Below are 72,089 nucleotides of genomic sequence, written 5' to 3'. Positions count from 1 at the left end.
CAGGTTTTTGTAGTCTGTGTTAATGGCCACAAACTAAATAAGATTGGAAAAAGAAAACATGCGTTGATTGTGTTATTTTGAGCCGTTTAATTTACTTCTTTATTACTATGCCTATTTTCTGAGCAAGTTTCTAGGTTTCAGTCATTTAGAAAGTGTAAATCTGTGTGCTGCCTCAGGGTTTTCTACCCACACATGTCAGTGTAGCCCTACTGACCAGCGTTTAGTTTTCATTTTAACTTTTGATTTTTGCTGAAGGAGTGAGACCGTGACCTACTGGATAAGTCAGCTCGGCTCATGCAGCACATCAGTTTGATGAAATGTCTGAACTTTCTCTACAGCTCTCTGTTGGCTCCTCCTGGAGTGCTTGTTTTGCCGCAAATCAAACCATCAGGGAAATGAGATCCACAGGAAATACAAAACATACTGTTCTACACTGATGAACCCACTTAGTTGAGTGATAAAACATTCACTTTGTGTGCTTCTCACGAGGACAGCTATTTCTGATTCTATATTTAATAACTCACATATCTATCAGCTCCACAGTAACCTACAATGCAATCTGTGACTATGTAATGTTTAGCAATAAGCAATTAGAAGCTAGCTATAAAATAACTAAAGTCTCTGGGGCCAGTTGCATAAACTTAGTCACTATATTAAGAACTGTGTCTTAAGAACTAGTTTGACCAACTTGCAGTTAACCAAGGGCGGTAATCAGTGTTATTTTTCCAATTCCAATCTACATTTTATGTAATGGACTTCAAAAATTAGGACCCCTCTTCAGGAAAAAAAATAGTGTCTTAACTTTTAAGACTAGTCTAAGTGGTTTATGCAACCGGGCCCCTGTTTATCAGACAAAAAACAACCGCAACTGAATATTTCATCACATTGCAAACTATAACCTGCACTATTGATGACATAAATATGCAATTAGTACTATACTTTGATTTGCATATAAGTATGACATATAAATATAATAACAGAGAAGATTGCTGGTGTTAACAAGCATGGACCCTTTCACAGACAGTGATGACGCACTTTTGCAATAATTAACATGGATCATTTAAAAAAAAAAAAAAAGTAATGAAAATGTCTAACATTATACTTTGTGCTATATACATTTATATTAAAATTTAGAGTGTTTCTCATACATATGCTAAGGGAGTTTTTGTAATTTTTACTGCTACTTTCTTCTGCTAGATCCACCTCTGTATTTTTTTTAAGTATTGTAATGCAAATTCCTTTTGCTGTTGAAGCAAATAGGATGTCTAATAATAAGAATAATTAATAATATACGTTATGATCTCCCATGTACCTCTATAGAGGTTTACCCTGTTATAGTTTACTTTCAAAACTCAAAACGCCCAAATGTGGAAAGGGTCAAATCTGTAGAACACAGCTGATATGATGTACCTTGTATTGGTAGCTCGGACTGAGCTTATTCCAGGGCTCAGGGTTACTGCTCTTGTTCCAGCTGTCAAGAGCCAAAAGATAAAGAAATATTTCAAATAATTTGCATTTACTTTCTTAATTACTTGCCATCACAAATTGTATTTCAACACTGTCAGATATAAAATTATAATGCGTAAATTGTTTATTTAAATTAAAGTTTAATAGATTTATCATATCACACATGTACTAACACACATGGCAATAGCCATTTTATTTGATGGTGTTTTATGGTAACAGGATCAAATTCATTATCTAAAATTTCCAACCTAATTGTCCCATGTCTGAAGAATCAGGTCAACATGTACTTACTTTGCACTGTTCATGCTTTACCCGTTAATGTATTTTAATATATTTAATAATTTCCTTACGTGACATGAGGTCCTTTGGCAAGACGAAACAAATAAAGGAAGGCTCCACCCATTGCCCAGACAGATGAAGAAAAAACTGTGGGGATGAGCTGTGGAAAGATTATATTATTTATGGTTTGTTCTCTTGGAAAGTGTTATAAAATAATTGTCTGGTGTGCCATAAAATTAGATCTTTGATTAGCATGATTTGAATCGAAACATTGTTTTCCCCTTTTTTTTTGTAACCGAATAAGATTTTTTTTTTCTCAGTTCTAATGGTCTGATTTTAAAGTTTTTATTTTTATTTTTTAAGTTTTACATTTTTAAATGAAGATGAGTGTACTAATACTACATTGTTTCTCAGTATCAGTTTTTGTAATTGCTTAGAATTAAATATCAAAAAATTGTTTTATTCCTACAGTGTATGCATTATATATATATTATATATATAGATATATATATATATATATATCACACACACACACATAAATGCATACAGATTATTCTTGACACTTCAGGATGTATTTTATCATTAATTAGCAACCTAATCAAATCATATTTTCTATTAATGTTTGTTATTAAATAAACAAATCTTATTGAAAAAAAAAAAAAAAAAAAAATGTAGAAAGAGAAGTAGAATTTAAAATACTCACTCCAGGATGTTTCTTGACCTGTCTCGGACTTTCTGCAGCATCTTTACTGGAGAATAAGAGCAGAAGTGTGTGTGCGTGTGTGTGTGTGTCCGTGTTTACAGCTGCTAAGAAAGGGAGGGAGAATGGGAGTTTGTTTGAAGAGGAGAGAGATTGAGAGAGAGATAGAGAGAGATGATTTTTTTAAAAGACCTTTATTATAAAAGAAACAAATAGATTTACACTTATGAGTCGTGACAAGTACATTAAAGACAGTTTTTCCAACCTCAGATGTAAGAAGTTATACAACCACACAAAAATATTAAAGTTGTAATACTAAATGTGCAAAAATATATGTAGCTCCCCCCTCAAAAACAAAACACAACGCGGCCTTACAACACTGAATCATCTCAAAAGTTAAGAGCTTGCATAGGCTTATACAAACAAAATCAATTAGGATTCTTGCTTGTTAGGGTCCATTAAAAAACAAGGATGTTTCCATCAATAACCCTTTCAGAATTGCAAATCATAGCACATGCAACAGCTCTCCAATTACAGTCAGATGATCCCATAAGAAGGAATTATTGAAAAGCATCTGTCCTGCTTTGCAAATGCATAAATACATGTCCAACTTCTTCTTTAGATAAAAATAATACACACAAAAAAAAAAAAATCATCCAATATAGTGCATTTTCACCAGCAGATGTAGAGGATCCATAGTTTATTTTTTAAAATATTGGAAAGGGTTGTTGCAGCCCAGGAACGTAATCATCTTTCTAATAATAGTCTGTATGAGCAGTTTCAATCTGGTTTCCTTTCATATCATAGTGTTGAGACTACATTAGTTAAGACTTCCAATGATTTATTGTTAACTGCTGATTCAGGACTCCTTTCTATACTTATACTGCTCGATTTGAGTGCAGCATTTGATACTATCTCACATAGCATTCTGTTGGACAAATTGGAGTCTATTGGAATCACGTGCACTGTCGGGTCGTACTCAATTTGTGCAGCTGAAGCGGTTTACATCAAAGCCTTCATTTGTTACTACTGTGGTTCCACAGGGCTCAGTTTTGGGTCCTCTCTTATTTATCATTTATCTTTTACCTCTTGGTAATATTTTTAGAGAATTTGGTATTCAGTTCCATTGTTATGCTGTTGACACCCAACTTTATCTGTCCTCAAAACCCACCTTTTCCTCCATCTATCCTCTCAGATTGTGTAGCTGAGATTAAAAAGTGGTTTACTTCAAAACTTCTTAAACTAAATAGCACCAAAACGGAGATTCCTCTTGTTTGCTCAAAAACTAATCTGCCAAAGTCTAAACGTTTCTTAGTGAATATTGATAACTTTCCAGTGTATATATCTCAGGTTAAAAACAGGCATAAAGTTTGGGTGTCATCTTTGACAGTATTTTATCATTTGAAGCACATATAAACAGTGTCACTCGCTCTGCATATTTTCACATACGTAATATTAATCGTCTGTGTCCGGCTCTTTCAGTAAAGAGCACAGCTGCATTAATTATTAGTAGAACTCCTATAACTGAACACATTACTCCCATATTACAGCACTTGCATTGGCTCCCAGTCAAATAATGTACTGACTTCAAAATCCTTCTCACTTACAAAGCACTCAATAATCTTGCCCCTTTATATTTATCTGACCTTCTTCATATCTACACTCCTACTCACACTTTAAGATCATCTTCTGCACTCACTCTTGTTCTTCCTCGAACTCGCACAACCTCTATGGGGTCCCGAGCCTTCAGTCATGCAGTTCCTTATTTATTGAACTCATTACCACAGGACGTGCACAACAATAATACATGCCAACCTGTGCCAAATTGAGGATGCCACCAAATTATTAACAATTAATGGACAGTCTTTGTATGACATAGTTGGAACCAAGTATTTCAATCTGTCTAATATTCTTTTTCATTTTCAAAAACTCCCTCACAATTCTTCTGTACCACATCATTATTTCCTAAAAAAAAAAAAAATTAAGAATTTAAATTAGAGATATTCCGAGCCAATATCAAGGATCGTATCGGGCCAATTAAGCTTTCTTTTTTTTTTTTTTTAACTCAGTAAACTTATCTACACAAGACATTGGTAAATATAATCATCTGGTGCAATGGTAGACATTTGTGACACTGTCACATAAGAATGTATTTCTATGATTTCATGTATAATAGAGTTTTAATGGGTTTACATGTTTTTTAGTCCATTTTATTCCTCTTAGCATTTTAAGTGTGTGTATGTCTTTAAGAAATGAATGGTTGGCCTGTCATGACAGAAAACAGAAAATACATCTGTATAAAGAGAGCAGCATGGCAAACAAACGGACAGTCACTAACAGTCACACATTTTCTGGATTGTGGATTGTTATCATTTTGCGGACTCACCTTTTTCAGGCACAACTCCAAACTTTCTTTTATACACTGGTGGACACTCACATTGGGATTTATCAGCACACTAGGATTCTTGGACTGTTTTAGGGTATGGTGCTTTGGACTGTATGCTTTTAACAGACTGAGTTTTCCTGGTTTTATTCTCATGTGAATATTGTAAATACACCATTCTAATTTAATCTTATCTCTGTTTTATGTCTCATTCCTTTAACACCTAAACATCACAGTAAAATCTGACCACATTTTAAATCTTGTAACCCAGCCGATTTGGCTGATTGTGGTCACAATTATGATTATGGAAGTACTGATATAAACTTCTTGCATTTTATATGTACAATAAGCAAAATCATTTCAACACAAGTAAAAGTGGAGCTAAAGTTAGAAAGCATAACGGTTGGGATGTCAGAATACATGACACCTTGCTGACAGCTGATGTCAGGATTGGGCTTAGGATAGCTGATAAAAAACTGCTTCACTGGCCCGATACTGATCCTTGAGATCGGCTCAGGACATGGTTAAAACCCTGTCATGTCCATGGAGAGATGGACATGGTTAAAATCCAGTGACAAGCAGTCTGGTTTTGCTTTTTGCCTTGGCTTTGGCGATTCGTGCAGACTTCTACCATCGGCCTGCTTGCACGTTTACATGCTCTTCAAGAGCTCACTCCAAATTCATCAACCTTTCTGTCTGAGCCTTCGTTAAACCTAGCTGAAGAAAAAAACTCTCAAAGTCCATTGCTTCAGCAGCTCATCGAGACGCAGAGAAACTTCGTTGAGGCAACACGCAACCTGGCAACCAGCACACGAGGCTCCACCCTGCAAAGCCAACCATCCATTCACCACAACGACCGTCAATCAGCGTCGCCGAGATTCCCTCCAGCAACTTCATCATAATGAAGGGAACACCAGCGCTCAAAGGCAAAGTCAAAACACAGTTACCACAATCTCCTCATTCTTGCTGAACTGGTGCAAATCTTATTAAGCAAACAAACTAAGGTTGACAATCTGTGTATCATTCGTTCAGTCGTTTTTTGTTTTTTTTTATTTAATATTGAAAGTAGAAAAATGAGGAAATGGCTCCTTTGTCATTTTTTCATAAAAAAAAAAAAAAAAAAAAAAAAACAAGAATTCAGCTTGATTTTTTGTTTTTTTCGTTCAGGGTAGAAAAATGAATAAACAGCTTGAATATTCAACTTCTACACGTGGGTGGGAATTAAACGCCCCTTTCTGCTGATTGGTTAGCAAAAGATCAAGTCGTGCCGTCATCAGTTCTTCCTCAGTTCAGCACAGCAGAATAACAGTCCTCTGCTGCAGTTGCAGGATTCTTAACGCGTTTATTGCAAATACATTTAATCTTTTTCTCATCAAACAACCAGACTAATGAATGGCTCGACACAACTCGATGTAAAATTTGGATGTTAAACTATTTGTCTAAAGAAGGCCCATACTTTAGTCAGGTCAATATACACGTAAATCAGGATCTTCACATGCAGAGAAATGAGTTTGGAATAACATGCAGCAAGTGACAGATGATGACTGACCGGCACAGCCTTTATATTGTACAACAGACAAATTAAGTTAAGCAGAATAACTTTCTATATGTTTGGTTGACTGTATTTTATTTTGATAATGAACAGGCCGCGATGTCAAGTTAGCAATGCCAGAACTGAAATGCCGTGTGAGTGCACGAGGCGCCGGCGCAATCACTTGGATTTTTTCCTGAGCAGGGGACATAACTTGCTAATACTCTTTTATAGTCATATACTGTAGATAAGAGTAGGACATCATTCAAAATCATTCTTATTCATTGTAATTCAATTCCCTTTGAGTTATATTGATCAGAGTTCCCTTACAGTAAACATCATTAAAAAGGAAAATATGTTTCAGATGAAAGAATAAGAAATAAAATTATAATTTTTGAAAAGGAAGCTGATCAACAGGTGCCAGCCAGTGCCTTTCTGTGACCTTCCTAAACCAAATTGGTAGGCCTGGTGTGGTCTGCCTAGGGGAAGGTGTTGCTAATTCTACAACCTAACTGAGGATGGCAGATTATGTTGACAGTGTAGGTTCAGCAAAGTTTGTCTGTAAGCTCAATTTAACAAAGTTACAAAGTGCTTTACAATAAAAACACAAAATACAAAACCAAATAAAATACAGAATTGAAAATATACTACTACTACTACTACTAATAATAATAATAGAAAAAAAAGTCTTAAGGAGAGATTTAAAAGAGGATACTGTGCTTGCCTGTCTGAGATCCCCAGGCAGGGAGTTCGACAGCTGAGGGGCACAGACAGCAAAGGCGCGGTCACCTGTCGAGATTTTAGAACAACTAGTACAGCCCTTCCAGAGGACCTCAAGTAATGATCAGGATTATATGGAATTAACAGATCACAGATATAAGCAGGGGCTTGACCATTCAAGGCTTTAAAAACAAGCAGTAAAATCTTAAAATCAATTGTAAAACTCACAAGTAACCAATGAAGAGCAGCAAGGATCGGTGTAATGTGGTTAATTTACTTAACGGATATTGGCGAGTTCCTTTGACTACCAGGAACCAACAATCGGAAATTTCTGCTTTTGTGACACCAGATCGGTTAAGGCATTCGGGCTACGAAATGCAGCTGCCACATTTTAAAGGTTGATTTAACTGTTTCTTCGCAAGTTTTCTTGCAAAGTTTTTGCGCCCAATCTCTCTGGTCAGTCTCTCTCTTACTTCTCTCTAATCCATCTTGCATCTCTGAGTTAATTTTGAAAGCTAATTTGTCATCCTGTCGTCTTGACCCTGCTCCTACTCCTCTTCTAAGATTGTGCCACTCTATTATTTTTGCACTTATTTCTCATTTCATCAATGCATCTCTTACCTCTGCATCATTCCCTATGCCACTTGAAACTGCTGCAGTTACCCCAGTTCTCAAAAAACCCAACCTTGACCCCTCAGTTTCATCTAATTATCGTTCATTGTCAAATTACTGAAAAGCAATGTTGCCTCTCAGCTTCAGTCTTTTCTAGTTGAAAACAATCTATTTGATCCTCTTCAATCTGGTTTTCGGCCATTGCATAGTACTGAAACTGTACTTGTAAAGGTACTGAATGATTTGATACTCTGCTGACTCTGGTTCTCTCTCTATACTTTTGCTACTTGACCTTAGCTCCGCCTTTGATACTGTTTCCCATGATCTACTTCTTTCTCGCCTCTCAGATGCGGGTGCTGGTCTTTCCTTGTTTTGTTCTCATCTCTCTGACAGACAGTTCTACATTTAGGTGCAGGACTTTCGATCCCCTACTGCCCATTTGAAGCAAGGTGTCCCCCAGGGATCTGATCTCTGCCCACTACTATTCATTATTTACATATTACCACTGCGTCAAATCTTATACCGTCATGGTTTTAATTTCCATTTCTGTGCAGATGACATTCAAATATCTGTAGACCTGCTCTACCCACTCAAACCACCAGAATCTCTACTTGAGTACATGAAATAAAAGATTGGCTAACCTCTAATATTTTGAAATTAAACATGGACAAAACTGAGATAATTATTTTTGGAACCCCGTCACTCACTAGCACTAGCATATTCCTAATGACTATTCCTGTGAGATAGCTGGTACTCTCATTAAATCATCCAATACTGTTAAAAACTTAGCTGTTATTTTCGATTCAGCTTTTTCGTTTCAGTTCCATCTCAACTTTGTCACCAAATCCACATTCTTTCATTTACGCCGCATTGCCCAGCTCCATCGTTTCATTAGTTTCAAAGATGCCGAAACCATTATCTACGCTTTTGTCTCTTACCGCCTTGATTACTGCAAAGCCCTTTTCATTGGTTTACCAGTCAGCTCCATCTCCAGACTACAGTATATTCAAAACTCTGCTGCCAGAATACTTACCCACACTAAGCGTTCTGTCCACATCACCCCAATTTTGTTCAAACTCCATTGGCTTCCGGTTGTATATCGTATTAAACACAACATTCTCCTACTCACTTTTAAATTTTTGCACAACCTGGCTCCCCAGTATCTCTGTGAACTGCTCCTCCCTTACACTCCTACTCGTTCATTATGCTCTTCCGATTCTGGCCTTTTCAGTATCGCCTCGCTTCAATGGAGCATAAATCATTCAGCTTTGCTGCACCAAAATTATGAAATTCTCCCCCTCCGTCATTCCGCTGTGTCAATAATATCTCTGAATTTAAATCACTACCCATCTGTTCTCTGAATGTTGTAAGTTGTAAGTTGCAAGTCATTTCCTACATCTATTGTGTGTGTGTTTTCCTTTGCATTTTGTGTCCTGTTTTTCATTGTGCTTTATTCTAATTTTTCACTATTGATTGTCTTTTCTGTTTATTACTTTAGTGTTATTCTTTCCAAGTGCAACTGTAATGTAAAGCGTCCTTGAGCACTGGAAAGGCACCATATAAATAAAACATATTATTATTATTATTATTATTATTATTAAAGTGTGAGATCAGGAAAATGACTGTGACCTTTTAGATAAATGGGTGGGACAGGGTCAAGTACGTGCTAGTCTCGCGTAGCCAGACCTTCAGACTGACAGCAGAAGGTCTGGACTCTATCGCAGCTTTCATTGGCCATGGACTGCCCAAAAGGACGTTTGACTGACATGTAACGCAACCAATCAAAGTTTGTTTTGTTCCGCGTCATGTTTAGGGGCATGAAAATGTAAAGTCGATGTCCCTACAATAACAGACCGGTGTGCATCTAATAAATTATTCATTCAAGAATGTTGTGCAAGTTTACTGCAACAATGGAGCCGCAAACTTCACATACTTTTGAAAATGCAGCGTAAAGTTGATCCTGGTAAGCACTTCATTCTCACAGTTGTAAACATGATGGCGTTCTTCTTCCACGAGCTGGTTTGGCATCACAGCATTCGTTTCCAGGTGGACCGTTAAAGAATGCGACACACACATCTCCCAGACATCCTGTAGAATTCAACCAACCAGATTATGACTTCGAAACTCCTGAAGTGTTTCCAGTTAAGTGTGCCATATGCATCAGACATTTAGCCAACGGTCCTGAGGCTCAACTACTAGACGCCGGCTGCATAGATTTCTTGAATGTTGGTCACCTGAATGTAAACATGCTTTGACCACATTAAAGCCCTGTTATGCAGTGCTTTAGTGTTGTCCACCCCAAATTTTCCCATACCATTCAAGCTGGAAGTAGATGCTAACAATGTAGGAGCAGTTGCTGTTCTTTTGCAGGAAGGGGCAGATGGGATTGATCACTGTTTTTTTTTTTTTTTTTTTTTGAAAAAAAGTAACTATTTTACTAACATAACTCCCTTAAAGTGTTCATAGACATTCACTGGATGAACAGGTTAGAACAATTTCTCCGCATGTGTCTCATAGTGTCGTTTAATGTTACTCTTTTACCACAGCCACCACAGGTTGTGAGCAGATTAAACATACACAGAAGAAATACTTCTCTTTCCATTTCTCCTGAAACATCCACCCTTCTAGGTAATTTTTTCTTTTTTGGACATGTTTAAAATCACAAGTGTTTGCCAAACTTAGCATCAGTTCCAAGCAACAATTACATGTTCGAGATTTTGGCCCTGCTTTATATCAAGCATGTGTGTTAGCGCTATATCAGCACAATTAAATAAGCAATGTTAAAAATAAAAATAAATAAATAAATAAATACAAAATATTGCAGAAAATAAATTATAATTTTAAAAGTAATGTTTTATTTAATATCTTATATTATTGTTCTTCAAATTATCCTCCGAGCCAGATTGGACACCTTCGTTGGCCAGATTCGGCCGTATGTTTGACACCCCTGGTGTAAATATTTATTTATGTAGCAATGGAAGGTATTTATTTCTGTGTAGAATTTTTTTTTTTTTAAATGTCTCTTTTTTTTTGACAAAATGTTTGTGTATTATTTAAAAATATGTATATATTAATTACCAGATTCAGGTCTCCATAGTGAATGGTGATCAATGTAGAAATGAAAGAACATAAGGGATGGATCGTGCCTCGTATCTCTAAGCTACATTTGCTGAAACAGCAGGTTGACATCAGGCTCACCATCATGTTAAAGATCTGATCTCTTCAGCTGTTCCTGGAATAAATGGACATGATTGTGGTTACAGGGGACAAAACACCAGACTATGGTGCCACTGAGCTTTGAGCTGAAGCAGATGTAGGAACTAAATGAATGATGAAAGACTGTTGACTGCAGACGTCTCTCGTGTGTCACCTCACATACACAATAACTGCTGTGAAAGATCCATGACCACAGCAACATAACATATACACAAACACAAACCTGTGAGCCGCACGTTCAACTTGAAAGACAACCATTACCTTTGATGGGTTAAAAGCATAAGGAAAATGGTTGACTTATGTCTAATTGTCTATTATAAATTAGACCAGTGGTTCCCAAATTTATAATGGACATAAGTCGACAATTTTCCTATTACTATTAGCAAGAGAACAGTTGTCTGGGTAATGCGTAGTATACACAGTTTAGGGTTTAGTGGTACTAAGGAAGAGATAGTTTGAACAGTTTCAACACTGAACTGAACTGAATTGCATCATAATTCTGTTACTTTCCTATTTATTATTGTAAAGCTGCTTTTAACAATTTCTATTCTTAAAGCACTATAATATTAAATCAAGGCGACTTAACTTGAGATAAAGTTAATGCATCCCAGAATTTTTTTTTTTTTTTGTTACATCCCCTCACAGTGCTACATGCAGTGAAATTACTGAAATTATCACATTAATCAGGAACATTAGGTTCACATTTATTTAACATCACAGGAGGTACTGTAACAAATGATCAGCTTATATCCACCTTTTTCCTGACGAGCCAACTGTGTTTTAGATTATGGGATTGGGACCCACACCTTTTCAGAGGCACCTGCACATGATGAGGGGGATTCAAATCAGTATCATTCTGCCACACTCATGCCCAGTGTGGTGAAGAACTTATTGCCTCATGTCCTTCTCTGGTCTGCACTAATGCTGGGTGAGTGTACTATGATTTATGTAAAAATATGTGCCATGTCAAGTTGTTTTTGTGTCATTTTCACAGCTTACATACGGCACATTGAGCAATGAATGAGAGGCTGATCAATGCAGAGCCAATGGGTGGAGTTTAAAGTCCAGGACTGGGTCAAGATAAACCTATTTGAGTAATCTTGTGTTGAGGCTCATGTCACAGTAAGACATACTAGAACAAATAATTTGCAAACCGTTTTCTAAATAAATAAATTAAATATATAAAAATAATAAAACACAGTTGAAGAGTTAAAGTTGCCATGAAATCAAAATAGAAGTTTTTTGGCTTTTAGTATGAATATGTTAAATTTACTATTATCTATAACCTAGTGTGCTCTAAAACAATGAAAAAAGTCGTATTTAGAAGATTTAAGCATTCAAAATGTATAGTCTCTCACTTCCACCAGTATAGATCAATGATTTTGATGACATCACGCTGCACTTCTACTTCTCATGAGATTTTCTGTCCAATCAAATGCTCTCTAGAATCTAAAGCATCCCGCCCCCTACATTATAAATAGACACTGAAGCTGTGGCTGAAATCGGGCACAAAGTCTGCTCCGGTCCAGAGACACAATTGCACAGAGAGGATCATATGCGCGAGTCAGTATGGACCAGAAAACGTATCAAACCCATTTGAATTCTGGACAGAATGCTGTATTGTAAAGCAATAACAGAGGATACAAGGAGGAGAAATGGTTAGAGATTAGAAGGAAACTGAGGCCTTACTGAGCTCAGCGGCTCTGGCCGAGCTGTGATATAAACTAAACGCTTTTGGCTATTTAAAAAAAACGGGAGGAGCTGTTTGATATGTCCTGTCCTGTCTCCCTGTTTCCGTGAAAATTACGTGAACACATTGAATAATACTGCACGTTTAAAGGCGCTTCAGTGGGCATTTAATTGTAGATAAGTGTATGCCTAAAGCCCTGGATACACTGCACGATTTTAGCAATCCCATAAGATCATTACTTTATCACACTGTGCGACATGGATCTACTAAACTTGGGTACGACATGCATGTAGACTGTACGATCATGACACCTGTTGACTCGTAGGCTACGATGCAAGTTTCTATAGAAGAATAAAACGTCATCAGCATGCGCTACTGGTAAACAAAACACTATGTTGAATCACACTTTGGCAGTTGTAGTTTTTATGTGTGCTGAAAATAAAAAGGAAGCGGCGAAAGAAGAAGGGAAAAGAGCTTGAGGTGAGCAGTTTTAAGTTTTAGTGCCATGTCGCGTTGATTTCATGTCGCATTTTTATTGGCTGGTCAGTAGACATGGGTCGTAGCAGCAAACACACTGTGCGCTGATCATGCTGAATTTCTGACACTGACAGAAAATGATCGTAGGCTATCTTTGGTCGCAAGACCGGGAAAACGGCCGTCTTTGAATCTCTCTCACTGTTCGACATAGGACCACCGATTAAGAGCCACGATCACAGAAATCGCCACGATTGTTTCACGATGGCAATCTTTCGTCTGGGACAGCCAAAAATCGTGCAGTGTATCCCGGGCTTAACACAGGGATTTTCAACTCTGACCCTCAAGATCCACTTTCCTGCAGAGTTTTGCTCCAATCCTGATCAAACTCACCTGATTGTAATTTTATAGTAATCCTGAAGACCTTTGATTTGCTTGTTCAGGTGTGTTTGATTAGGGTTGGAAGAAAACTCTGCAGGAAAGCAAACCTTGAGGGCCAGAGTTGAGAACACCTGGCCTAGCAATGTAAAAAGCTCAATAATGGCAATGCCATGAAAACACAAAATAAAAGACTAGGGAATAATGAAGATTATCATCTGAACCTCTTACTGAGGGAAAGTACATGTTATCAGTATGTTTTGGAAAGTTTCCTGGTCCAACTAGAGCTCGACCTAATCCAACCTTAAAGACGGTGTGTATCACTGTGTGTGTAGGGGAGAGCGGGGCACAACCTAATGCTTTTTGACTTTCTCAGTTTGTGTGAATGTACTTAGGGTTCAGAGAATTTCTTTTGTTCCACATTAATTTCACACATGTCTGGTATAAATATGTGGCTTTGTTTCATTAATACAGTGTATACTTTTTTCTTTATTTACCCCGAAAGAAGGGAAGGGAAATGTGACAACATGCCCCATAGGTGGGGCACATTGTAACATGTGATGAGGCACGTTGTAACATGACCATATGACAACTAAAAATGTTATCTGATTTAATTAAAACAATATGTATGACAAACTAAAATATTTTGTCAATAAAAGACAATTATTATTTTTTTTTAATATAAAATAATGACATTTTTTTTAGAAATTCAGATTTAAATAATTTTGTGGTTTGACAGTGAACACTCTCACAGAACACAAGATAAATAGACGAGCCGGTACAAATGCTGTAAATTTCTTGAAATAATATTTTCTGAATGTTCAGGTTCTTCCTCTCAGTCTTTATTCACCTTTTTTCCATGGTTTCGCAATAGACATTCATAAAAGTTGATTATGACAGTTGTATCGTAACTGTATAGATTAGTATAGTTCTAATAGCAGGGCAGATTGTAATGCAGTGTTACAACGAACCCTCTCTGCGCAACTGTAATTTAAACCTGGTTAGTGTCTTCTGCTAGTTAGTGAAGCATTAAAGAACTACCCAAACTGCTAAACAACAGATTGGAGTTTAAAATAATATCAGATTTGTCTAATTTTACATAAACACAAAAAATATAGATGAAAAATTATCCTAAGTAAGAAATTTACTTTTGCTATTGTTAAATAAATGTATAGTGATATCTTCCAAATATTTCTGAATTTTGGCGCAATTTTTTCTCTATATATTGTTGATATGGCAACTAGTAAATATGCTAAGTTTCTTCATGCTAGCATGTGTGGAAGTATTTAAACCATGCATGTTACAGCTAACCCGTGTTAGTTTGTGCCCTGCGCTCCCCTACTCTGTTACGGGACCTGATGTTCGTGAGGTGAACAACTGGCACACAGGGGAGGTGAAAAAAACATCTTTTTCCTCTCCCCCCAGAAGAAAATTTTGTACATTTTAAAGATAAATTCATTAATCTTGTGCACTTTGAGAGTTCAAAATAAAGAGCTCCAACCTATGTTCAGTGTGCAAACTGAACAAAGAAAAAGTCTGTGCATTGACTTGCACCTAAATCCTCTGTTAAAAATAAATCATCCACCCGCCAACCGCCTAATTATATTCTCTGATTTAGATATCTGCACCTGATCATCACATTACAATTATTCACATTCTGGTAACGCTTTAGATTACAGCCCAGAAAGTACTGTGTAATTACAACAAATTTACAGCATAACTTTCGATAATTATAGTGTACCTATAAAGTAAGTATGTGTAAGTATAGGGGAACAATATGTAAAGTCTTGGGAATAAAGGGGTAACAACCAGGAAAATAACACATTATTTATACTGTATTTTAGAACTAAGAGGTACTTATACTATTATGATAGACAACAATCTTACATTTGGGAGCAATTTAGCGAGAAAGTGCACTGATTAAGTTGTTTCAAGGCAAGTAGAAAGAACTACTGCAATCTTTTTTAATACATGGGGAAATATACTCGTTTCATGTAGTTACAGGGTAAGTATGACATTGCGGGCCGTAAATTAAAGTGGTGCTTGTTACACTCTTGTTTCATGTAGTTACAGGGTAAGTAATAAAAAAAAATATTTAAAAAACTGCAAACAATCTGATATCACTGACTCCGAAACATTTATTTGAAAAACAACTTAATTAAAAACAGGTCTACAACACGTATTATTCATTTTTTTTTTAAATCAACTTTTCATTTCAAATTCTAAAGTCCTGACAGAAAGTAACACGTTTTGTCCTTTTTTGGTTGTTGTTGTTGTTGTTGTTGTTGTTGTTGTTGTTTCTCTTGCTTGGCTTCCTCCTCCTCTTGTTTCTCAACTGATGAATCTTTAGAAGGAATCCCCTTGCTATTCTGTATTAAAAGAAAATACAGTAAACCCAGAAATTTTCTCATGGTTTAGGCTATTCATCTTTTCGCTTCCGAACAACTGTCACCAGCGCCTGCATGAGAGTCGACTTTGCATTCGACAAAGCATATTGTAATTAGGGATGGGCAGATCGATATGAAGTATCGATATATCGATACTGACGTTGAGTATTGAAAGTATTGATACTCAAATTAAAATATCGATACTAAGGTGTTTTTTTTACTAGTTATTTTGTTCAATTAACAATAAATTTAATGCATACAATATGCATTAAATTGGACAAATAACATATGTTAGCGAATAATTTGTAGTAGAAGTATTTTCCTGGCTGCTCATCTGAACACACAAATGCTGCAAGTCAGAACCAATCAATCACAGAGAGTGTTCGTTCACTGCCAACACTACATCTATCGTAAGAAACCATTTATGCTTTTGGGAAACGCAGCCCAGAACAATGCTTAACCGAAGACAGAACAATATAATATTATTATTATTAATTATTTCACAATAAACAAAATGAAATAGTAGCCTACATAGTTTGTGCAATTACATTTATTTAAATTGAACTTTAAAAGTTCATATTGATGTTCTGTCAGAATACAAATGTTTCATTTTATGGGTGCAACAGCCTGTCACTGGCAGTTCCTTATGAAAATGAACCATTACTACAGTGACCATAGTTCATATAGTGCATATAGTAGGCTTATTTGTAGATTTTCCATGGTTTACCAAGTAAACATTTTAACCATGTGTGAACAAAAATATAATCTAACAAACTGCAATTAAGGCATATTGAATGTTAAAATGCCTTTCAAATGTAATGTTAAGTGAGTATCATAACCCATTTTACTCTTAGCAATTCAATAATTGAATAAATGTTAAAATCTATAAGTTCATATTAGTGGTATCGTATCGCTATCGATATCGGCGATATTGTCCTTGAAAGTATCGTTATATCGAAAACAAAATAAGTGGTATCGTCCATCCCTTATTTTAATGAGCAACGTGAAGCTTTCATGACGTTCTCGCGGGAGATTCATGTGAAACTCGCGCGAGAACTGGCGTCTCTGTTATTCTGTCTTGTTTGTTTCTCATTATCATTATCTGTTATTCTGTGTATTTTGTTGTGAGCATTAATAAAAAAAAATAAAAAATGAATAAAAAACTGACGGCATCCAACATCCGCGTGAGTTTCTCGGCAGGTTTCAAGTTACGTCAAGCATGAACTCTCAACCCTCTCATGCACGCGCAGGTGACAGTTGTAACAAGCACCACTTTAATTTACGGCCCGCAATGTCATACTTTCCCTACATGAATCAAAAGCATATTTCCCCATGTATTAAAAAAGATTGTAATCTACTTGCCTTGAAACAACTTAATCAGTGCACTTTCTCGCTAAATTGCTCCCAAACGTAAGATTGCTGTCTATCATAATAGTATAAGACAGGCTACTGTCTGCCTCACTGCTCAGAGTGGTTTGCGTCTGTAACTCTGTATAGCTCCGTATAGCTTTGCTTTGAATCTCTTACTTTTATTCATTGTTGCTTATATTATCATTACCCTATATATAATATTGCCTACTACATTAATCTGATGTCGCTAGCTTTTAATCTTTGAATCTAAATCACTATTACAACGCGTTTGCATCTCGCTAGTTTGTCATCAGTCTCTCGCGCGCTCCTTTTTCAATGCGTTCATCAAACAGCTGTGGTAAGTCGGATCAGTCTACAAACACGGTGAGTCATGTCATCCTCTCCTAGTGTTATATCGTGTTCTGTTTGCCACATGTTCAGTATAGCTTTCTCTGTCAGCGATGAGGGATTTACATGTCATAAATGTAGGGAAATAGTCAGGCTGACAGAGAAAATCTCAGAATTAGAGACACGCATCCAAACTTTAATCGAGGATAGTAAGAATGCAAGGGTTTCAGATACTGTTTTGGATGCAACTAGCTTAGTAAACTCTGTACATTGTTCTGTTCCGGCTGTAGAGCCCGCGCAGCAGGGCACTTGGGTAACGATGGGGCGGCCTAGCCGCAGAAAACACCACTCTTCCGTTCCAATAAGAACATCGAACAGGTTCTCCCCACTCCGTGACGCACCCACTGAGAATCCTGTTGAAAGTGCCCTAGTAATTGGCAATTCTATTACACGGAACGTGAAAATAGAGACACCAGCCACCATAGTCACATGTTTGCCGGGAGACAGAGCACCTGACATCAAAGCAAATTTAAAAGTGCTGGCTAATGCTAATCGTATATACTCTAAAATTATTATTCACGTCGGCACTAATGATGTTCGACTTCGCCAGTCGGACATCACTAAAATTAACATTAAAGAGGTGTGTGAACTCGCAAGTACAATGTCAAGAAAAGTAATCTGCTCTGGCCCTCTTCCTGTTCGTCGGAGTGATAAGATAGTTAGCAGATTATCATCACTCAATGGCTGGCTGTCTAAGTGGTGTCCGCAGAATAATATAGGTTTCATAGACAATTGGAAAAGTTTTTGGGGCAGACCTGACCTGTTAAAAAGAGATGGTTTTCATCCCTCCTGGGGTGGTGCTGCTCTTCTCTCTAGTAATATGGCACATAGTCTTAGAGCTGAAACATGACAAACTGGGGTCCAGGTCAGGAAGCAGACAGACTGGCTAAACCGACTGCCTGCTAGCTGCCTCACGTTACAGAAGTCAGAAAATTCAGATAACTCACAACACATAGAAACTCTTACACCTAGATATTATCACATAGAGACTGTGTCTGTACCCCGAATTAGTAAAAACAAAAAACTTCCAAACCCCTTTGAATGGTAAAAATTTTATTGATGTTCAACAAATAAAAAATAGAGATAATAATAATAAACAAATGATAACGCTTGGGTTGTTAAATTGTGGCGGTGTGGAAGTTCCGCGTCCATGCCCATATCTGGGAGTCAACAATTAGGAGTAAAAGATAAAAGGGAAGTAAAACTTGGGGAGGAAGTGAAGTGTTTGAGGGAGGAAAGAGAATTGACTTACCTGTTGCACCAGCTCCATGCTCTTCTGTGACGCGGCTCGCAGTATCTGCCTTGGCTATTGAGAGTGTGAATCAAAGCAGCGCTTTACTCCTAACATTGGCAACAGAGAAATGCCGTGCCGTTTTCCCTGCTGAAGTATGCTGAAACATTGGGTCCCACACACACTAGCCTACAAAGTCACGCATTCATTCACATCTGAACTTTCGTGTTTCGCCTATTGGCATATAGTTTCTTGTTTCTTTTGACGAACTTGGGAACTTTTGAGATTATTTATTTAAATAATTGTTTGCTTTGCTCCCTTTTTGTTTTTTTTGTTTTTTTGTTTTTGTGTTTTGGTTCTTTTTGGGGTGATAATGTGAAGTGAAATGGACACGTGAAACTGCCGGTATTACCAGCATTCACGGACTGACCTTATCATTTATATTTTTCTCATACTGTTTTTTTTTCCTCTTTCTTTCTCTGAGTTTAAAATTGTGATTTGTTGTGAGAAATGCTGATTATCTCCCCTGATTACTTGATTTTTGCAAATATATTCTATTGATCTGCATCCAGTGTTATGTTATGATTTAAAGTGGTGTGTTTTCCTTAATTTTATGTAACTGGTGGTACATTTTGTACCTTTTTGTGATAGGATTCCACCTATCTGGCGCCCGAAATTAACTTACTTAAACTAAAAGATTATTTTGGACAGGCCGCCACCGTTACAAAATATTAGATCCCTTTCTTCAAAGCACTTATTGTAAATTATATTATCACAGATAATAATCTAGATGTGCTGTGTTTGACAGAAACCTGGCTAAAACCAGACGATTACATTACTTTAAATGAGTTTAGCCCTCAAGGTTACGATTATCAACACAATCCTCATCAGAAAGGCAAAGGGGGAGGTGTTGCTGTAATTTATAGTGATATTTACAGTATTAGTCAAATATAGTTCCTTCGAAGTGATGGTACTCTATGTAACATTATGTAAGTTGACATTTGTGCTGGCTACTGTATACAGGCCACCAGGGCACCATACAGACTTTATCAAAGAATTTGCTGATTTTCTATCAGGGTTAGTACTAGCTGCAGATAAAGTCCTTGTTGTTGGTTATTTTAATATCCATGTAGATAATAAAACAGACTCATTGGGATTGGCATTTACAGACATTCTAAACTCTATTGGAGTTAGACAACACGTGTCAGGACCCACTCATTGTTGTAATCATACTTTAGATCTAATATTGTCACATGGAATCGATATTGATGCCGTTGAAATTCTGCAGCAGAGTGACGACATCTCAGATCATTATCTAGTCTCGTGTATATTACATTTAGTCAAGGCTGCTAAACTGCCTCCCTGCCATAAATATGGTAGAACCATCACTTCTACCACTAAAGATCGCTTTATGAATAATCTTCCTGATCAGTTTCATCGCTTTAGCATACAAGACAGCTTAGAAAACCTCGATGTTGCTACAGAAACTATTGCCTCTGTCTTTTCCAGCACATTAGACTCAGTTGCTCCTTTGCGTTTAAAAAAGATTAAGGAAATTAATCCAACGCAGTGGTACAATGAGCACACTTGGGCCCTAAAGGGAGCAGCCAGAAAAAAAAGAGTGCAGCTGGAAGAAAACAAAACTAGAAGTTTTTTGCATTTCGTGGAGAGAGAGAATGATTGAGTACAGAAAGGCCTTAAAAACTGCTAGATCTGCCTATTTTTCTAAACTTTTAGAAGAAAATAAGCACAACCCTAGGTATTTATTTGATACAGTGGCTAAATTAACAAGAAATAAAGCTTCAACTTCTGATGTTTCCAAAGAGCACAGCAGTAATGACTTTATGAACTTCTTTACTTGCAAGATTGACAATATTAGAGAGAAAATTATAACCATGCAACCATCTACTACAGTATCGCATCAGACAGTGCATTGTAGTGTCCCTGAGGAAAAATTAAATTCATTTACTGCTTTAGGAGAAGAAGAATTGTCTAAACTTGTTAAATCATCAAAATCAACAACATGTATGTTAGACCCTATACCGACTAAGCTATTGAAAGAGATGCTTCCAGAGGTTATAGATCCTCTTCTTAATATCGTTAATTCATCTTTATCACTAGGATACGTACCAAAAACGTTTAAGCTGGCTATTATTAAACCTCTTATTAAAAAACCACAACTTGATCCTAGAGAATTAGTCAATTACAGGCTGATCTCAAATCTCACTTTTCTGTCAAAAATACTAGAAAAGGCAGTATCATCACAACTATGTTCCTTCTTAGAAAGAAATGATATCTGTGAGGATTTCCAGTCAGGATTTAGACCGTACCATAGTACTGAGACTGCTCTCATTAGAGTCACTAATGATTTGCTCTTATCATCAGATCGTGGTTGTATCTCTCTATTAGTGTTACTGGATCTTAATGCTGCATTTGACACTATCGATCACAACATTCTTTTAAATAGACTCGAAAATTATGTTGGCATTAGTGGAATTGCATTGTCATGGTTCAAATCATACTTATCTGACCGTTATCAGTTTGTAGTAGTAAACGAAGAGATGTCATATCGATCACAAGTTCAATATGGAGTATCGCAAGGCTCAGTACTAGGACCATTGCTGTTCACTCTGTACATGCTCTGTACATGCTACCCTTGGGAGATATCATTAGGAAGCATGGCATTAGTTTTCACTGTTACGCTGATGATACTCAGCTCTATATTTCTTCACGCCCTGACGAAACTTACCAATTCACAAAATTAACGGAATGCATAGCTGATATAAAAAAAATTGGATGACCAGTAATTTCCTACTACTAAATTCAGAAAAAAGAGATTCTAATTTTTGGACCAAAAACTTCTTCACGTAATTCTTCATTTAAAAAGCATGTTTAAAAGCATGTCAATTAATTCCTTTGTATTCACCTCAAAAATTCAAAAGTTTATTTTAAAGAAATGGTTGGTTATTTGTTCAAATAATTGATATTTGTGACAAAAAATAAAAATCACTTTAAATTAAGGCAAGGTGTATTTTAATAAAAAACACAAAACAATTTTTTATTTAAAAGAAGACAGAAGCCTCAAGTATATAATTAAATTTTTTTTTTAATAATTTAATGTATTTAACAATTGTATAAATGATGAACCAAACAAAACTGATAAAAACAGTGGTTTAACTTTATTTTTTTATAAAAATAAATAAATTTAGTAACAGGAATGAACACTGGGTAAAAGGAATGAGTGTCCATATGTGTGTGCATGTGCGTGAGAAAAAGAGTGTGTACATGGCCGTGTGTGCATGAGTGTGAGTGAGATTTCTGTGTTGAAGGGATGTGCTGTGTGCTAGTAGTACTTCACAGTGAAGGAGGTGGAAAGAAAAAGAAGGAGAGACAGGAAAAGAGAGAGAGGGAGAGAGAGGGAAGAAAAGACAAAAAGTGGGGAAAAGAGAGGGCTGCAGGTATGTTTCACTCCTTCCCTTGCAGCATGCCTTGGGTGGGTGTTTCTGGCACCTGCATAGTATAGGTTCTCTCCATCTTCTACAAAAGATAAGAAAGACAATGTCAAAAAGTTTAAGTCACTTCGTGGTGGACTGGCTCCCTGCAAGCATGGCATTCACACTGTAAAACAAATCCTAAAAATCTACAATTTAAGTAATTTCAACTGTAAAACTCATGATACAGGTGAATAGTATTACATATAACTAATATTCACACTATTAAATCAACAAAACAGAGGACTCTACTCACTCCTGTTACTTATACTCACTCCTGTTATTTTTCATATAAGTAACAGGACTGTAAGTAACAGGATTGAGTTTTTAAGCAAAAAAAATGATCAAATACATGACAAATTGCCACATGCTAATAGCATGAGGACACTAAGCAAATTCTAGTGACTTATCTAAAGTTAATATTTTTAAAATAAACAAATAACATCAAAGAAATAATTTAGGTAACAGGACAGTATACGTTATGACCTTCTCAGTCATAGTTATAATTTCATCAAATATACAGAAATTAAAATGAGAGGACTTACTTTTGGGCTTCTCATGGCCTGCATAAGATCCAGATGATGTAACTTCCTGTTGAAAATGTGTCTTGTGGCACATGTTTCAAGTTTTTTAGAGGTGGCAATGTGCGAGGGTAACAGGACTGAGTGAAAACCTGGGGACATGACTAAAATTTGTATTTTGTATAATATATTATGGATTTCTTATGAAATGTCTTTTTGTTTAGCATAGATGGTATATGGAGTCATACAGCAATACAAAAAAAAAAAAAAAAAAGATTTCTGAAAGTTATAAGTTATAAATTATATTTCATGATAAAGTTTAGGTTTTGATAGCAGGGACATGCAGGGAGTAGTTTTTAAAAATGTTTTAAATTATATATTTTAAATTTGCAGTTAAAGTAATGTTCAGGACATTTTGCTTAATAATAAAATGTATTTTAGAGTTAATTGTCATGCATATTTATACATACAATGTCCTGGGGACATAAATGTTACCCATTCGGCAGAATGGCTTGAAAGCATACAGGCCGGAAACCGCAACAGAATTGTGTCGGTGAAAACAGGGCCGTTTCTAGCCTTTTTGGCACCCTAGGCGGAATACCTATTGACACTATATGTAACTATAAGTATTATTATACAATAATACACAGTTTCCACTTTTCAATAAAACAACTGCATATTCATGCTCAAAGGAAGTAAAGGGTAAACAACTACAAGGAAACAAATTGCCCTTGGCATATTTGAGCATGTTAGCATTTTTGATAGCTTTAAAAGTGGACACGCCATAAACATCCCTGTTTATGCTCACCATGGCCAGGCCATTGAGACGGTGCTGTGTCATTGTAGACCTCAGATATGTTTTAATGAGCTTCAATTTTGAGAAGCTCCTCTCTGCACTAGCCACACTTACAGGAGAAGTTGCAGCAATTCGGAGAGCTACCCACATATTGGGGAAAATTTCCTTCAGTTTCTTTTCTTCTATGAAGGACAAAAGTTCCAGTGTTGTCATGGTGTTCTTGGGGAAAATCTGGAAAATTTTGCATTTCTAGTGCAAGTTCCTTTCCATTCAGATCTGACTGACCATTGCTAGTCAAGGCGTCACTCAGTGTTGCACACTGTTGACATATCTCCAGGGTTGAAAGCTTAGGGAAGGCTTGTGAGGACTTGCTTTCAACTTTACTCAGGGTCTCAAAACGCTCATGCAGTGATTCAATGCAAACATCCACAACATTATTGAAGAAACAAACCTCCATTTGTTTCATTGCATCATTGAAGGGCTCATCATGAGACTCATAAGAGAAGAGATGTTTTGTTTTTCTGAGTATCTTATGCTTGAGCACGGCCTCTACATTCATCTTCTCACATATTTCTCCGGCAGTTGCTTGTGCAGAAGCAAACCCTGTCTTTCTGTAGCTCTTGAGGGAGGCCTCAGTTTTCATCAGCAGACTGACAGCAACATCCAGCTGCATGGACTCTGACTGCATTAATTTGCTGACATGATGAATTTGGATGAGGATGTCATACCATACTACAGTGCAGATGGCAAAGCGATATGACCCTACTTCCTCAGCTAATGTGTGTGCCTCAATTTTAACCACTGGGTCATTGGCTTTCTCTAGAAGGGCATCCCTAACTTCTGCAGCCTGGTACCTCACAGCTTCCAGGCTCTTCACTCGACTTTCCCATCTTGTCTCTGTCCAGGATTTCAGAGTGAGATTGACATGGCTTTTTAGAATAGACCAACATTGTGTGGAGGCTGAGAAAAGAGTGAACAGCTTCTGCAGGTAACCATAATAGGCAGCAGCTTCTGGGGAGCTTTTTCCTGCATCAGCTACCACCAGGTTTAAAGAGTGTGTTGCACATGGCACAAAAAAGGCCTTTGGGTTGATTTCTAGCAGTCTGGCTTGGACACCTTTCTTTTTCCCGTCCATATTTGCCCCATTATCATACGACTGCCCCCTGCAATCTTCAAAAGAGATGTTGAGATCCTGCAGTCTGTTTAGAATGAGGGATGATAGGCCTTCTCCAGTGGATTCTTCAGATTCAAGGAACCCCATAAAATATTCTTTAACTTCCACATTGTGTACTGCCACAGTTCGAATGGTATGTGAGACCTGTTCTGTCAGGGGTGCTGACATGATTCCACAATTAGTGAAAAATATTTTGCCTCTTTGATCTCATTAGCCATTGTCTCCATAATTCTCTTCCCTATGCACTCAATCAGCTCGCTTTGAATGATATTACCTAGGTATGTGGTGTGGCTGGCTCCACTTTGAATAAGACCTATATGATGTTTTAGCACAGGGTCACATTTTGCCATGAGTTCAGAATTTTAGAATAGACCAGCCAGCTTCTCTTCATTTTTTCACTGTTCTGTAATTTTCTAAAAAAGTAATGGTGATGGCACCCTCTCCCATCTTCTCTTTTCGGAAATATGTAGTCTGGTGTCAACTGACATGGTCCTCTGTGCACTAGTTCTGTTCTAACTTTGTCTGTCATGGCTGGCCAGTCAGCAGGGTCTAGAAGTGCTGCCACAGTCAACTCACTTTCTGATGGTTGTAAATGGACGACAGCAGCCTGCAGATGTGTATCAGTAGCAGCAGCCACACCACACAATGAAGAACTTAGTCCCTCGACTGTAAAGTCCCTCGAGACCTCGTCCTCGTCTTTTTTTGTAAGTGAATTCTACTAGCTCTCTGTGTGTTATGTTTATGGATGAAAAAAAGAATATGAAAAAAAAAGATTAATCATATATTTCAGAGCAAATTGAAACTCTTATTAAGCTAATTAAATTGTATTCTACTCACAAAAAATGATAGTTGTGGGATACAAAATAAATAGATGTAAAATAAACTGTTATTAGTTTAACTCTAAATACAATCTAATGAAGATGGTATATTAGTCTTCATGTGTAGAAATAATAATAAAAAAAAAATGTGTTTAATAGCAATACACAACTCATTTGTGTTCTATAATTTTTTAGTACCCTATCCAGTGTATGAGAGTAACTATTGTACAGCAGTATTTCATATGAGAAACATGTACACACCAGTGGTGTGTATCCAGGGGTGTCAATCCAGTGGTTGTCCCTAAGTTTGATGTGTCAGCTTCACCTACATGTACAATCAGACATGGCATTGCCACATACCATTTTAAACCCTTTTGAAACTATTCTATATAGCTAAAGCTGTAAACAAGAAGTAAACACTTACAGTTAGGACTGGGGCTTGCCTCTGATTCTTCTCTTCCTACAGTAGCATCTGCCTTATGTTTCTCCAAAAATTTGTTGAGTGCACCTGTCATGATTGTTTGTAACATTAATATAAATCTCTCCAGCATAAACAGATTCTCATAATCTACACACCCAAATCACAATGCCTATCTGTCTGTCTGCACTATTACAGCACAAAGAAATGCATTTATTTGATGTTTTTAAGTTATTTCTTGATATGCACTGAATTCATGTCAAACTCATTTGTAATTATTTTATTTTTATTTATTTTTTATTTTTTTCTGTTGAAACTATGTTCGTTTGGCAGGTCCACGCTGGTTGTCAAACTTGTCATAGTTATGACACTACCACTTGGTCAATTTACACTAACAGCCATCTCTGATTTTTTGAGCATGACGTGTAGTAAATCCGTCCCGTGCTAATATGCAGTGTCATGTTTTGCTCGTGATGATGGAGCGACTAGCTTGTAGTAAAACAGAACAATTAACCAATTAGTAACCAATTAGTAATATACCTGTATATTTCGCTTTCTTTTTTCTCATCCTCTTTTTATTTTTACGGTACTGAGCCCCTGATGGCTTTGACCTTTTCATGATGATGAAAAATAAATAAATTAATCCAGGTAAACACGGATGACATTCCCTGCCGCCTTCTACTTCTCATTTCTCTCTTCCTAACAGCAGCAGCCACTATCACCAGGGAGACTTGTCACTCAGATAATCGCAAGTAATCATAATGCCTCGAAATAGCAAAAGTACAAAATAATAATAATAATAGTATTAATAATAATGATGATGATGATGATGATGATGATAATAATAATAATAATAATAATAATAATAATAATAATAAAATACATAAGCTACATAAGGTCTATATCAGACGGGCTGCAGCGTTAAAAGATTTTATGTTTATTGAAAAAATGAAAGGGGGGGTCTAATGCTATTTCATGCATTCTGACTTATTTACACTGTTAAAGAGTACATTCTCATGCTAAACATGTAAGTTTCAAAAAATGAGTAGGACGTATAATGGAGTATTTCTGTGCCAAAAATACTCTTCAGATTTCTCATAAACTTCGGACAGTTTTTTTTCGAGTATGGTCATTTATTACGAAATAAAGGGTGGAATTCCTTGTATGGGGCACATCGTCCAGAGCGAGAGCAAGAGCACGGCCATCAACATGCCTCGTTCGGCTTTACAGAAGTCGTCAGCAGCCCTGCAAAGGACTTGCTCGAGAAAGATTTTTCACTTTGTTTTTGGACTACAAAATCAACAGTGTCACCAAAGAAGTGTGTTTTTGGTTGTGAGGGAAAGATAACCTTGCTTCCCAGAGAACCCAGCGTTAATTTTTGTGCTCACACAATACATTGATGTGCTCTCGACATTTGTTATTAAAATAACCAAAATAACTTTTTCTATTGGTTAAAATGAATGGAGAATATGTCGTGTTTTTCTGAGGCTGCTCTAGTCCTCAGGATCGGCGCTTATGGTTTCATAAACAAGGCCCAGTTCTACACTGGATTTACCGATCGTTTGAAATTGAAAGATGGAGCGGTCACAGCAATAATGATCCCGGTCATGAGTCGGAACCGCAGGTGGTGAGTAAAACTGCTTCAAATGTCTGTTTTGTTGGCAGTCGACGTGCAAGTGCATATAATGTAAACAACACGAACGTAGTGAATTCATAAATTCATTATTCATCATTCACTATACTTATATATATATATATATATATATATATATTATAGTAATATAGTGATTAAAAAGTTATCCAGGGATAATGCGATGGTGTATTGTGTGTGTTTAAATACATTTTGTTTAGCTGACCATTTATAGCTTGCAGATGATCGCTACATAAAAGCTGCGCGTGCTCGTCACACGGCACACCTCCAGGAGCTCAGCTGTTTTTGGAATGACTTGGTACAGCGTATGTATCTTTTATAAATATGATAAAACTAAAGACCCTTCGGAGATATTAAGGATGCACTACTACTCTATAGGTACTGAAGATTAACATGAGATTGGCAGAAACTGTCTGTCTTATGTACCCTTTAAACACTTATTTCATATATACATCATCTTCCAATAATTCAAGCACTTTTCAAGTACCTTTTCAGCATTATCACTATTTTCAAGGTTTTCTTAATTTTTAAAATGTCAAATTCAAGTACTTCAAGCACTTTAAGCACCTTGTACGAACCCTATAATTAGGTTAATTATTTGAACGTGCTCCTCCCGAACTTTGTTAATAAAACATTATTTCTCTAAGACAGAGAATGCCTCTGAGCTGTTGTTCCAGTTCCAGTTCTGGGATAATACAGTGAGAGGCTCTACAAGTTAACAATATCTCAAAAATCCTTCAGAATGGTCAGATGACAAACTTCCTCCAAATTATATAATTGTAATTAAGTCAACAATCTTCCATGTTTGTTCTTTATTGTCAAGGTGAAATTCTTTGTATGGTGCCCCGTAATATTGGGGCAGCAGTCAAATAGCACTAATAAAGTTTACCAATAAGTGGAAACTGGTGATTTTTGCATTTTTCAGAGCAATTTCGTTCTTCCGGTTTGAGAAGCAAAGTTGAAGCTATGTCACAGAATCTGATGTAGGTTCAGGCCTCGGAGTGTGTGATAGACAGGCGGCAGGGGCGGGAGAGGCCCGGTTCGGAGCGCTTTTCTGCATTTATTCATGAGAAAGAGCTTGTTCAATCCAATCACTGCACCGTAGTATGCATAAGATTATAATTGCGGTATTATGCATGAGAAAGTATCACTTCTGTTGCTTCTGTGTCATTGCCTATTATTGTCATTCAGAGACATGGGTCGTAGGTGCTCGTTTCCTCAGTGCTACAACACAAAAATGCTCTTCCCTGCGACGTGACCAGAGCTGAAGTTTTGGTGCAGGTGGTTTGTTTTGCTGTTGTCTACCAGCACAAATGGAAAATATGTCTGCATAAGTAAGATCGCATTCCAGCTGAGAATTCAAATGTCACAAAAGTGCTGTTCATTCACCTCTGCCTGCTCTGCGTTCAGACATGTGAGCCATGTCTGAACTGGAATTTGACAACGAACACATGGAAAATACGATTGTTGCGATATTTAATATACACGCGGAGCGCGCATATGATCGGTTTCAGCACGGAGCTCTTTCTTTCAAATTATCGGTTGTCTGATGCTGGTGGTCTTAAAAAGGGCTGCCTTTCCAATATTTGCACTGCAGAGTGGCAGTTGTACGGTGTGCTGGCTAATGTGGTTTTATAATCTGACTAAGTATTTTCTTTTGATGTTCGTCGTGCTTTCTTTAGCTGTTTTTGCTGATTTTTCCGTGGTGTCCCAGGATTCCTTACTGATTTGTGGGATTTTATGATTTTTTGTATTCACCTCAGGACCTACTTCATCTAGCCTCGCTATATACACCGGGATTCCCGCCGCAAAATTTGCACAAATGCTTCTGTTACCTCAGCTGATGGATGTACTATACTGGTCATTTAGTCTCTCATCGACTGCCCACTTAAACACATCATGAGGATGGGAATAGATGGGAATAGATGTCCCATCAATGGCTCTACCAGGCATTATCACATCTTCAACAACAGCTCAGCCTCTATTTAAAATGGCCCTAGTGAGTGCTAGGTCATTGTCAAATAAAAATTTATCTAAATGCCACCCTACTCTGTGTACTGGTGTACAGACCTCCTAAAGTCAGTAAAACTTATTCATGAGTTTTTGTCCAAACAACATTCAACATTCATGTCTGCTGTCCATCTAAAACTATGGTTAAACATTTTATCAGCCTTTTGCAGACATCCCACCCTGCCAAATTTCAGAAGGCATAAATATGAGGGGCCTGTACTTTCACTCGTGATAAGACAGAGTTGTTTTGCCAACCTTCACATTGCAGAACTTTATATCAGCTGCGTCACACAGAGGAAACAACATATTAACTGAGTTGTTTACAAGGGAATTGGTGAGTTATATATAATATTCAAATTGAATACTGTTCTGTTTTATTTGAACCGATGTACTGTAAAAAAAAAAAAAAAAAAAAAATGAGAAGGTAATGAATGTATTTTGTCCTGTGCATGATTTATGTTCGTAATATTGCTTGTATGATGATGTTAAAGGGGGGGTATCAAACACAGTTTCTGCCAATCTCATGTTAATATTAAGTACCTATAGAGTAGTATAGCATCCTTCATATCTCCAAAAACTCTTTAGTTTTATCATATTTATAAAAGATAATGAAATGAAAATGGCATGATTTAACTATTTATTCTACTGACATGAAAACTAATGTTTATCTTCTTTATTGTAGGAGATCTGTCCTGTATTTAAAAACTGAAGTAACAAAACGGAAGTAGCCAAAAACATCAAACTTCCTTCAGAGGATGCCTTCGCCTAAATATATTTTAAACGAAACACTTAAATTTCTGAAACAAAAGCCATTTTTCAGCACTTTTCCATCAAGTCTTTTGTTAATTGGATTGGAGGAGTTGATTGAAAAACAGTTTTTTTCATGCCCTTGCAAATATGAACAGAATGCACTGCTAACAACATCCATCTTCACTGGACCTACTCTTTTTATTTTTGCTTTAATGTTCTTCTGTTTTAGGGCATTTAAACAGGAATGGTTTCATTGTGATGGAAATGAAATGAAGAAAACAGAGAAAAAGAAGAAAACGAAGAAAATGAAAAAAGAAAATGAAGAAAATGATGATGAAGGAAATGATGAGCTGAGCGATGCAAAGGTTTTTGCTTATTGCCTGTTTCCACCCTCTTATGTGGGTCATCATCTTGTTATTTGATGGTGATTATGTTGCTTGTGGCATGACTGACTGGAAGGAGTTATGGTTTTGATAAGGAGCTCAGCAGGTCTTGGTGTAACCTACTGGAGTGATGCGAAAATGAGGCCAAAGCTACGAGATTTGAATGGCAAATATATTTATCATTCTCAGGTAAACATAATATACTATATAAGCTTGTCCTGTTATCATAATATCATTATAAAAATATTAAAGTAGTTCTCTGTTTACCTCACAATATGTCAGAAAAGCAGATCCCTTTCTGTCCTTCAAATAATGAAACGATTCTCTTTAGGGCTTTTCACACTTATTATAGTTAACCCTGGGTCATTCTAAACCCCAGGTAAACGAAATCCTGTGTTATCCTGCTTCATGTTTCACACTGCTCACAATTTACCCAAGTTAACAATTAATCCTGGGTATTCATAAGCTGATGTTTCACACTGTACACTCCAAAACTGTGGGTTAACATTATTTGCATATTTGTGGTGTCAGTGTGGTTGATTGGATGAATGCACCATGCGACTTGTTTACATAAAAGGCTTTAGCATTGCGCATCCTCATATATCACCGACTGTACTATCAAGTTTTCCAGAATGGACTTTTAGGTCTATAAAGGGTTTCCCCTCAAACACTGAAACGACTGTTAATATGCTGTGTTCACGTCATGTAATTACCAAAATTTCGAGATGACAACACATGACATTCTACTCAGAGCTCTTCACGTCCTCAGATTGGGAATTAAGCATTTCTATGGCAACACTATCAACACCTAAATGAATCTGCAGTGGTCAAGTGGTACAGGAGCTCAGAAAATCCCCAACTTGTAATTACGAGCTCTATGAGGATGTGAATGCTTTTTACAAGTTAAAATCTTGTAATTATGGTAATTACGACATGGCGTGAGTGCACCTATACAACGCGCTGTGTTTTTGTGACTGCCCAATGCACTTGAATATGAGGCACATGATTGGTTGCCGGTTGCTAAGCATGTAGCTGTAACTTCTAATGCTGCATCACTTCATACCTGAACAAGTTTGGCACCGCAAAAGCAGTGCTAACCCTGCTAATCCAATTGTGAAACGTACCTTTACCCGGGGTTAAATGCAGGGATTAGAACAATGATAACCTATGGATAAGTACAGTGTGAAAAGCACATTTATGCTATACATTTTTTCCTGTGCTTATAAATAATTGAAAGCCACAACAAACCCTAACTAACATAACATGAACATGTGGCTTTGTGGCTCTCAGTCAGGGGTGTCCAATCTTGCTCCTGGTGGGCAAATTTTGTTCTAACCCCAATTAAACAAATCTGAGCAAGCTAATCAGTGCCTTCAGGATTACTAGAAATGTCAGGTGTGTTGGGACAAATTGGAGCTGGCCTTCTTGGAGCAGGATTGAACAACTTTGGTTTAAGCACACAATAAAATATATAGGCATAGCATTTTGTTTTATATATTGATTTTTTTTTTCTTTCAGTTTGCAGGTTACATTATGGTTGCTGTCTTCAGTTTTGTGGCAGTCATCTTTATTGTTATTTATAATTGCTGCATAAGTAAAAATGTGATTCCTGCTCAAAACAATTATCCTGTGGCAGACGAACAGCAGAGCCACAGAGTGAGGGACAAGGTGATGACCACGAACCAGAATCTGTACCACTTGGAACTGTAAACACTTCCTCCAGCACTTCAACTGTATAAATTTAATTCAGGTTTAATTTGATTGAGGTTCATGCAAGGGACCAAAACAGACACCATGCAATGAGACAATAAACTTACTAATCTGAAGAAAAGATCATGAAGCAAGGAAACAGAAATCCATTTGCTTGATCTTCTCTCCTCACCCATCCTAAATCCCTCTCTCCCCACTCCTTTTCCTTTCACTCTGGCTGAAAGTTCACAAAGAATGGCAATACATATGATGAATCTTGTGCATCTATTGCTTTTTCTCTTTCATGTTTGGTATTACTTTAAATGTCTCGGTGCGATTGGTAAAATTGTCTTAATTTCACAGAAGTCATTTATATTATGAGAAAGATTGAAAACTCTGAATTCTGTTTAGTTGTTAGAGGGTTGTGGGTAACACTTTATTTTAGAGTGTTTTAACTAATTGCTTATTAGCATGCATATTACTAGAATAATGGCTGTTTATTAGTACTTATTAAGCACATATTAATGCCTTATTCTGCATGACCTTATTCTACATTCTTAAGCCTACCCAATACCTAAACTTAACAACTACCTTACTGACTATTAATAAGCATTAAATTAGGAGTTTGTGTATTTATCATTTCTGGTTTGGCTTCTTATTGTTTAATTAATTGGCATGATACATTTTTACCTGACAAATAAAATGTTATATTTGATTGATTCTGTATTCTTCTGAAATATATATTTTTAAGTAGATTAAAGTGGAGTCTGGTGTTACCGCAAATATTGTGTCCAGGATAGGATAATCTGAAGCCCCACGAATGAATGGAGCATAGGGCACATCATCAACTCATAATGTAATATTCTCATATGATGTAAAAACTGCACATAATTTAATATGTATTACATTATTGTAATAAAATGTTCATAATGTAATAATTTTTCAATGTAATAACAATTTTTCACATAATGTAATGTAATGTCCCCCAGAAGGACCGATGCCCACCCACCACAATCTCACAAAATCCTGTGGGAAACACTGTGGCAACTTATAATGTAATCACAGTTCATAAGGTAATCCCAGCACCTAATTTACAATATAATAATTATCTTTATTCAATAAAATATATTTGAGCACAAAACGTGCTTATGTAAAATAAGCTATTACATTAAAAGAAAATTAAGCTTATTTTAGGCTACATTGTGAAAATTTTTTATAAAAAGCTAACTAATTTTGTGATTATGACATGCTTCATAATTTTTAGTCGCTTTGATCCAGAAACACATTTTAAGTTTTATGCAACAAATTTAAAAAAAAATACAGTTTCTGCTCTCTAATATATATATATATATATATATATATATATATAATTTAGAATTTTTGAGATAACACTGTAATAAGTGAACATGGGTGTAAGTTGGATTACTAGAACTATTTGAGTCTATTTAATTTGTATTTCTGCTTTCCTAATTGTAATTGATTATTGTACACTCTTTCAACTTAAATGCATAGAAATTCACAGATACTCAAATATCTCACTTTCACCCAAATAATTTCCCTTTAAGGACCCCACGTCAGACGTTTTTTTCTGACGTCATGACACACGAGCCTGTTCTGAACTTCTGCTCGACCACCATTTTCTTTTTCTCTCCGGACTCGGATGAAAAAGGTAGGTTGGAAGTTTGTTTTAGGGAGTTTTCACACTTGGGTCCTCTTTAAAAGAACCAAACTCAGACCCCTTTAAGTGGACCACGAGGTGAACCCAGTGAAAAAGGACCCAGTTCTCTTTACGTTCACACTGTCCTTGTCACTGAAAGAGGACTCAGATCCTTTTTTGGTCCACTTAAGGAGGAACATGGTCTCAGACCTCTTTGTTTTCATACTGGTGCTTTTTGGATGGCTTGACCTATGGCCTTCAAAATTTTATCCCATTCACTTACATGGCATGTGCCTCACTAAACAAGAAATTTGTTTGTAAAGATTATTATTATTACGGAGCCCTGCACATGACATGCAGAAAAAAAAAAAAAAAAATCGTAGGCTAAATCGTGCACGATTTACTAATTTGTTCCCTCAATTTGCTAAATCGTGACCACGATTTACTTTTTTTTTACTGCATATAATGTGCGGGGCTCCGTATATAATTATTAATTATTATTTTGTAAAACGACACTGCTACAAATGCTCTTGAATGAGCTTAAAGGGTTAGTTCACCCAAAAATGAAATTTCTGTCATTATTTACTCACCCTCCTGTCGTTCCACACCCATAAGACCTTTGTTCATTTTCGGAACACAAATTAAGATATTTTGATGAAATCCTAGAGTTTTTTTTTTATACTGAGTCGGCATTCTGATGTAAAACCTGGTGGAAGCGCTGCAACGTATTAGCGTAGCAGAATGACGAGAGAGACGAATTTGTTGGATAAAGTCGTTATTTTTGTTTTTGCGCATAAAAAGTATTCTCGTCGCTTTATAACATTAAGGTTGAACCACTGTAGTCACAAGGACTATTTTAACAATGTTTTTACTACTTTTCTGGATATTGAATGTGGGATTTTCGTTGCTTTCAATGGAGGAAAAAAATACGTTCTTGTATTTCATCAAAAATATCTTAATTTGTATCCGAAGATGAACGACGGTCTTTTTTTTTTAAATTGTTTTCCTTGAATCATTTTTTTTTTTTTTTTTTTTGCAGAAGGCAATTACATCAGCATAGAAAAAAACATGGACAAATACAATAAATGAAAGATGCAAATGAAACTGCTTTAAATTTTCAGGTAAAATAGGTATAGCAGCATTCAAGTAAGACACATAATAATCAAATGAAAAAATAAAACTGCATATTTTTCACTGTATGAATAAAACGTGTACTGATTCTACTGATTGTTTTATTAGGCTGGCACTTTAAGATTTGCAATAACCTAATGCATGGATCGAATATACTGATAAACCTACACAATTTCTTTCCCAGATACATTCACTTAAGACAAAGCCTGTTTATGTGAACCTAGAGTGTTTTGACACTTTAAACGAAATAAGACACTACAGGTAATTCAGTTCAGTACACGCGCTATGACGGCTGGTTTTCTGTGCATGCGCTAAGTGTGTGTGCTTGTAAAACCATATATTAAAAAAATTAAACTGTCAAGGCATGCAGGCGCGTCTCCCTTACACAGTTTGAAAGCAGAAAAAAATCACAATAAACAAGTGCACGTTGCGAACGAATAATTTGTAGAGATCTGAGAGAAGCAGCAGCCATGATGAACAGCTGATTTGTACGGAGGCATCTGATGACCAAACTACACTGGAATTCGCGAATGGAAAAAATCAAGTGAGCTCGGAGCGGTTTGTGTTCAGATTGCATGTTTTTAGCGAACCGTACCATAAGATGAAATCGAACCGTACTCAGACCATCTCCTGAGATGGTCTCGGTTCGGTTCGTTTCGTCTGAGATCGTTTGGAGCGTTCACATATGGGCCAAAAATCACACGAACCACGCTCAGACCCCTGAAAAGGACCAAGTGTGAAAACACCCTTAATTAAAGGATTAGTTCACTTTCAAATGAAAATTAGCCTAAGCTTTACTCACCCTCAAGCCATCCTAGGTGTATATGACTCTATTGTTACTGATGAACATAACTGAAGAAATATTAATAAATATCCTGATGCATCCGGGCTTTATAATGGCAGTGAATAGGGTTCACGAGTATGAGCTGAAAAAAAAGCTTCCATCCTCATCCAACCATCATAAATATGTGCTCCTCGCGGCTCGGTGGGGTTAATAAAGGCCTTCTGAAGTGAAGCGATGCATTTGTGTAAAAATATATCCATATTTAAACAAGTTATGAAGTCAAATATTGAGCTTCTGCCAGACTGCCTTCCTTATTCAACGTATGCAAAAGGTGTAATAAGTTTTCGGGCTGGACGATATGACGAAATATATAACATTGATATAAGTGATCACTCTGATGTAGACCTAACTTACCTATATTTGTAGTTATATAAAGCATTAACAGGCCGATTTGCTTTATGTATTTCCCCGGCGTCGAAATCAGGCACATGTCAGGAAACACGATTCCTGGCTGCATGCCAATATCCATGGATTAGTTTTCTTTGACATAAGGAACACTTTCGAGCCCAACCTTTAGTGTAATCCTTTGTTTTACTTGCGTTTTCGCAATTTCCCCTATTAATCCAGTCATGCTGCAGATCAGCTGAGGGAGCACGTTCCGGTGGGAAAGTGACGTCTATGCATACCCTCTATACTAACGAAATCATAATTAACCAAATTTTTGAACGTACGTTTGCGATATAGCATTACTGAATATGTTCTATACAAGATGTTATATTTACTCGTTTGTTTTATAGAAATGTATTCAGTTTGGATCTTGGGAGTAATCATTTTAAAATAGATGCCCCCTTTACCGTTTGCCGTGCGAGATATTGGAAATGCTTTGGGTGGGAACAGTGCTGCGTTAAGCCTTCGCGGGGCCCTGGGCTAACGAACGCAAAGGCCCCCCCCTCAACAGCGAGGTCGAGGATCAACTTTCCGCGTCAGAAACGCATGTCAAACTGAACAATATCTGTCTTTTTCAAAGCCCTCATCCCTGCTAGCATGAGAGACAAACCCAGCAAACATGCCAGTGCGGGCCCACTGTGGGTAAGTGTGGGTTTACTGTGGGCAGGACAAACCCACACTAAACCCCATATGGGGCCCCTATATGGGTTTTAAAACCCAAACAGACCCTGTGTGGGTGAGCCCATGCGGGCCCCACATAGGTTGAGCCTTTTGGGCCCCCATGTGGGTTTTCAGTGGCTGACCCACTGTGGGCTTGCCTGCAAAAAAACCCACAGTGGCCCCAAGTGGGTTACCCCACTAGCCTATAAAAGATTATTATGGCTTTATTTAATCCTAAAAGGGGCGAAGTGGGGGATACAAACATTTGAGAGGCTGTGGGGAGAGGCAGGGAATGTTTGGGTCTCATTTCTTGGTTTCAATATAATTTAATTGAAAACAGAATGCTTGGTTGGTAATGCGCATTACAGCATTATAGCCAGATTCTTTAAACATTTTTTTCTCTTATAACTTAAACTAAACATTCTTTGTAAAATTCTGTTGAAAAACAAGTATAATGCCTAATTATGAATATATTAGCCTACTGTATAATATTTTATATGCACATTTCTAGCGAGAATAAATGGTTTTAAAATGTGGCTAAAATGTTGTAACACATTGCCAAACAAGCATTCTGTATTCACTTAATAAATGGGCGACATATGCTGGGATTTTAATACACAAATTAAAAAAATAAAGTCATGTTTAAAAAAAAAAAAAAAAATCATGAAATTTTATTATTTGTGTCCTAAGATGATGGAAAATAGCAATAAATTCATTTTCTGATGTCTCTTTATGGTCTTGCCCCTTTTAGGGTTAAAACTTCCACCTAAGACAGGCGTAGACATTTTAGAGGGCAGGTGCCCAAATAAAAAAAAAAAAGGGGCATCCACTCATAATTATTTTAAAATAAATAAAGTCAATTGAATCACTACCAATAAAATCCTTAAGCCATTCAGAAATCCATATGTAATGGCTTTTAAATCCAGTTCAGCGGGTATAAATGCAAGTGCAATTACAGCTGCATTAATATACTGTGATGATTATAACATTTTAGAAACTAACAATATGAAATTGAAATGTTTGGGAAAAAACATTACAAACAGTAGCTCCTCACTGCAGAACATGAGATCCAGGATCCAGATCCAGGGGGTGGGTTTAGGGATCAGGGTATGGAGATGGGTAGGGTTAGGGATATGTAAAGTGGGAGGAGTTGGATCTGGATCCCACCTCGCCCCTTGGATATAGTGTTCTGCAGTGAGGACCATCTCAAAAAAAGGGGAAAAACACCAGTAGGTGGCAGCAGGTCACTGTCTTAATGAGCATCTCACTGAATTATTTAACTAAATCATAGGACTGATAATCCGGCTAATAATCAGGGGAAAAAACTGCATTCTTGATCATGTGATATTTCTTATCTATCATATCAAAATATGAATATACAAGATAAAAAAAAATCATTCAGGGACAGTAAAGTTCATTTGTTGTATTAGTGACTAGACACAAGAGTTGACTGATATCATCTTTTTATGGAAGGTCCACTTTTATAGAACTTTGTCATGTGCAGCTTTTGTGCCTCTCTCAAGATATATCCCAATGAACCACCTGAAAAACAAATGCGTGTACACATTTGATATTTTATATTGTTTTAACATAAAAATGTTGTTTTACACAATGTTGTTAGTTTATGAAAAATCCTGAGGGGAGTTAGGTGAAGTGTGGTATTAATGACATAAACCCTTCTTCAGGATTGGAACAGCCAAGTAAACAATACTTGATAAGCTAGTGCAAGTGAAATAAATAATTATATTTATTATTTATTATTATTTAATATTTATTTATTTATTATTATTATTATTATTTAGTACATAATTAAAATAAAACTTTATCTATTGCTAGTACAATATAAAATTATAAGATTATAAAGATTGCTATGTATTATTTTATATATAATTTATATCACTTATTCTTTTTCTCCATTTTCTATATATACAAAATATAGTATTTAATATAGTACCTGTCAAAAGTTTGTAAAGTTTTTTTTTTTTTTTTTATGCTCACCAATGCTACATTTATTTAATCAAAACTACAGTAATAAATACATAAAAGTAAAATGCATAGTAGGCTAATATTGCAAAATATTATTACAAATAAAATAACTGTTTTCTATGTGAATATATAGTAAAATGTGATTTATTCATGTGATCAAAGCTGAATTTTCAGCATCATTACTCCAGTCTTCAGTGTCACAGATCCTTCAGAAATCATTCTAATATGATGATTTGATGCTCAAAAACATTTCTAATTATTATCAGTGTTGAAAACAGTTTAACATTTTTGTGGAAACAATGATATAACATTTGTGGTAAGATTAAGAAAGACAGAACTTAATATTTTTTATTCATCAAGGATGCATTAAATTGATCACAAAAGTGACCGTGAAGACATTTAGGTATAAAGTTACAATATATTTAAATTCAATAAATGCTTTAATAATAATAATAATAATAATAAATATCATTGTTACAAAATAATAATAAAGCAAACACTGTTTTCTACATTGATAAATTGTAATATTTAACAATTTTACTGTAGTTTTCATGAAATGCAGCCTTGGTGAGCATAACAGACTTATAAAATTATAATGTTTCAAAACTTTTACTATATTATTTGTCACATTAGGATAAAAAAATAAAAAATAAAAAAAAATACTTGACTGCTGCCATAAATGGGCAAATGAACTTAGTAAAAGCCTATATGGGAGACCAGAGCAAATAAAATTAATATTTTCCATTACATATAAAAATATATAAATAAATAAAAACGCTCCCACGAGTTTACTATTTAAAGAATAAATATTCAATTCAATTCAATTCACATTTATTTGTATAGCGCTTTTCACAATACATATCGTTTCAAAGCAGCTTTACAGAGAATGCATGTCAACATTACAATTTGGAGAATGCAGTTAGCTAATAATGTAATAATTTAGGCGATTAATATACAATCACTGTTAGCAATTTAATTGAAGGTAGAAGCAAAGAGCTCCTGGAAAAATGAATTACATGTTAACAATAATTAGGATTTATAGAATGTGAATGTGTGTGTTGATCCAGATGTTGCATCTTCTGAAGTCATCGCAGGAGTTGGTGCCGTCTCTTCCAAAGTTTTAGTCATCTGAGGTCTTCTTAAGAGTCTGGATCCAAACTGAAACTGATGTACTCTCTAAGCAAATGGAGAATAATTAGCATAGCTGCTGTTCATAACATTAAGCAAAGATAGTCATGTGCAATTGATCTGATATGAGATGGATTATGTGAATGCTTGGCTAAAGAGATGTGTCTTTAATCTAGATTTAAACTGGGTGAGCGAGTCTGAGCCCTGAACATTATCAGGAAGGCTATTCCAGAGTTTAGGAGCCAAATGTAAAAACGCTCTCCCTCCTTTAGAGGACTTAGCTATCCTAGGTACAACCAGAAGTCCAGAGTTTTGTGATCTTAAAGAGCGTGAAGGATTGTAGGGCGATAAAAGATCGGTTAAGTACACAGGAGCTAAACCATTTAGAGCCTTATAGGTCATTAGCAGTACTTTATAATCGATACGGAACTTAATAGGTAACCAGTGAAGAGATGATAAAATTGGTGTTATATGATCATATTTTCTTGACCTGGTAAGAACTCTAGAAGCTGCATTTTGTACCAATTGTAGCTTGTTTATTGAGGAAGCAGGACAACCAGCTAGTAATGCATTACAGTAATCTAGTCTAGACGTCATAAAAGCATGAACTAACTTTTCTGCATCAGAAACAGATAACATATTCCGTATCTTAGCAATGTTTCTGAGGTGGAAGAAGGCTGTTTTTGTAACATATGAAATATGATTTTCAAAGGACAAGTTGCTGTCTAATATAACACCCAGGTCTTTAATATGGATTATGTCAGTCAGAAGAAACTTGTAGGCCCTATAATTTATTTATATATTTAATTATTTATTTATTGCGCAAGGTATGAAAAATGTACTCCTTAGAGTATTTAAAAAAAAAGAAGAATAAAATTGATAAAAAACGTATAAAAATATACTTTGCTATTTTACACCTCGCGTGCAAAGCCCGTGAAAGAACCTGGCAGCGGGTAAAAAAGCTGGGGTCTGCGGCATCGCGCGCACAGCCCGACGACTACATCTGTGGACATCGCCCGACTGACAAGTTTCCTGAGGTAAAGTACTTTTTAAATTATGTTATTTAAATTACTTTTAAAACGTATAACTCCAATACAAGTGTCAATCACAATTAGAAGTATTAAGAAAACATATAAATAAATCAAATCTTGAATTACTAAAAAAGGGGGACAAGCGGTCTGAGGGAACAGTTCGTCATATCTCATATTTGACTGACTACCTTTTACCACCTCTAATGTTCACGTAAACACTAGGTTTTGCTACCGTCTACACTTCAGCCCCGTTAATTACCGTTAATGTCGTTATGTCTGTGTGACGTCATTTGCGCATTTGCGCTAATGGAGTAACTTATGTGCTCAAATTGAGAAAATTTCTTTGGTTTCAGATTCATGCCCGTCAAGACAACTTTAGTTAAACCGATTAATTTTACAATTATTATTAAAAATACTTTTACTCTGAAGGAAAGTGGTGTGCTCTTACTGATTTGGGCTACAACGCGTGAGCTCAAGTTCAAGTTCAAGCGCGTGAATTCTGTCTCTCCCACATATGCTGAAAGAGATCAGAGATTTAATGAAATCCACTACCCATTAATAATAATATTAATAATGATAATAACTGAATACAACTTTATAGTAGTTTAAGGTCTCAAAGTATTGCTCTCATTGTGCATTTTCAGATGTTATACATGTTTATACATCTTTCATAACTATATGAAAATAATTATAAAAATATTTTTTTAGTGTCAATTGACATCCAAATCTTGTAAGTGACCAATCTAATTGTCATCCTGCATCTTTGATTTGCCATAACTCATCTAATCATTAATGAAAAACAACATGTGTTCATTCATTCCCACAGTATGTCTAACTGTTTTTGTTTTGTATATTTTTTTGAGTGTCAGACACTTTCCAATATTTGCATTCAGATCAATCACAGCTACATCGTGCAGCAAGTCATCAATAATACCTTAAACAAATCAGACAGACATATCTTTTAAAAACAATCTAGCAGTAATACCTTAATAAACAAATTAAACAATATATTTAAAAAAAAAATCTAGCATCATCTCTAATTTGCAATGTTCACAATGATCAATATTAATCAGAAAAAAAACATGTAAATTCATGTCTCCCTACTAATGTTTTTTTTTTTTTTGTCTTTTTCTCCCCTTTGTTTTTGTGCTGGAAGTGACTAAAATACAACCCAACGGCTCTTTTGAGAGCAAAAGCATTGAGCATCTTTGGCTTTTTGTGAGTATAAATTTTTTAAATGAGTGTCAGACACTTTTCAATATTTGCATTCAGATCAATCAGCTACATCATGCAGCAACCAGCAAGTCATCAGTAATACCTTAAACAAATCAGACAGACATATCTTTTAAAAACAATCTAGCAGTAATACCTTAATAAACAAATTAAACGGAATATCTTTAAAAAAAAAAAAAAAACTAGCATAATCTCTATTTTTTTTTTTTTTTTTTTTTTGTCTTTTCTCCCCTTTGTTTTTGTGCCGGAAGCGGCTAAATACAACCCAACAGCTCTTGAGAGCCAAAGCATCAATCATCTTTTTACGGTGACCAGAAGGGGACATGTTCAGTTCACTTATTTTTGTCATGGCCACGACATATAAACTTGTGGGAACGTGATAACATCATGGCCACAAGATAGTAACTCGTGGGAACGTGATATGTTGTGGCCACAAGATAATTTTGTCATTAAATATTATTATAATCTTATCCATTTCTGATAATTCCAGGTTGTTATGGTTGCGCAGTTGTTTACACATTTAACTCGTGGCCATGAGAAATAGATGTCGTTCCCTCAACATAATGAAATATATTGTTCCCTCACCACATGATCTCGAGGCCACGACTTTACATTGCGTGGCCACGACATAAGGATGTCGTTACCTCGAAAAAAAAAAATCTTTTGGCCAAAACTATCACGTTCCCATATGTAAATATGTCGTGGCAATGACAAAACTAAGTGAACCGAACATGTCATGTGTAAAAAACAGTAAGTTACACACAATTTCACCCTTATAGGGTCTTGGGGTCTTTTTAGACCCCAAACGACGTTTGCTCAAATAAAAAAAAAAATGTTCTCTTTGTCCAAATGACATGAAACTTTGTACAGTTGTTAACACTTTCTAGATCTACAAATAAAAAAAAAATAATAATTGGAGTGATATCTTGTTTTTATGTTAGTGTAGAAAAAAAAAGTCACACTCAGGGTCTTTGGGGTCTCCACAGACCCCAGGCAACAAAATGTAATTTTGTAACAGAATAATTGTTTTTTTTAAAAACAATTGTAATTTCACTCTGTTTATTAATGTTTTTACTTCATATTTGTGCAGTTTTTGGAGGATTTATCATATCTTTTAAATTTATATAAATAAATAAATAAATATTTTGTTGAGTAGGTTTTTATACAAAAACAGCTTTTTATGTAAAATTCAATTTATAAAAGACCCACATTTCTAAATTTCATTCATGGGGATAACATGGATAATTTGACATGGTTTAGTGTAAGATTTTTGCCCACCTTTTGGAAAATGCAGTTTTAAAAGTAAAAAACTATCACTTTTACCAGTAAATGTCTGCAGAGCTCCACTATTTGCTATGTGTTATTTGACTAACTGAAAGACATCTTTTCATAAGTATTTTTCAGTTGGATTTATATCTACATATTATGAAATCACAATTATGACAATAAAATTTTTTTGTCAAAGTTTAGCATTTTTTTTTTGTACTGAATTTTTTTTTTTTTTTTTTTTTTTTTTTAAATGTTCATTTTGAGGATTAATTTTTTTTTCCATTTTCTAAGTGTGGTCTTAACAATATTGAAAAACTGATTTTTTTTTTTTTTTTTTTTTTTTTTTTTTTTATTACAAAAAATACTAAACTTTGACAAAAAGTTATAATTGTTATAATTGTGATTTCATAATATTTAGACGTAAATCCAACTGAACAATACTTGTGAAAAGATGTCTTTCAGTCAGTCAAATAGCACATTGCGGAGCTCTGCAGCCATTTACTGGTAAAAGTGATCGTTTTTTTACTTTTAAAACTGCATTTTCGGAAAGATGGGCAAAAATCTTACACTAAACTATGTCAAATTATCCATGTTAACCCCATGAATGAAATTTAGAAATGTGGGTCTTTTATAAATTGAATTTTACATAAAAGCTGTTTTTGTATAAAAACCTATTTAAAAAGAATATTTTTTAATTTATTTATATAAATTTAAAAAATATGATAAGTCCTCCAAAAACTGCACAAATAAACATTTAAAAAGTCATCTACAATTACTGATTTTTTTTTTTTTTTACTGTTGCTGTGTAAGTTTCTCCCCCTATCTCAATATTTGCATATCATTGAAAATCTGTCATGGAGCAAGTAATGTCTTACATTATATTAATGGAATAGATCTTTTATTTACATTTTGTAATTGATTATTGATATTAGCATTTAGTTTGTCTTAATAATGTAAATAACTTGTTTTTTTGTTTTTTTTTTTAATCACATGTAACTGCATTACATTATTATATTTTTCTTGCATTAGATTCTGTTTCTTGTGTGATCTGTCTTTGGCTGATATTGGCAAAAAAGTAAGTATTATAAAATGTTATTCTCTATATTTTAAAAGTAATGCAAAACATTATAACATAATTATAAAAAACTTAGTGGCATATTACAGAAAAAGCCTTACTTCAGAATCCTATCTTATCGGTTTAGTAATCATGGCAATTTCAGTTAGGAGCTCATGTAGGACAAACACTATAGCAGAACAACATTTCCAAAGAGCATTAAAGGGTTACTTACCCCCAAAATGAAATTTCTGTCATACTCACCCTTATGTTGTTCCACACCCGTAAGACTTTCGCTCATCTTCGGAACACAAATGAAGATCTACAAATAGATTTAATTTAGACTTTTACTTGCACGAAAACATTGATCAGCGAACATAAGCAGAAGCTCAACCGAACCTGAATAACGCACAAGAACAAACCTCTTTCAGAAGCTCAAACGTGCTGCATAACCATGCGAGTAAAAGCCTCATAACAAGCCTCATAACATATTTCTCTTCAGAAAATTTGGACTAAACCATTTGATTCATTTGGATTAGTTTTTCAAGTTCTTTATGAACTTTTTGAAGTGTCAAAGTGTCAGTTGCAAAGGCAGTCTATGAAAGGAAATCTGACAGCATTCTGTAATGAAAAATATCTTTATTTGTGTCTGAAGATGAACGAAAGTCTTACGGGTGTGTAACGACATGAGGGTGAGTAATGATAGAGTTTTCATTTTGGAGTGAACCGACACTTTAACTTAATCTTAGAAAAACTGTAGCATACAGAAGCATCCAACCTTTACAAAAAATCCTAAAAAGTGGCTTTATAACCCTTTATAACCCCACTGGTATCCAAACTTAAAACTAAAAGCCAACTTAACAATTACAATACAGTAGCCAACATAAGATGGACAGTTTCTGTAATACACCCACTGGGTTTCAAATTCTCAAACTAAAGGTGATGATACACAGGGCAACTTTCTGAACAATGGTGCCAAAAGTATCCATATAGAAATTTGTTGCCCATTCTCAATGGGAAAGTGCCCAAGCAACATTGCTCAAAAAGTTGCCTGTGTATTATCATCTTAAGGCTGGCCTTTTTTATTCACAGGGAGGATATGAACATACCAAATACACACATAAAAATATTTTTTTTATGTTTTGTTTTTTTCTTTCAATTTCTGTACTGATTTTTTAGTTTCAAATATTTGCAATAGGCTTGCCACGATATAATACCGGTTTTACTGGTTATGAGGGACAATACTGGCTGAGATGGGAGCAAGTCACCCATGTTAGAGTCAAAACCAAGTCCTTACCATCAAGTCTCAAGTCCCAGTGCACAAAAAAGTCGGTTCCTGCTAAGGATCAAGTCAAATCACAGAAAGAAGTTATGTGGGCACTTCCGAGCTTGTGTTAGAATGTGCTGTATGATTTCTTGCTTGCAGCCTTGCACATAAATGTTTGTTATATTATTCATACACTTGTATTCATATTATTCAACACTAAATAAGTGTCTTTATAGAAATAAAATGTATTTTATCTATAGAGGCAAATATAATTGTCCCTTCATTTTATATGGACAGCGATATATGTAAACATGTCTGGGGACTATGTTTTCAATATTGGGATATACCAACATACCAAATAATAAAATTAGTAATAAAAATTAGTACTATAGTCTTCATTTCTCAGTTAAAATGGCTAATAGTTTACAGGGTTTTTCCTGGCTCAAAAATGAGGCGGACAGATCCTGATCACGGTGAAAAAAGAAAGAAAGAAAAAAAAAAAAAACACTTTTACAAGCACGTATTTTAGTTATTTTAATACTAATAGAATAAGATTTGTATTTTGAGAACACTATAATATATACAGTGTTTCCCACAGGATTGTGTGTTTTCTGTGGTGATTGTACCTCTGTCCCTATAGGGGGGTCCAGAGGCATGCACCTCCGGAAGAAAATTTTGTACATTTTAACCCTCTATGATATTAATGAGGACAAAATTATTTGTGTTTTTTTTTTTTTCCTGCTTAAAATTGGGCACTTTAACAATATCAATAAACATTTGCATAGATTTAATTTATTTTTTATAAGTTTGTTGTCTCGAGGCAACATTGTACCACAATGGATTTAAACATTTGGCATTTTCATGTAGAAAAAATAAATGTATTGAAAACATCAGTTTCTTTAACTAGACACTTGAACAAACAAATTTATCCAGTTTTTAATATATTAAAAGTTTCATATTTAATAAAAAGTAACATTTTATATCCAGCTGTTGCCCTCAGGCAACATTGCACCATAGTGGAACACAAGTATTACCAAACCATCATATTATTATGTTATTATATCAAGTTATCATATCCACCTTCATCCTCATCTCCATCTTCTCTCTCACCCTCACTCTCCCTGACGGATTGTCACTATGATTTCATCTTCCTCATCACAGTATGACCCCTCATTAACTCCTCATCATCACCCTCATCAACTGCCACTGCTACCTGTGTTTTATACCTTTTTGGAAGTGCTATAGAAAATGTGCAGATCATAATATATGCAGATATAGTATGTGAATGACTATTTTTATAAGTGCATTACAAAACCATGTGAAAATGCAAATATATTATATAAATGTAATACATTTGTACTCAAACCTATTATGCAACGAAATAGTTCTAACGAAAACCACAGCAGAACTACAACACACATCGGTATTTCGCGAACACTTCTGCGGCTTTGAATGAATCGTGAGAGTCAATGATTCAATGATTCATTCACAGCCACTTGCTTCGTTACTGAATGAATGAATGACTCGATGACTCGCTCATAAAAACAGTGACTTGCTGCCACCTACTGGCGGTTTTAGTTTAATATTTAAAAGTATCACTTTGTTTTACTATCATTGCACAATTCTCTATTGAACATTTTTATTTAAAGCATTTAATAAAGTTATTCATAAAGGTAAAATAATGCACTGGAAAATCAATTTAGGGGGCAAATATTGTCCCTTAATGGTAAAGATGTGACTGCAGTCTAAGTGGAAGAGAGGGGGTACACAGAAGGATGTAAACCCTTCAGGGAGTACTCCACACTAAAAAGTTTGGGAACCACTTGTTTAGACTGTTTTGTCCATGTTTTTCGCTATATTGGTAATGTTTGTCAATAAAAAAAAAAAAATAAAAAAAAAACTGTTCTCAAAAAGTGATCACCAGATCTCCACATTGAAAATCATCTGATAAATTAGCATGAAGTTTTGCACATTATTCTCTATTAGACTCTAACCATAACATAAAGCTTACAAACCATTCCTTGAGGTTTTTGCTCATGGCAAATGAAGTTATCCAATATCCTTGCATTGCAAATTGTGCATACTGCATATTATATTTGGCACGTTGTATGTTGCCACGTTGCCAGTGTCCATATGAAAGCATCCGTGGCAGGCACACACACACAATTAAAACACACAATTAAAACAATTTTAATTGTTTTAAACAATTAAAACAATTAAACAAGGAAGAGGAGCTAAATCCTACTGGTGTCGCAAACAGTTTATATTTTCGGTCAAAAGCTAACCGCTGTTTCTGATCAGTTTCGAACCGAGGACCATTTGCGTGTTAGGCGAATGTGATGACTACTACACTACATAAACCTTACAGCGATCCTTGGGTGCTTTTTCGAAGACAGGGTCATCCCATGGTCTGCCCTGCAAGCAGAGAGAGAGTGAGAGACTTTCACCATAGTATTCCATGTGATGTTATGTCAGGATGTAGGATCAGCAGATCTTAAACAGATTCTTAAATTTGCAATCCCACACGTGCGAGGTGAACGTGATAACCACTACACTACGGAAACCTGTCTTGTGGACAAAGAGAGAAATTTTCTGGTGTACGCTTCATAAAAGGCTTATAAGGAAAAGAGTGCTAAGAGTGACAGTCAATGTAAATTCCACAAACAGGACAGAGCTCATTTGGCATGACAGTCTGCCTAGAGCTCCTTAGTACGATTGCCTTCACCTAGCTCAAAAGTAAGGACTTTGCAGCGTGGACATCCTCTTACTGGAGAGCCAGTTCGGCATGTATATTACAAAAGCCTCCACCTGTTTCCGCCCAGTTTCAATAAAATAAATAAATAAATAAATAAATCTCCGCCTGTCACGCGGAAGACCGGGGTTCGATTCCTCGACGGGGAGGCTCCAACTTTATGATGGCCAAATGCCTTGCATGAGTTCAGGCTTTACCATCGAGACACTTTAGACGTCTTGCGGAAGAAAGGGCTCCCTTTTGTGCTTGGTAAATCTTACAATCATGCTGCTGAGCTAAGACTTGACATTGCGAACAGGGAAAGTGGCGATGGTCTGTTGACCACTCAGCTCCAAAACGCCCGCTTCTTTCGACCATGCTCGAACGCCAGCCCAGCCTGCAGCGGTACTCTGGAGTAGCGATGGGCGCTTTCGAAACACTGCTTCGCGAAGCTCCGAAACCTTTACGAATCTTTATTTTGAGTCAGTGGTCCGGAGCGTGAATTGAGCGCTCCAAAACAGCGAACCGCTCTGTGAAGCAACTGCTTCAAAAAGCTTCCTTCCTGCCATCGCAGCTTCGGAACAAGACGCAAACCAGTCTCTCTTTTTGAACAAATGCATGCAGCTCTGCTGTGAGCAGAGCACCCAAAAATATCAAAAACTCGCAAACGCTCCCCTCCACAGAAATCTTTAGTAAAAGGCAAAAAATTTATACGTGAATGAAGAGAAACTCGAGCTGTGCCCCTGAGAATTTGGGCCAATGTGCTCCCACTAAAGCACCACAATGCTCAGCAAGGATAATATCTGGTGCAGGCTCACCCTGCTTTTTTTCTGTTCCTTTGTCCCTGGGTGGGTCGAACCACCAACCTTTCAGTTAACAGCCGAACGCACTAAATATCTGTGGCCGGGGGATACAATTTGACCCAGTAGAGCAGGCCAGTAATATGCACAACCAAAACCAGGAGTTAAAGTTCCGTTTGGGTCTGTCGAGTGAGAGAGCGAAGGCAAACTCCTCCAAATTTCCAAAGGCAAAAGTGAGCCATACAGCAAAGAGTTGGAGGACCCAACCTCCAACCAGACCTGAACATACGAAAACGCCAGCACGTGTAGGCGTATGCCAAATCGATTGACCTCATGCCAGAGAGCTTGATAGGTTACAAGTTACTGGTGCCCTGCTTATATGACCAAAATTCACATTAGAACCACATTAAGGCTAGGGCAGATATAAGCTTTCACACAACGCCCGCTGTCTTCTTTTAACCCAAAGCAACTGACGAAGCTGTAAGCGCTAAAACCCAGGGGCCAGAAACCTCCGTGTCGAGCTTCCGACATGGCGCGCGTGCTGAATTCTGCGTCTGTGGTTCCCTGGCGGCATGGCACCGAAAAAGCTCCTTCGTCCCTAGGTGGGCTCGAACCACCAACGTTTCAATTAACAGCCAAACACACAAACCACAATCCCTGGTTTACAATCCCTCATTACTTCAGCTTCAGTGACAACAATAGGCTTATTAATTAAACAAGGCAAGCACAGTAATTGTTTACGGATTATAGTCAAAATTATAATGACTTTAGAATAGCGTTGTGGTAGCTTTTCTTTAAGTAGGATCAGTAGATGAACATAAATAAAAGAGACATAGCAGCGGATGGTTTCAATCCATCGACCTCTGGGTTATGGGCCCAGCACACTTGCGCTGCGCCACTCTGCTTGCTCTAAACAACCTTCCATTCACAGGTGTTTTCAAAATGACTTGCATTTAGGCATACATTAAATGCTCCTCTGTCACAGATGAGATCTGTTGAAAATGGTTATGGTTTCAGAATAGCGTTTTGGTAGCTTTACCTCAAGTAGGAACAGAACGTGTTCATAAATAAAACAGTTTTAGCAGAGGATGGTTTTGAACCATTGACCTCTGGGTTATGGGCCCAGCACACTTCCGCTGCGCCACTCTGCTTTAGACCACCCCAGATGGGACTCAAACCCACAATCCCTGGCTTAGGAGGCCAGCGCCTTATCCATTAGGCCACTGAGGCTGTAACATGCCAGCACCCATGTGCCCCCATTACTTCTGCTTCAGTGACAACAATAGGCTTGGTGTTTAAAAAAGGCAAACACAGTAAAGGTTTATGGATTCAGCACAGTGTTTTGGTAGCTTTTCTTTGAGTAGGAACAGGACATGTATGTAAATAAAGCAGTTTTAGTAGGGGATGGTTTCGATCCATTCGATCCATACATTAAATGCTCTGCTGTCACAGATGAGATCTGTTGAAAATGGTTATGGTTTCAGAATAGCGTTTTGGTAGCTTTACCTCAGCACAATGGATTAGCAGTCCTAGAAGAACCTAGGGAGAACGCCAGAGTCTAGAAAAAGGTAACAAAGCTGGCATTGGACCTCCCTCAGAATATGTTTGCAGTGTCCTTGCACTTTTCATTATCCTACCCAACCTTGTAGGGGGCTCGTTGAATCGATCCCGAACTCAAACATGTTCTTGGAGATTGAGGGTTATGACTCCTCCCCTTTGCATACCCATAATTCTCTCCACCTTAGATTTACGGAAACAGCGCACTTTTTTCTTTAAGTGAAGAGAGTACAAGGAATAAACCTTTTTGCGCACGCCGCTTGCCTGTTTCGTAGATACACCATTCATCCATTAGGGCCAAAATGCTGATTGTATGGTAGTTTAAAGCTTGATACCACCCTGTCATTCCATGTGCAGATAGGTGCACAGAAGACGTTGCGACTTTTTCTGGTGTTCTTTTGCAGAGGCAATATTGTAGCCTATGAGGTTTATCCAAGGAGTGATCATTGCTGGTTGAAAACTTTACCCAATACCTTGCCGGGATGACTTGAAATACAGTCAGCCTTGGCAATTTTTGTCAGTCTCTTAGCAGGCTTAATAATTGATTGAAAAAAAGGATTTGTGTTTTGGTTTCTTCCACGTGTTGCTTTCGTTGTAGCGGTGAAAGCCCGAGTCTGGTGAAGGTTTCCCTGAGAGCACGTTTGGAGTGTCTTTGTTTTCTTAATGGTCATATACTAGCACCAGCTGGCTTGTTGTAGTGATCCTGATCTCAACAATGGTTTCAGACATGAACACAAGCTTTTTCTGCAGCTATTATTAAAACGTGATTCAGTTAGAGAACACCATGGTGTGTCGTAAGCAGTGATGGGAGAAACGAAGCTTTTCAAAGCTCCGAATCAATTGAACCAATTACTTCACAAAATGATTCACTGTTTCCAAGCTTTCGAGACGCCACACATGTAACCTTTTACAAACACATTGCAAATGTTTTATTGGAAGTAAAATCTATCAAATGCAACTGGAACGGGGGAGGAGGCTGGAACTGGGGAGGCGGCTGGAACTGGGAAGGCGGCTGTGGAGGCAGCTGGAACTGGGGAGGGGGCATACACTGGGAAGACTGAGGCACTGGTAGACCTGGTGGGTAGCTGGGAAAGGGTGGGTAGGACCCAAAAGGGGAGAATGCAAAGTGTGGTGCTGGTGGGTATATGGGAAATGGCGAGTAAGATCCAGGAGGAGGGGTGGGCAGTGGGCACCTGTTGGAGATGCGTTTGCGAATGAAGGCCTCTCCCTCCTGATTTTCTGGCTCCTCGAATTCCATGGCCTCATGCCCATGCTGTGCAGGAGCAGCTGGAAGTTCACGCACTTCAGGAAGAGGCTCCTTTGCCAAATATAATTGTTTAGGCAGTGCAGTACCCTGCAGCAGCATGTCTCTGTCCACACGTTTCTGTCTTCTTAGTAGCCTGCAAGAGAAACATTGTTCAAGCAATTTATTAAAATTGGTTTTGAATTTACTGCCCTAAATTATTGGAATGTGCTACAGAAATTATTAAAATTTGAGACAAATATTTCAGTATGTGCATTTAAAAAATTCCTAGCGAGTGCTTTTATTACAACACTCAGTAAAACACATTTCGCACTTGTGTTGCAAAATGGTAAAAGCACCAAAAGTTAAGCACAACTACAACACAGTTGTCATCCTTTACACAACGACTCAAAATTGTTTACACTTGTTTCTAATGATGTGAAACCAACTGTATGAAATACAAGCCAGTTCAGAGTGCACAGGTGGCACAGGTGCTAAATGATGATACCAACAATAGATGGAAACAATAATAATTGATGATCTTTACAACGGAAGTGAATCGACACTGAACTGACTTCAGCTGAACAATGACACTATTTTCTTTTAGAGATACTGTACAGCCGAAATGAACTCTCTTTGTATTACTGATCATCATGTACCTGTTATCACTGTAAAGCTGCTTTGAAACAATCTGTATTGTAATAAAGTGCAATAGAAATAAAGGTGACTTGACTTGACTCAGGCTGGACCCAACATGAAGACGTGATGCTGAAGCAGAATGAATCTCTCACTGACTTTGATTTTGCAGTTTTTTTCTTCTTTTTTTTTTTTTTTGTGTGTGTGTACTGTAACATGCTTTTCATTTAGAGTTTTCTTGACCTTTAAGGCTTTTGCATTTAGACTACTATATTTTTACAGCATGCTGAATATACAGTCATTCAATACTATATAACAGTGTTTCTCAACCAGGGGTCTGTGGACCCCTAGTGGTCCTTGACGTAATGCCAGGGGGTCCTTATAAAATGTCTGAATATGAATATTTGTATATTTTGACATTTGACATGTTCCCATAAAAGAAGAATATAATATGTACATGTATATGTATAATATAACTGACGATATGACTGAATATTGGACAAGTCAACTAACATGGTATTAAATTATACTTGATTGCATATAGTCATCACAAAGACATTAATGATACCAATGAGCCAATATTATTATTATTATTATATTATTATTATTCTGGGGTCATTGAGGACGGTTCTAAATATGACGGGGGGTCCATTACTCAAAAAAGGTTGAGATTCTCTGCTATATAATATTCAATATAATACTGTACTTGCAGTACATACAGTATACAATATATTCACCTTACATAGTTGTGATTTCTATACTTTTATGTAATTGCAAATTTGTTTACTGTGATACAATATGCTTTTTTTTTCTGTAACTACATGCTCTGGATGTTGTGTTCTCCATTTTGTTGATGTAGTGTCTAATGAATGATCTTGAGTACAGGTGAAAGGGTTTTGAAGCAATTGTTTGATTTTGCCATAAGAGTCAGAGGTTTTGTGAATTTAGTTTGAAGATTTGGATTTATGTTTAATGTTTTGTGAAAATGAGTGATGGTTTCAAGAAATGTGTTTTAGCAATTCAGAAAAACTGTAATGACTTAAAAAAATGCCTGGTTAAATAAAGGTTAAATAAACTAAACTAAACTAAAGCCCATTGTCTTTACTTAGTATAATTTTTAAAAGAAACATTTACAGGAAGGTTTTATAAGTACAATCTTGATATACTATTGTGATTGTATAAAAGTATTGCACAAAAGAAGACTCACCACGAGGAGACAGTAGTGGTGTTTATCGGGACCAGAACCAGGTTAGTCTGTCCTAGAACTGCTCTGCTGTCCTCCAGCAGCTGTTTTAAGTGGCTGTATACCATCACAATAGATTGTGTAATTGGCAGAGTTTTTCCTCTTGTGTCCTTGGGCCTGTTCCGTGCTTGCTTAAACTCTTTAAAAAGCCGTAAGCAAACACATTCACTGACCCTGTGGACTTCAGGGTCCTGAGCCGCCTGCCCATGAGTCATAAACAGTCTATGGAAAAGAAGGATGATATAATCTGGACTGTATACTGGGTAATAAACTAGTGAATATCCAAATAGTCAAATTACCTCTCTGCTGCCTGCTGTCCTGGAGCAGAGCCACTCCGCTTCCTGGATGCTCTCCATGGTCCTGGCAAAGTCTTCTTCTTTACCCTCTGGCTATATTTTGATGGCACCTTGTCCATGGCATGCAGAGCCATGTACAGCTGGACTATGTTGGCCTCCTCTTGTGATGACAAGGCAGTGATTGTTCGGTTTAGGCCAACCAGGTAGGCTGCCAGGGCATCAACTGCCTCCCAGCCCAAGACACCTCTAGAATCACACTGAGAAAAAAAGTCAGCCACAGTCCAATAAATATATATGGTGTTGTAGTAAATATTTTAACTTTACAAATGGTTGACAATAAGTGTTTCGCACTTCACCAGATACATTTTTTTAAAAAGTAAAAGATAGTACAGGATAGCAACATTACCTGCCCGGATGTGCTAGGACTTGCAGTGTCATCCTCCTCTTCCTCACTGACATCCTCATCAGGGGATTTGGGTCCAGTGTCACCCACCTGACTGGTCACCTGGGCCTCCACGGCAGCTACTGAAGGGTCAGAGTCACCAGCCCTAAGATCAGCTGCATGGCACACAGTCGTGTCAAAACCACTGTCATCTTCGGGCTCCTCTGAGGGGACTTCAGGCATGTCATTGTGATCACCAGTGTCACCAATCAACTGGTCGCCTCTATTGGACTGGGCCAACAAGTACTCCACTGCAATACGCTCCTCTGCAATAATTTTTAACACATTGTTAATGGGGAGAGGAAACACACACACAAACACAGGAGAGAGAGGAATACTCCAATGCTCAGCATTTCCCTGAGAGATATCTTACCAGTGGGTTTTCCTGGAGGGGTGAATTCTGGCATCAAAGCACAACCAAGGACCCGTTGGCTCATGTTGTTAAGATGAGACATTAAGCAGACATCAAATGTCCTGACGGTTGAGGCCCCCACCACAGATACAGCTTCTTTTGCCCGGCTCATGTTCCACCTCAAGGCCCCCTCTAACATGTACATTTGTGTGTACATGGCATTGCATCTCCATCCTAAGAATGAAAATGTACAGATTCAGTCAGCAATTATTTCAAACTGAGGACATACAAATTTAATGACACAGTTATAGAACAGCAACATAGAATAATAAGCTGGTAGTAAATTCCATGAAAACAAGCCAAATCCAGGTAGTACCCAGGGTTCTATATCTATAATGTTGAAACAATAGCAATCTTTACAACTTAAAAATCTACAGAACATTATGCAATTTAACATTCAGAATTTACCAGGAATGAAGGCACACTGGTGGCGGTGAAAACTCTCCAGAGAGGATGACCCCCTGCCACATCTAAGTACATTTAAGACTTTGCCACCCTTCTGGAGTGTCCCCGTCTTTGTATACAAGTCTACATGTGGAGGGTCCTGGATGCACTCGAGGTGTTTTTGCTGCATCTCCCAAACATGGCGCATGCTGTCAGGGTTAACCAGGCGAAGCCCTGTAGTGTCGGTTAGCTCCCACACTGATTCCAGCAGCCCTGAAATCATGGCCCGGATCTCCTTAGCCCCGCGCGTCCGCCGCCTACAGTGCTTTGCCAATTCACCTGGGCTGATGCTGGCCATGAGCTATGCCTCAGTGGGAGCCTGTCCACCATGTCTGTTTTTCCACTCCCCTCTCTTGGCCGCCTTAAGTTTTTTTCACATCCTCCTGATCCCACTCAAAGATACAGGAGGAAAGTTTAGAACAAAAGGTACCATAGAGAGGGTGGTGCTCTGTAGTAAGGCCGCAGTTGAATCTTCTCATAAAATGGAAGATATCTAGCCTTACGATACACTTCCATGGCCGAAAAAGATTTAGCACCGCAGGTGCACCTGTGGATAGGGAAAATAAATAATCAAAAAGCATACATTTGATTTAATTTCAACATACTTTTCAGTCATTATAATTAATTACAATTACATTACATTGATGGTAATAATAATATTACCATCAATATATATATAAATATATAAATTACCAACAATAGGGAAAGGGGATTTTTTTTACACCACTATTAACTTTTGTAAAATATATTGCAATGCACATTTGTGACCCTGGACCACAAAACCAATCATAAGTCACACAGGAATATTTGTAGCAATAGCCAACAATACATTGTATGGGTCAAAATTATTGATTTTTTTTAATGCCAAAAATCATTAGGATATTAAGTAAAGATCATGTTCCATGAGGATATTTTGTAAATTTCCTACCATAAATATATAAAACATTTATTTTTGTGAGTGGATATGCATTGCTAAGGACTTCATTTAGGCAACTTTAAAGGCGATTTTCTCAATATTTTGATTTTTTTGCACCCTCAGATTCCAGATTTCCAAATAGTTATATCTGGGCCAAATATTGTCCTATCCTAATGTTACGTGTGGTGCTGCAGGGATCAGGCAATACACAGAAATCCACAAAGTAAGGGTCTTTAATGAACATAGGAGCAGAAACAACACTAACACACGGAAAGCTAACAATATAACGGACAAGGAGTGCAGGGAGTGAGTCCAACTTGAAGGGAGTGCTGACGAGGACAACATGTGCTGGGAATCCGGGGAGATGGCGGGAAGACTGATGAGGGAAGTGCAAACAGGAGTGCGGAACAGGAGGATTCTGGGAAACGGAGTCCGGGCAGGCGTGGATGTGACATTACCTCCCCCTCCCCGGAAGGCGTGTCCTCACGCCTCAGATGAAACAGCGGGGAGGGGGGGTGGGCACCCTGGAGACCTACAGGCAGGTGCGGGGGGTGCAGGCGGGTGCGGAGGTCTCCAGGGCGGGTCAGGAGTCTTGGCAGGCCACGGCGGGTCAGGAGCCTTGGCAGGCCACGGCGGGTCTCCTAGCCCACCCCCATCTTTCCCACCCACAGATACCCTTCCCCCCCCAAAAAAATATTTTGGGAGACTCAGGGGTTCAAAGGGCTCGTGGGCTACTGGAGTGGGTTCGGCGGCGGCGGCTGGAGCGGCTGGCTGGGCGGCGGCGGCTGGAGCGGCTGGCTGGGCGGCGGCGGCTGGAGCGGCTGGCTGGGCGGCGGCGGCGGCGGCGGCTGGAGCGGCTGGCTAGGCGGCGGCGGCGGCTGGAGCGGCTGGCTAGGCGGCGGCGGCGGCTGGAGCGGCTGGCTAGGCGGCGGCGGCGGCTGGAGCGGCTGGAGCGGCTGGCTCGGCGGCGGCGGCTGGAGCAGATTCGGCGGACCCTTGAGCGGGCTCGGTGAGGGCTGGCACATGGAAGGCTGAAACAAGGTCGAGGAGATTGGGAGCTGGCTCAGCCCAAAAGTCTATTAATCAGTCCTCCGTGTCCAGGACTGGCATCTTGGGCTGCACGGTGACAGACAACTCAGGAGACTGGGGGGTGGAGTGGGCCGCAGGAACGGAGTGGGCCATGGGGATGAAGTAGGCTGTGGTGGTGGTGAGGGCTGTAGAGCTGGAGAGTGGCGTGGGGATGGAGTGGGCCGTAGTGGTGGTGGTGGTGAGGGCTGTAGAGCTGGAGAGTGGCGTGGGGATGGAGTGGGCCGTGGGGACGGAGTGGGCCGTGGTGGTAGTGGTGAGGGCTGTAGAGCTGGAGAGTGGCGTGGGAATGGAGTGGGCCGTGGTGGTGGTGAGGGCTGTAGAGCTGGAGAGTGGCGTGGGGATGGAGTGGGCCGTGGGGACGGAGTGGGCCGTGGTGGTGGTGGTGAGGGCTGTAGAGCTGGAGAGTGGCGTGGGGATGGAGTGGGCTGCAGGGATGGAGACACTGATGCTGGCAGTGGAGACGGCAAGTGCTGCAGAGGTGGCGCCAGCTGTGGAGATGGTGTGGGACTTTTTGAAGGGCTGACACGTGGAGCCAACAGGGCCCCATAATGGTTGGACTCAATGTGTTGGAGGAGTCCAACAGCACCCTGGACCCTGGCCCCACAGGTGTCACACCTCTCTTCAGCGTGGTGGTCAGAGAGGTGCTCGGAGAACTTCTCTGCCTCCACAACCACACTACACAGAGAAAACTTCACCCCCTGTTCTCCCTGTGATGTCCCTGCCTCCTCTGAGCTGCTGCCTGCCACTACATTAGGCCCTGCCTTATCTGTTGACTAGGAGAAATAAAAATTAGGAACAAAAGAAGGCCATACTATTCATGTTAAATAATTTCACCAATTATTCTGCAGAACTGTGCACTCTGATAACAGATCAGGGGATGGTCCATAAAATAGTCTATTACATGATACAGGGACTTATCATGCCTTTGATATATTATATCATATACCTACCTTATGGAACCCACAAGTGCACACTATATGCCTGCCAAACAGGTCCACCTTATTCCCCCTTTGCAGGGGACAGACATCAATCCGCTCCAGGGCCTCTTTCCATTTTCTGCTTCCAGGCCTTTTGCCTGTACTGAACTGGAAGGTGCCCTGGGCATACCTATAGCAGACGTCATTCCAATAGGCGGAGGATTTGCCTGTTTTGGTCATATCTGAAAAATATTGTGGAACAAATCAATGTAGTTGAGCATTTCTTGGCAGTGTCTTTTGGCTATGTTAATATAGCAACAATAGAATTGTTAAACTGTTTTTTTTGTTTTTTTTTTGCCTTAGGGCAATAGGCCTATCATGCTAAAGTGTGGATGCATATTAGAACCATATGGTGCATTCAAGTCCTCCTATGTAAAAAAAAAATAAAAACTAATAACATTTTCTAATGCATATATTGGCACACCCACAGTAAATACGACAGTGTTTTTGAACCATACTATAGTAAATTGTAGTATTCTGTATATATTATAATATAATATACCGTATAAATTGTAGTATTAACTATAGTAAACTGATAAACTGTAATGGTAACACTTTAGGTTAATTAGTTAACATTAGTTAACTACATTAGTTAACATGAACTAATAATGAACTACACTTATACAGGATTTATTAATCGTTGATAATGTTAATTTAAACATTTACTAATACATTATTAAAATCGTGTTAACTGTGAACTAACATGAACAAACAACGAACAACTGTATTTTCATTAACTAACATTAACGAAGATTAGTAAATACAGTAACAAATGTATTTCTCATGGTTAGTTCATGTTAGCTAATACATTAACTAATGTTTAACTAATGAACCTTATTGTAAAGTGTTACCACTGTAATAAATACTGTAGTATAGTTTAGTTTTTACTACAATAAACTGTAGTGTATTGTAGTATAATATACCCTGTTGTAGAAAACTTAGTACAGTATTGGGTGAAGTAATTTGTTTATATTACTATAGTTGTTATATTACCACAGCAACTGTAAAATTGCCACAAAATTACCACAACAAATTAATTCAAATACTTTACTATAGTATGGTTCAAAAACACTATAGTATTTACTATAAATGACTATAGTATTTTTTTCTTTAACACATTGTTGCCCTGAGGCAACAAACCAACATCTGGATCTGGGGTGGGGGGTCGACACATTTTATGATGGATATATTATCAGGGATCCCCAAGAAAATATTAAAAAATTATTTTCCCCCCCAAAAAATAAAATGACGTGCCATAGAGGGTTAACTAGCACTAGTTAGCAATAACTGTCACACGTCAATGTTAAGTTAACTTGCCTTAAGTGTACCGAACCAAATAATCTTTATTCCAAATCATGAATTAATGTTTAAACAAATAGGTTAACAAGAATTTGTAATTTGATAACGCTTACCTTGAATCTCCCGATAGCAGACTATGTCCCGTGAGTTGCAAACGGCGGGAATGTCACGACAACCAATCAGCGGCGAGATTGGCCTGCATGTCAACTCGATTGCTGATTGGCTCTTTTTCGGTAGGACTTGATTGGCTCCTTTGCCCCATCAGTTCGGAGTTTTCGGATGTGCGTTAGGACCTGTTCGGATTTACTTTGGAGGTGTTCGCAACTCGTTCGGACTTTCGTTCAGAAGTGTTCTGAACTAGTTCGGAGGTATTCAAATATTGTTAGGAAGTGTTTAGCCGGCCGATTGCTGGAAGTAACGGCCACGACTACGTCTGCCTGCGGGCCACACGTTCTGTTGGCTGGATGGGGGGCGGCACAGAACACAGGAGAGCTTCAGCCATCAATCCAGCTGAAGGATCGAGGCGGCAAAAAGGAGCTTGACATCGCCTTTGCTTAACAGAAAAGGCCCTGCCGTGACCCGGATTCGAACCGGGGTTGCTGCGGCCACAACGCAGAGTACTAACCACTATACGATCACGGCGCACTACGTGCTGCGTAACACACAAGAATGAACTTCATTGGTTCTTGCGGAAGATCAAACGTGCTGCGAAACACACAAGAATGAACCTCATTGGTTCTTGAGGAAGCTGAAAGGTTCTGTACAACACGTGAATGAACCTTACTGGTTCTTGCTGAAGCTCAAACATGTTGCATAAGACGAGAATGAACCTCATTGGTTCTTTTGGAAGCTCAAACGTGCTGCGTAACACGAGAATGAACCTTATCGGTTCTTGCTGAAGCTCAAACGTGCTGCGTAACACACGAGAATAAACCTCATTGGTTCTTGTGGAAGCTCAAATGTGCTGCATAACACGAGAATGAACCTTATTGGTTCTTAAGGAAGCTCAAACATGCTGCGTACCACAAGAATAAACCTCATTAATTATTGTGGAAGCTCAAACGTGCTGCGTAACACACAAGAATGAACCTCATTGGTTCTTTCTGAAGCTCAGCGTGCTGCATAACACGAGAATGAACCTCATTGGTTCTTGCAGAAGCTCAAACGTGCTGCGTAACTCACGAGAATGAACCTCATTGGTTCTTGAGGAAGCTGAAAGGTGCTGTGTAACACGAGAATTAACCTCGGTGGTTCTTAAGGAAGCTCACACGTGAATCACATGAATCACATTGGTTCTTGTTGAAGCTCAAACATGCTGCGTAACAGGAGACTTAACCTCACTTGTTCTTATTGAAGCTCAAATGTGCTGCATAATACGAGAATGAACCTCACTGGTTCTTGCGGAAGTTCAAACGTGCTGCGTAAAACACGAGAATGAACCTCTTTGGTTCTTGAGGAAGCTCAAATGTGCTGCATAACACGAGAATGAACCTCACTGGTTCTTGGTGAAGCTCGAACGTGCTGCGTAACACAAGAATAAACCTCATTGGTTCTTGTGGAAGCTCAAACGTGCTGAGTAACACACGAGAATGCACCTCATTGGTTCTTGCAGAAGCTCAAACGTAACACAGGAGAATGAACCTCATTCTTGAGTTAAAACCTCTTTTACGAGGGGCACATCATTAGGGTCTGCATGATGATGACAAGATTCGTAGTGGCAGGGTATTGGCCTTGATCTTACAATCGCTGTCGATTAGAAGTTACATAAAGCTTTAAAGAACCAGACTTCTGGCATACCAGAAAACCCTTCCTGCATTGGCCAGGAATCGGACCCGGGTCTCCCGCGTGGCAGGCGAGAATTCTACCACTGAACCACCAATGCTTAGCTGCAGTGTCGCCTGTGCTCACAGGAAGTGAGGGTATGGTCTATGGCCCGTCGTAAGAGATGGAAGATGAGGAACCTCTTTTACGAGGGGCACATAATTTGGGGCTGCACAGTGATGACAACACTCAAAATGGTAGGTTATTGCCCTTCAGCCGTCAGTAATATCGATGAGCACAAGTTACATAACGAAGCTTTAAAGACCACAGTTTTGGCACACCAGAAGACACTTTCTGCATTGGCAGGGAATCGGACCCGGGTCTCCCGTGTGGCAGGCGAGAATTCTACCACTGAACCACCAATGCTTAGCTGCGGTGTCATCTGTGCTCACAGGAAGTGAGGGTTTGGTCCCTAGCTCCTCGTAAAAAAGATGGAAGATGAAAAGGAGCTGGACGTCGGCTTTGCCTTACAGAAAAGGCCCGTCTTGACCTGACTCGCCCCCCGTGGGCGACAGCTGCCCGAGTACAAAAGGACAATGGCCTGTTTGTCCTACGAACAGATAGATCACTATTCCATGCGAGGGATGTGGAAAACACAAAAACAAACGAACAAAAAACAACACAGCCATCTTTCCTAAGGCCTCGCAACTTCAGGCGCATCGCAGGAGGACATAGTCGGCAGGATTCGAACCTGCGCAGGGAACCACCACAATGTATTTCTAGCCCATTGCCTTAACCACTCGGCCACGACTACAGCAGGGAAGGGCTCCTCTGGGCAGTTTTCGTGCAACACGGTCCCCAACAAGGAGAAACCAAGTTGAACCTGTGGACCCACAGCACTGGACATTTTGTACATGTCTCCTATCCGGCACACTCAGTTGACTTCACCGGCGCTCTTTCCCGAAGAGCTGATGATCTAAATCGGGTGTGTTGAGTAAGGGAGGTTCACAAAATGCGCAGAGGCTCTCCATGTTTGAGGAGTGCTCTTGCAGAGAGTCACAGCAGACTGAAGCCTCCAACAAAGTGACAGCGCCTTCGCCCGAACAGGGACTTGAACCCTGGACCCTCAGATTAAAAGTCTGATGCTCTAACGACTGAGCTATCTGGGCCCGTGCCTTCTGTCTGCCCCTTGCGCCATAACAGCCGTTTCCCCACAAAGCGTATGCGCTCCGTCGGCCAGGAGGTCATTTTACACACGCCCTGCAGGATGAAGGCCGCAAACAATAAGGACAGAACGAGATGGCCTGCTCCTGGCATCTTGGACATCTTGGATTTTCAGAAAACATCTTTCTGTATGATTTACATATAAGCTTGTTTCCTCATAGGGACTTACTGTAAAAAAATGTCCCTACAAAGTCAAAATGCACTGGTATTACTATACTTGTGGGGACATTTGTTCCCCTACCAGGACACACATACACACCATTCCTTTGGAATATTCACCTGTTTCAAAATTATGCTAGTTTTTTTTGGTTGCTATTTTTTTTTTTTTTTTTGTCCAACTACACATGGTTGATGTATTTCTTTTCTTTTGTACTTTTTAATACTGTATTCACAACCACAAATGCTTACAGTATAAAAATAAATAGTATGGTTTCAATCTTGCTTTCGTGATTACCATGAATTTTTCACAATTACTTTAAATCTTGTACAGAAATGTACATAGGAGCTCATGAAAGAAGAGCTTTAGGTTTTGAATAACTGTGTGTATATGATATATCCAAAAATAGATTATTATGGGAAAGGTGTTTGCAACGTAAGACAAATGTTTGCTTTTGAGATGTGTTTGTCATATTTTGAATGCAGTGCCTCAATTTGCAAGACATGTGAGGCATTTTGCATTTTGTGTGTGTAATTCTTGGATTTGTGTGTAAAGTTTTGAAAAAAAGAGACAAAGTTTTAAAAATGTGTGTAAGCAGTTGAAAAAAAACTGTACTGATCATCATGTACCTGTTATCACTGTAAAGCTGCGTTGAAACAATCTGTATTGTAATAAAATTACTGTATTGTAATTTTTTTTTTTTTTTTTTTTTTTTTTTTTGTGTGTACTGTAACATGCTTTTCATTTAGAGTTTTCTTGACCTTTAAGGCTTTTGCATTTAGACTACTATATTTTTACAGCATGCAAGTGCTGAATATACAGTCATTCAATACTATATAACAGTGTTTCTCAACCAGGGGTCTGTGGACCCCTAGTGGTCCTTGACGTAATGCCAGGGAGTCCTTATAAAATGTCTGAATATGAATATTTGTATATTTTGACATTTGACATGTTCCCATAAAAGAAGAATATAATATGTACATGTATATGTATAATATAACTGACGATATGACTGAATATTGGATAAAGTCAACTAACGTGGTATTAAATTATACTTGATTGCATATAGTCATCACAAAGACATTAATGATAACAATGAGCCAATATTATTATTATTATTATATTATTATTCTGGGGTCCTTGAGGACGGTTCTAAATATGACGGGGGTCCATTACTCAAAAAAGGTTGAGATTCACTGATTTATAATATTCAATATAATACTGTACTTGCAGTACATACAGTATACAATATATTCACCTTACTTAGTTGTGATTTCTATACTTTTATGTAATTGCAAATTTGTTTACTGTGATACAATATACTTTTTTTCTGTAACTACATGCTCTGGATGTTGTGTTCTCCATTTTGTTGATGTAGTGTCTAATGAATGATCTTGAGTACAGGTGAAAGGGTTTTGAAGCAATTGTTTGATTTTGCCATAAGAGTCAGAGGTTTTGTGAATTTAGTTTGAAGATTTGGATTTATGTTTAATGTTTTGTGAAAATGAGTGATGGTTTCAAGAAATGTGTTTTAGCAATTCAGAAAAATTGTAATGACTTAAAAAAATGCCTGGTTAAATAAAGGTTAAATAAACTAAACTAAAACTAAAGCCCATTGTCTTTACTTAGTATAATTTTTAAAAGAAACATTTACAGGAAGGTTTTATAAGTACAATCTTGATATACTATTATGATTGTATAAAAGTATTGCACAAAAGAAGACTCACCACGAGGAGACAGTAGTGGTATTTATCGGGACCAGAACCAGGTTAGTCTGTCCTAGAACTGCTCTGCTGTCCTCCAGCAGCTGTTGTGGCAATTCTGTACAGGTATTTAATTAATTTATGGGTGAAATATATGAATATAATAAATCATAAAGCTTTATGATTAATTATAATACATATACCAACCCGAGAGGGAATTATACATATATTGTGAATTAATTACAACGAATTATAATCAATTACATATATGATTAGTTCTGGTTTGATAATAATTTAGAGAAACTATTGGTTTGTCCAGCAAACCGTTAGCTCCTCATAGCCGATTATAAAAGGAAGGTTTTTCTCTGGCCACGAGAAAGACTTCCTATTCTAGCATCAATGCGTCAAGCAAGGATACTGGATCGAAACGTTAAAGTGACCTGGGTTTGTTCCATGAGCAAAAAAACAATCGAGCATGAATATAATGTCTTTAATATATGAAACTACGGATACAGAGACTATACTACTAAACATACACAAACAATACACATATATAGAAAGCGAAAGTAAAGTCAAGAAAACAGAGGTGATCAAAGGAATGGCAACTTACGAACAGTTAAAACCTTTGAGAGCCAGCAAGGAAACTCAGCTTACACATCGAGCTTAAAACGCTTTGAAAAGAATGGTTCTATACTTGCATAGGTTCAGGTGCTGTGGTCGTTTCGTGTTTCTGCAGGACTTTCGGTGCGTGCGGCTGAAGCGATTGGTCCTTTTCCGAGAAGGTGTTCTTCGGCGGGGTTTCAAACAAGGGTTTAACTTGAGAGTAAGATAACCGGAAAATAAAGGAAAAGAGTCCGTCTCCTAGGCGATGAAGAGTGAAAACTTCGGGCGACGGATGAAGAGGGTTTGACAAAGAAACTTGTTGCCAAAAAGATGGTCTTCCCGAAAAGAGGGGGCCGCGTGATGGAAGCGCGGTCGCCGAGACGTCCGGGAGAGACGTGTGTTAAATGGCGAGGGACAATCGAGAGACAAATGAGAGATGCGTGTCATTGTGTTTTAAGGACAACAGACCAGAACGCCTTCTGGGATACATCAGCCAATGAGGGTGCGATTTTGGCGGGCAAACTCTTTCTTTGTCTCCATTTATGACCTAATTTGCATGGTTTATGAAGTGTCAGATCTGAGTACATTTTCTTCAAAGTACCATTAAAAATAAAAGAATGCATTTTACAGTCATGTGACATACATTTTCAATTAGAGCATAACGAAAGCTTTACAATGAGACCAAACTTGTCAGATGGCAAAGACAAAAAGGGGGAGATACAGTTTATACTTGAGTTTTATCGTTTAGAAGAAAACTAGTACAACTACAGTCATAGCTAAGCTTATATACTAGGGATAAATACATGCACCTTTAAATACAGCGACGGGTACACTTTGGCACAGTCATATTTGGAGGATAAATGTACATACACAAAAATTTCCATGCGTGTTTGTGAGTGTCTGTATGTGTGTGTGTATTGGGGTTGTGGCCAGTGTCTGTGACCACATGACCTTTAGTCCCACCAGGGTGACTCTTTGAAGTCTCTGGAGCTGGTGAGAATATGTTCTGTTTTTCTTTACTGGGGTAACAAAGTTGCCAATGGGGCAATTGGTCCCGGACTTGCCGGAGCCGATTCGTGATTTACATGCACAGTTCAGGAGGTTAAAAGCATTCTGAAATTTCCAAAGTTGATTGACTACGCCGGATCTATCCAGACGCTACACTGTTTTAAGTGGCTGTATACCATCACAATATATTGTGGAATTGGCAGAGTTTTTCCTCTTGTGTCCTTGGGCCTGTTCCGTGCTTGCTTAAACTCTTTAAAAAGCTGTAGGCAAGCACATTCACTGACCCTGTGGACTTCAGGGTCCTGAGCTGCCTGCCCATGAGTCATGAACAGTCTATGGAAAAGAAGGATGATATAATCTGGACTGTATACTGGGTAATAAACTGGGTAATAAACTAGTGAAGATCCAAATAGTCAAATTACCTCTCTGCTGCCTGCTGTCCTGGAGCAGAGCCACTCCGCTTCCTGGATGCTCTCCATGGTCCTAGCGAAGTCTTCTTCTTTACCCTCCGGCTATATTTTGATGGCACCTTGTCCATGGCATGCAGAGCCATGTACAGCTGGACTATGTTGGCCTCCTCTTGTGATGACAAGGCAGTGATTGTTCGGTTTAGGCCAACCAGGTAGGCTGCCAGGGCATCAACTGCCTCCCAGCCCAAGACACCTCTAGAATCACACTGAGAAAAAAAGTCAGCCACAGTCCAATAAATATATATGGTGTTGTAGTAAATATTTTAACTTTACAAATGGTTGACAATAAGTGTTTCGCACTTCACCAGATACATTTTTTTAAAAGTAAAAGATAGTACAGGATAGCAACATTACGTGGCCGGATGTGCTAGGACTTGCAGTGTCATCCTCCTCTTCCTCACTGACCTCCTCATCAGGGGATTTGGGTCCAGTGTCACCCACCTGACTGGTCACCTGGGCCTCCACGACAGCTACTGAAGGGTCAGAGTCACCAGCCCTAAGATCAGCTGCATGGCACACAGTCGTGTCAAAACCACTGTCATCTTCGGGCTCCTCTGAGGGGACTTCAGGCATGTCATTGTGATCACCAGTGTCACCAATCAACTGGTCGCCTCTATTGGACTGGGCCAACAAGTACTCCACTGCAATACGCTCCTCTGCAATAATTTTTAACACATTGTTAATGGGGAGAGGACACACACACACAAACACAGGAGAGAGAGGAATACTCCAATGCTCAGCATTTCCCTGAGAGATATCTTACCAGTGGGTTTTCCTGGAGGGGTGAATTCTGGCATCAAAGCACAACCAAGGACCTTGGCTCATGTTGTTAAGGTGAGACATTAAGCAGACATCAAATGTCCTGACGGTTGAGGCCCCCACCACAGATACAGCTTCTTTTGCCCGGCTCATGTTCCACCTCGAGGCCCCCTCTAACATGTACATTTGTGTGTGCATGGCATTGCATCTCCATCCTAAGAATGAAAATGTACAGATTCAGTCAGCAATTATTTCAAACATCTATAATGTTGAAACAATAGCAATCTTTACAACTTAAAAATCTACAGAACATTATGCAATTTAACATTCAGAATTTAGCAGGAATGAAGGCACACTGGTGGCGGTGAAAACTCTCCAGAGAGGATGACCCCCTACCACACCTAAGCACATTTACGACTTTGCCACCCTTCTGGAGTGTTCCCATCTTTGTATACAAGTCTACATGTGGAGGGTCCTGGATGCACTCGAGGTGTTTTTGCTGCATCTCCCAAACATGGCGCATGCTGTCAGGGTTAACCAGGCGAAGCCCTGTAGTGTCGGTTAGCTCCCACACTGATTCCAGCAGCCCTGAAATCATGGCCCGGATCTCCTCAGCCCCGCGCGTCCGCCGCCTACAGTGCTTTGCCAGTTCACCTGGGCTGATGCTGGCCATGAGCTGTGCCTCAGTGGGAGCCTGTCCACCATGTCTGTTTTTCCACTCCCCTCTCTTGGCCGCCTTAAGTTCTTTCACATCCTCCTGATCCCACTCAAAGATACAGGAGGAAAGTTTAGAACAAAAGGTACCATAGAGAGGGTGGTGCTCTGTAGTAAGGCCGCAGTTGAATCTTCTCATAAAATGGAAGATATCTAGCCTTACGATACACTTCCATGGCCGAAAAAGATTTAGCACCGCAGGTGCACCTGTGGATAGGGAAAATAAATAATCAGAAAGCATGCATTTGATTTATTTCAACATACTTTTCAGTCATTATAATTAATTACAATTACATTGATGGTAATAATAATACTAATTACCTCCAATAGGGAAAGGGGATTTTTTTTACACCACTATTAACTTTTGTAAAATATATTGCAATGCACATTTGTGACCCTGGACCACAAAACCAATCATAAGTCGCACAGGAATATTTGTAGCAATAGCCAACAATACATTGTATGGGTCAAAATTATTGATTTTTTTAAATGCCAAAAATCATTAGGATATTAAGTAAAGATCATGTTCCATGAGGATATTTTGTAAATTTCCTACCATAAATATATAAAACATTTATTTTTGTGAGTGGATATGCATTGCTAAGTACTTCATTTAGGCAACTTTAAAGGCGATTTTCTCAATATTTTGATTTTTTTGCACCCTCAGATTCCAGATTTTCAAATAGTTATATCTGGGCCAAATATTGTCCTATCCTAACAAACCATACATCAAATGGAAAGATTATTTACTCAGAATAAGCTTGCCTTTCAGATGATGTCTACATCTTAATTTAAAAAAACTGACCATTAAGACTTGGTTTTGTGGTCCAGGGTCTTTATCCACATTTGATAAAGTTAGTAATCTGAAAATCCCACCTGACTGACTGCAGCAATCCCGGTCAACATAGATGACCTCCGGCTCTGGCTCGCCAGCATTCTGGTAGCGTCTGACGACGCCCTGGCACAGCTCCTCCAGTTCTGCACCTTCAGCTGTTGTCAAAACACTGTTCAGAACCTGGCCGAGCTCATTGCCAATGTTGGTCATCCATGCAGCCGTGTCCCCAATGCTACCAGCCAGCTTTTTGGTGATATGAAAAACAAGCATAAGAAAACATAAAGACATAATGACACTTAATTATACATTTTCTTCTTTTTGTTATGGTTCATTACAGCATATATAACACAAATGCACACATTTTCATCATTATGATGAAATTAAATCTATTCCAATTACTTAACATGGATGGCTGAAAATAAAACTCATGCTCAATCCTTCATGTACTGTACCTTCTTAGTAGAATCCATCTTTAGGATTCAGCCATAGGTGGAGGTAATCACCCCCTTCATCTTGTCCACATTGCTGAGGATGTCATTGGAGTGGACAGTCTCAAACCACTGGGCGAGTGGAAGCGGCCTGAAGGGTGCAGGTGCAGAAAAGGAAGGTGCCATTGCAGATTGGACCAGGGCAACCTTTCTCAAATGATGCTCACAGTCAGAGAGGTACTGGATGGTCCGTCGTGCCCACTCCTCACTGTGGACTTCCTCTACTGCTGACTGGAGGTAGGAGGAACTGTTGCCGCTGGTCCTTGGCCTGAGGAAGGTCACACATGTCCTGTCCAGGGCTAGCTGAGTGGTCAGCACTGCTGGAAACAGTGTCCTGTTTGCCACATCCAGTTGTAAAAGGATGTCCTGGCTCCATGGGCATACTGGCAACCTGCATACACTGCAGCGTGGATAGTCTCCATCCACCAGGTAGTAGCGGCTATCCATGTCGATCACCTCCCTGACCTTCGGGCAGATCCCTGAATGGTGCATCTTACGGCCACACTGTGGACATTTAAGAGGAATGCCCCACATCCTCATTGGTGCCCACAAGAACATCCTCTGGCGGAAGTACCACCCGGGCTCAGGAGGAGACGGCTTGGGCTGCATCGGTGGATAAAACCAGTTCTCCTGGATCTTCTGCCTCAGCTGTCCTGTGGGCTCATAGAGGCACTTGGCAATCCACACCCAATCTGCTGGCTGGAGGACTCTCTTGAACTGACTGGGAAGAAAGCTTTCCCAATCAGTAACAGCCTGAGGCAGAGGTGGTGTGGTCAGTGAGGGTGCTGGATGTGAGGATGGAGTGGGCTGCAGGGACGGAGTGGGCCGTGGTGGTGAGGGCTGTGGAGCTGGAAATTGGCGTGAGGATGGAGATGGCCGCCGGGATGGAGTGGGCCGTGGTGGTGGTGGTGAGGGCTGTAGAACTGGAGAGTGGTGTGGAGATGGAGTGGGCCACAGGAACGGAGTGGGCCGTGTGGACGGAGTGGGCCATGGGGATGGAGTAGGCCGTGATGGTGGTGAGGGCTGTAGAGCTGGAGAGTGGCGTGGGGATGGAGTGGGCTGCGGGGATGGAGACACTGATGCTGGCAGTGGAGACGGCAAGTGCTGCGGAGGTGGCGCCAGCTGTGGAGATGGTGTGGGACTTTTTGAAGGGCTGACACGTGGAGCCAACAGGGCCCCATAATGGTTGGACTCAATGTGTTGGAGGAGTCCAACAGCACCCTGGACCCACAGGTGTCACACCTCTCTTCAGCGTGGTGGTCAGAGAGGTGCATAAAATAGTCTATTACATGATACAGGGACTTATCATGCCTTTGATATATTATATCATATACCTACCTTATGGAACCCACAAGTGCACACTATATGCCTGCCAAACAGGTCCACCTTATTCCCCCTTTGCAGGGGACAGGCATCAATCCGCTCCAGGGCCTCCTTCCATTTTCTGCTTCCAGGCCTTTTGCCTGTACTGAACTGGAAGGTGCCCTGGGCATACCTATAGCAGACGTCATTCCAATAGGTGGAGGATTGCCTGTTTTGGTCATATCTGAAAAATATTGTGGAACAAATCAATGTAGTTGAGCATTTCTTGGCAGTGTCTTTTGGCTATGTTGATATAGCAACAATAGAATTGTTAAACTGTTTTTGCCTTAGGGCAATAGGCCTATCATGCTAAAGTGTGGATGCATATTAGAACCATATGGTGCATTCAAGTCCTCCTATGTAAAAAAAATAAAAACTAATAACATTTTCTAATGCATATGTTGACACACCCACAGAAAAAAATACTATAGTAATTTATAGTAAATACTACAGTGTTTTTGAACCATACTATAGTAAATTGTAGTATTCTGTATATATTATAATATAATATACCATATAAATTGTAGTATTAACTATAGTGAACTGATAAACTGTAATGGTAACACTTTAGGTTAATTAGTTAACATTAGTTAACTACATTAGTTAACATGAATTAATAATGAACTGCACTTATACAGGATTTATTAATCTTCGGTAATGTTATTCAACATTCAACATTTACTAATACTTATTACTATTAATACTTATTTACTATTAAAATCTTGTTAACTGTGAAATAACATGAA

General features: G+C 38.2%; 2 long non-coding RNA genes and 6 other non-coding genes across 11 annotated transcripts; 3 read left to right on the top strand and 5 right to left on the bottom strand.

The window, feature by feature from the left end:
- Positions 1 to 29,807: 29,807 nt before the first annotated feature.
- Positions 29,808 to 35,407, top strand: LOC127519415 (uncharacterized). Of its 3 annotated transcripts, XR_007931810.1 has the most exons (6): positions 29,808 to 30,039; positions 30,388 to 30,820; positions 32,357 to 33,383; positions 33,517 to 33,600; positions 34,093 to 34,196; positions 35,224 to 35,407. It is a non-coding gene; the product is annotated as an uncharacterized LOC127519415 (long non-coding RNA). The 3 variants fall into 3 exon arrangements; XR_007931812.1 differs by lacking the exons at positions 32,357 to 33,383; positions 33,517 to 33,600; XR_007931811.1 differs by lacking the exons at positions 33,517 to 33,600; positions 34,093 to 34,196; positions 35,224 to 35,407 and having other exon boundaries at positions 32,475 to 33,242.
- A 3,803-nt stretch (positions 35,408 to 39,210) lies between these two features.
- LOC127519425 (uncharacterized) lies at positions 39,211 to 46,557 on the top strand. 2 transcript variants are annotated; one of them, XR_007931825.1, is made up of 4 exons: positions 39,211 to 41,357; positions 42,508 to 42,569; positions 44,883 to 44,928; positions 46,000 to 46,557. It is a non-coding gene; the product is annotated as an uncharacterized LOC127519425 (long non-coding RNA). The 2 variants fall into 2 exon arrangements; XR_007931824.1 differs by having other exon boundaries at positions 44,883 to 46,557.
- A 2,970-nt stretch (positions 46,558 to 49,527) lies between these two features.
- Positions 49,528 to 49,642, bottom strand: LOC127519463 (U5 spliceosomal RNA). The gene has a single exon (XR_007931859.1). It is a non-coding gene; the product is annotated as a U5 spliceosomal RNA (small nuclear RNA).
- A 1,220-nt stretch (positions 49,643 to 50,862) lies between these two features.
- trnar-ccu (transfer RNA arginine (anticodon CCU)) lies at positions 50,863 to 50,935 on the bottom strand. Its single transcript has one exon. It is a non-coding gene; the product is annotated as a tRNA-Arg (tRNA).
- Positions 50,936 to 51,654: 719 nt separating this feature from the next.
- LOC127519460 (U4 spliceosomal RNA) lies at positions 51,655 to 51,795 on the top strand. Its single transcript, XR_007931857.1, has one exon. It is a non-coding gene; the product is annotated as a U4 spliceosomal RNA (small nuclear RNA).
- A 9,034-nt stretch (positions 51,796 to 60,829) lies between these two features.
- Positions 60,830 to 60,901, bottom strand: trnah-gug (transfer RNA histidin (anticodon GUG)). Its single transcript has one exon. It is a non-coding gene; the product is annotated as a tRNA-His (tRNA).
- A 1,169-nt stretch (positions 60,902 to 62,070) lies between these two features.
- trnag-gcc (transfer RNA glycine (anticodon GCC)) lies at positions 62,071 to 62,141 on the bottom strand. The gene has a single exon. It is a non-coding gene; the product is annotated as a tRNA-Gly (tRNA).
- Positions 62,142 to 62,750: 609 nt separating this feature from the next.
- Positions 62,751 to 62,834, bottom strand: trnas-aga (transfer RNA serine (anticodon AGA)). The gene has a single exon. It is a non-coding gene; the product is annotated as a tRNA-Ser (tRNA).
- Positions 62,835 to 72,089: the final 9,255 nt, after the last annotated feature.

The sequence above is a fragment of the Ctenopharyngodon idella genome, chromosome 9, assembly GCF_019924925.1.
Source record: "Ctenopharyngodon idella isolate HZGC_01 chromosome 9, HZGC01, whole genome shotgun sequence".
Taxonomy (NCBI): domain Eukaryota; kingdom Metazoa; phylum Chordata; class Actinopteri; order Cypriniformes; family Xenocyprididae; genus Ctenopharyngodon; species Ctenopharyngodon idella.
The sequence above is the reverse complement of the archived record's forward strand: the minus strand, read 5'-3'. Positions and strand labels throughout refer to the sequence as shown.